This window comes from Sceloporus occidentalis, unplaced genomic scaffold (genome assembly GCF_023333645.1).
Source record: "Sceloporus occidentalis isolate IW3139 unplaced genomic scaffold, rSceOcc1.0.p SCAF_85, whole genome shotgun sequence".
In the NCBI taxonomy this organism is placed as follows: domain Eukaryota; kingdom Metazoa; phylum Chordata; class Lepidosauria; order Squamata; family Phrynosomatidae; genus Sceloporus; species Sceloporus occidentalis.
The window spans coordinates 1,976,431-2,037,378 of NW_028317065.1; the positions used below are offsets into that span (position 1 = coordinate 1,976,431).

The 60,948-nt window shown below is 41.2% G+C and overlaps 3 protein-coding genes and 1 pseudogene across 3 annotated transcripts in view; 1 reads left to right on the forward strand and 3 right to left on the reverse strand.

Annotated features, from left to right (window-relative positions):
* LOC149285066 (glyoxylate reductase/hydroxypyruvate reductase-like) overlaps positions 1 to 2,759 on the reverse strand; it is an 11,122-nt gene extending 8,363 nt beyond the window's left edge. The window contains exon 1 of the mRNA XM_089495868.1: positions 2,674 to 2,759. Within this exon, the coding sequence (XP_089351994.1) occupies positions 2,674 to 2,759 (86 nt within the window). The remainder of the gene's footprint in view (positions 1 to 2,673) is intronic.
* A 466-nt stretch (positions 2,760 to 3,225) lies between these two features.
* Positions 3,226 to 10,035, reverse strand: LOC149285067 (glyoxylate reductase/hydroxypyruvate reductase-like; annotated as a pseudogene).
* A 9,246-nt stretch (positions 10,036 to 19,281) lies between these two features.
* Positions 19,282 to 21,632, reverse strand: LOC149285068 (THAP domain-containing protein 1 B-like). The gene is made up of 3 exons (XM_089495858.1): positions 21,565 to 21,632; positions 19,679 to 19,874; positions 19,282 to 19,566 (listed from the first exon to the last, which is right to left on the reverse strand). Exons 1-3 carry the CDS (start codon positions 21,630 to 21,632, stop codon positions 19,282 to 19,284), a joined length of 549 nt encoding a protein of 182 aa, XP_089351984.1.
* A 9,128-nt stretch (positions 21,633 to 30,760) lies between these two features.
* On the forward strand, positions 30,761 to 46,478 carry LOC149285069 (zinc finger and BTB domain-containing protein 41-like). The gene is made up of 5 exons (XM_089495860.1): positions 30,761 to 31,818; positions 33,691 to 33,860; positions 40,994 to 41,120; positions 43,022 to 43,130; positions 46,125 to 46,478. The coding sequence occupies exons 1-5, from the start codon at positions 30,761 to 30,763 to the stop codon at positions 46,476 to 46,478; spliced, it is 1,818 nt and encodes a 605-aa protein (XP_089351986.1).
* Positions 46,479 to 60,948: the final 14,470 nt, after the last annotated feature.

The following is a 60,948-nucleotide window of genomic DNA, read 5'->3' on the forward strand; positions in this document are numbered from 1 at the left end:
GCCGTAGTCCACTTCTCTATCATCTAGAATTACCCAGGCAATGTTATTGGAGGTTTGCCCATCAACACGTGAGTGCAATACCAGGCTGTCAGTTCAAAAGTCCTTTTTATAGTCAATTGTGTGTCAGTGTCTAAATGTCTCAATGTAAGCCTTCCAGGATTTTAAATGTTTGCGGTTTCTTTATTTTTTATCTAGTGACATGTCTAGCCAGTCCATATGAAATAAATAATAAAGTTTAGTATTAAAAAGGCCCAATGTCAAAGGAGTGTCATGTATGGAGTATAGTTTTTCTTGCTGCTGCTAAAATATGTGTAAGTTTACTACGGATAGGGAAAAGACCAAGGGTGGCTGCCATAATAGACGTTTAATAATACATTTTAACCAGACCAGGGCCGGCCCGACAATGGAGCCGAGTGGGGCAACCGCTCCAGGCGGCACTTTTGAAGAGAGAAAGGGGCGCCGAGTGGTTTTCGCTTACCAAGCTGTCACTACCCGCTCGGCGCCCCTCTCTCTCTCCTTTGCGGCGAGTCTCCCTGTTCGGTCTCGGTGCCGGCTTGTAATGCTGAGTGCCGGAAGGGGGGGGCGGCATTTTAAAATTCGCCCCAGGCGGCATTTTGCCTTGGGCCGGCCCTGAACCAGACAGGCAAGATACTTCTTACATGAGGCATATTTACTAACAGACCATAAATCAGATGTAAAGATTGTTCAACATTGATGTTTTTTTCCAGTAGTTGTATTAAGAACCTTGGGTGTGTAAAGTAACAGAATATACACTAGTGGATTAATTAAAGGAATTATAATGGGTGAAACTGTCAGGCCTGTAGTGTCACACACCTTAATGGTCCAATATAATGAATGAAGAAGACTAGTCACTGACACAGAGGAGCAAAATGAGATATGTGCCATCAGAGGCATAACAATGCATGCTACTTTGTACCTGGCCACACAGTAACCGTACCGGATAATTCATGTCAGGGTACTAAAACATTTTTCATGTGGTCAAAGGTCATATAATGAATCGATGTAGCAGCGTACAAGGCTTTCACACGATATTCTTACTGCCACTCAGCTCCAGCGCTAGTAAGGCTTTGTACTTCAAGCGGCCAATCAGTCGCAAGAAATAATCGGTCCATGGAGGAGCTGGAAAGCTGCAGCAACTGCTAGGTCATGTAAGTCATATATATATATATATATATACACATACACACACACACTGGCCACTTTATGAGGTACACCTTGCTAGTACCGGGTTGGATCACTTTTTGCCTTCATTCTTCGTGGCATACTTTCTACAAGGTGCTGGAAACATTCCTCAGATATTTTGATCCATATGGACATGATGGTATCACGCAGTTGCTGCAGATTTGTCGGCTGCACATCCATGATGCGAATCTCCCTGTCAGGATTCCACCCTGTCAGCCAGGAATCTGTATTTATTTTGTAGGTGTCATATCGGCGCCAGCCTCTAGAGGCCGCCTGTTTGTACACAGTACCGTGTAGGCTAACGAACTGACCAGCTGCATCTGCTTACCTGGGTGTAACCCTACCCCTTAAGTTGCTGCTGACGCCTGCATTCGGGGGCCTTTGCATTGCAATTTAGCAGCCTATTGCTGTAGCTGTGTACCAGGTCCTGAATCGTTCCTGGCATCCTGCTTCTGATCCGGCTTGATTTTGGCCACTCTCCTGCATACCGTATCTGGCTTTTCTGAGCCCAGCTACACATAGCGGGTCCCTGCCAGTTCAGCTACATGGAGTGGCTTCCAAGTTCATTTCGCCTGTTTGTATCATCCTTCTAGTTATAATGCATCATGGGGTACAAACTGAGCCTCTGGTATCCCCTGCAACTGGGCTCTTACCTGACCTGCTTACCCGAGTCCTGACACTCCTGTTAAACCACATCCCAAAGCTGTCGTGTTTAAACGATGCTCAATTGCAACATTACACAACCACCACCAGCCTGAACCATTAATACCTCTGACATCAACAAGGCATTTTCGTCCACACAACTGCCACTCACTGAATATTTTCTCTTTTTCGGACCATTCTCTGTAAACCCTAGAGATGGTTGTGAGTGAAAATCCCAGTAGATCAGCAGTTTCTGAAATACTCAGACCAGCCCATCTAGCACCGAAAACCATGCCACCTTCAAAGTCACTTAAATCCCCTTTCTTCCCCATTCTGATGCTCGGTTTGAACTTCAGCAAGTTGTCTTGACCCCATCTACATGCATTGAGTTGCTATTTGTGTTAACAAGCAATTTAACAGGTGTACCCAATAAAGTGGCCACTTTATTACGTGCTGAAAACATGGCCATTTACCGTCTCTCAAGGGCTGGGACTGCCTACTTACATTTAGGAGACTAATCTTTTCAACGATAATCTGGAATAGGATAACAGTCCACTCCAGTGGTATACTCACAGAAAGTCAGCTCCAGATCATATGAATTACAACTAAAAGTCATAGACAGCATATGCCTTGCATGAGATCGCATAGCACGGCAGTAAATACATTCTATTTGCATATAGATCAGGATCACATTACATAGTAATTGCCTGCTCTACTACTAGTGTAATGCAGTTTAATACAAAATAATTAAAAGTACCGGTATGTTTCTTTTAGCTGTCTATGGAAGGCTGAAGAGCATATGCACTTAACATAAAATCTACCACTTACATTTCAGCCTGTGACAAGAGCTTCTGCCCTTCAGGGGGAATCCTTCTGGTCACAAACACCTTCATCAGCTTGTGCACTGCTCTCATTACCTGGCCTTGATCTGACTTGCTTCAGCTGACAAGGAAGCAGTAGGAGGCTATAGGGGAGGAGCTGAATTAAGCAAGAAGCTTTCTATATATACATATGTATGTATCGACAGCGCCATCTAGTGTTCATTCGATGCCTTGCCACACAGTGTTGCTGTCTTAACAAGGCTGCTGTCTTAAAAGGTGATGATTTTTGTGATGTAGCCCCTTATAAATAGTATAATTAAAAGCTATTCCCCATAGCTTTCCAGAAAGACCCAAGTTGTGGAATCAGACAGCATCCACCAGTGTCTACTCCTATTTACTCTTTATTTCAACAATCACATTGGAAAGAACATTGTATGCCATAATAATACACAGGATGACAAATATTACTGTGCGGCGGCCAATGACGTCTCATGATGAATTCAGGTTTTGAAGAATCAAGCCGCCTTCTCTAGCTATTCCAAGACTATCGGATGGATTATCAGAGAGGGACCTCCTTTGGCATTACATCTCCTTTCAGACCAGCCAGCAGGTTATTAGCTGCGAGGGCAGCCATTGCATTTCTTGTTTCAACAGTGGCGCTTGCAATGTGAGGAAGAATGACTGAGAAGCAAAACAGTAGAGTCAGCTGTGTGGTATATTGGTTAGTTGGTATGCATCGGTCCCTCTTCAGTGGCAACTACATGATTTCATGGGCTCCAAGAAAAACATTTTAGGAGCCTAACTTTAAAAGTCATTAGCTAGTCTCAAATTAAACACACACACTCTCTCTCTCTCTGTATATATAAACACACGCAGTGCACCAGCAAGCCACTGACTGCTCAAAAGGATTGCTGCTCATTTTCTTCTACAAACATGGCAGTTTTTTTGGTACACTGTCACAGCACAATTCACGCTGGGATTGCAAAGCTCCAGAGTATCACGCACATGAACTTCATGTTTAAGGGGGCAGGAAGGGAACTACAAACAAATTCAGGGTGCATCATGCAAAACAAGTTCTCGTTCCCACAAAACTAGATGAAAGTTACTCAGCTTACTGAGTAAGCACATAAGATATTACTGATCAGATGAGGCAGTATAAAAATAAATCTTTAAGCCATGGAAGCTACTTCAGTCGTTGTGCTGCATAATGCACATACATACACACATACACAGATATGCTTAATAAGCATAACCACATATATACAGAGATAAACACACATAAACACACACACCTATATACATGCTGACTGCCATAAAGACAGATCCTCGCTCCTACCTGCAGAGTATCTCTGTTCCTGTAGCTGCAGGTGGCTGGGGGATCCTGACACATTAACTCTGACCCTTACCTTTCCCTTACAACCATAAAACCATGCAACAAGTGACTACGGAAAGAGCTTCTTACTGGCAGATCCAGTCACATAACAGAAAATAGGAATCAGGCCCTGCCATCACTGCTGCCCATAATGAAGTCTGTCTGCGTCTCTGCAAATATCCCTGCTGCACCACGTGGGCCCCCAACCTAATCTCCCACAAACACCCAGCATGAAAAGCAGAAACTGCATTGCAGCATGCAAGCAGCAAGTGGGGGCACCTTACCACCAGGGGCCCCGGGGCAATTGCCCCATTTGTCCCACTGTTAATTGAACCCTGCTCAGTTTTGTCTTACCTGCCATGACAAGTTGGGGCTTGGAGAACAGATTTAAGTTATTTTCCTTTGTTTTTTTTGTTTTTTCATTAGTGTATCTCAAATTAAATGTGATCATCACAGAAATGTAAGTAAAAAAAAGAATGTGTATAAAATGAGCACTAATAGCCAAACACTCAGTACTTTGTGTAGTATTGTGCTCTAGGTTTATGAGAAAACTTACCACAGTTTTTTAATTTGAAAAGTGGATGATCTGTAGGAAGCGGCTCTGGAACCGTAACATCCAGTCCAGCCGCAGCAATCTGTCCGTTCGCCAAGGCATCATAGAGATCATCCTGGTTTACAACACCCCCCCCTGTAGAATGCAATGTGAGCATTACTTATGAGGCTCCGGTGGGATATCTGTGTACTCAGAGTGAAGGAACTTGGTTTAATCTTTGTTATTCGTCTGTCTTTTGTAGAGACAGATTTGTGGTGGTGGTGGTGAGACAACTGAACCCTGGCTTGACAGCGGTAGAAATTGTATGAACAGAAAGTGATAGCGACTGTCACGGAAGCCCCCGTGCCATGGGCTCCTGGAGGGGACTGAGCCTCCTTCCTACAGACTATGGGCCCTGGTAAGGAGTGCCACGTTATCCAAATCATAAGAGACTCTAAACACTAGTCTTGCCTGGTCATTTGGGTACCGGATAGGGATATCCCTTTACTTTGCTTGGGGATATTTCCTACGGATTGCAGGGAATTATTGTCCTGAATGGAGAAGTCGCTCTTGGCGGAGAGGAACAACCTGAGGTCCCTGGGCGGTCCGTCACAGCGACCAAAGGGAGAATTCACCACCACATCCCAGTTTTAACTCCAAACAACATTTTCACCTCTGATTTTGGAATTTAAACATACACGGGATAGGCATATGGCTAGTCTAAGACAGTTTAAAGAAGAAAGCATATTAAAGTACTCGGTTACCTCACCTGCTAGTGTTAATAAACACAGCGTTCTTTTTCATTTTGGAAAATAACTGTTTGTTGCAGATTCCGTGTGTATCTGGGTTAGAGCGCAGCATACAGTAATGAAATCAGATTGCTTAGCCAGTTCATCCAGGGATACTATAAAAAAAAAGCCAAAATGTAATGTTTGTGTCTAATGGCAGACAGTTCCTCAGGTTAAACTCATAGCTATATTGTTAAGAGTCTGGTACAGTATAATAAACCCTTAGGAAGGAAAGGCGCAGAATAAAACGAGGGTTAGCAGGGGAAGACCGAATGATAGTGAAAGAAGAAAGAGAGCAAGAAAAAAAGTATACGTCATTTTAGCAACGGGCAAGTACGTTAGTTTATTTATTCTTTATCTTACCAAATTCTGCAGATATTTTTGTAGCCAGTTCTTCTCTTGGCGCAATATCATTGTAGATAAATCTTTTCACTCCAAAAGATTTCAACCGTTTGGCGATGGCTTCACCTATAACCGAAAAAACATCACTACACCTCGAAACTAATTTGATGAGACATCTCTCATTGGTGCTTTTAAGAGAAAGTATAAAGACTAAAAAGTAAAATTGCATTTGTAAAATCATGATCCCGGTACTCACCGATTCTTCCCAAACCAAGAATTCCAACAGTGCTCCCAGTCATTCCACTTCCACACATCCAGAGGGGTTTCCATGTGCCCCCTCCACCACTAGGAAGCATATCATGGATCAAGACAGGTTTGCATAGTTTCTCAGAAGAACTCCGTGACCTTAAACATGGTACTGTCATGGCATGCTACAAGTCAGTATGGGCAGCTCCCTTTCCTTTTCCACCATGACTGTGTCCCTGTGCACAATGCAAGGTCCATAAAGACATGGTGTGGAGGAACATGAGTGGCCTGCACAGATCCCTGACCTTATCCTCATTGAACACCTTTCGGGTGAATTAAAATGTGGATTAAGAGCCAGGTCTTCTAGTCCAACATCATTGCCTGACCTCACAAATGCTTTTGCTGAATGGGCACAAATTCCCATAGACACACCCCAAGATCTTGTTGAAAGAATTCTCAGTTGAGTGGAAGCTGTTATAGCCACAAGCAGCTGGTGGGGGTCTCAATATTATTGCCCATGGTTTTGGAATAAAATGTCTAACAAGCTCATAAAGGTGTGATCTGCCAATGAATAGTCCAACATCATCACAATATGTATAGACTAGAATGAATAGTAGGAAAAATAAAAGTCTTAAACTGGTCAACTGCCTCCATATAATCAGTATGTGTGTCATACTTTTTTGCTTCATCCACAGCCTCAATAAGTCGTCGAGACGTTGCCAGCAAAAGTGCTACTGTCAGCTCAGCCACAGCTTCAGTAAGTACATCTGGGGTAAATCCAACCCGGATACCTCTGAGAAAAACATAGAAATATATGTTATCTCTTGATTTGAATTAATTATTACAATATATACACAGAGCAATAACAGCTACCAACCTGCAGCTTAATGCATATCACATACATGTGTTCAACTAAAAGTTGTGACACTGTTCAGGAGCCATATTTCCAATGGGTTGACTGCCATGTAAAGCTGCACAATAGTTATTGCTTTTTTAAACATCTTTTTATTGAAATCTTGTATTACATGGTATGTATGTAATAGTAATGCCAACCTTGTATTACATAACAAACATATGCAGCATACATTGCTTACAGAACTAACGTATCAATTCTAGTCTTGTCATCTGACATTCTCCATGCCCCTCTGAAATAATTTCAGAAATGAAAAGTTATATTTAAATAAATACAGATTTTTTTTCTAAATAAAGAAACATGCAGCTAAGTGTTTATGAACTACAACTCCCCGTGACCCCTTCAATGTGGGTATGAAAAAAAGGTGTCATTCTAATATAAATGTGTATTTTCTTGATAAGTTGTGATTCTTTAGTATTCTTCTTTACTGAAAGTCTGATAGATGACTCTGGGTTTAGGATGCCAGGAGAAACCCTAGCTACAGGAATGAATAGCACTTTACTATTTGGTGGAGGAGGGATAAAGATCTGGGGCTGTTTTTCCTGATTTGGCTAGGCCGCTTAGTCCAGTGAACGGTAATGCATAGCACAGATACATTTTAGACAACTTTATGCTTCCAAATTTGCGGCATCAGTTTGAGGAAGGCCTTTTCCTGTTCCAGCATGACTGTGCCCCTATGCAGAAAAGCAGGGTCCATGAAGATATGGTTTGACGTGTTTGGTGTGGAGTAACGTGAGTGGCCTGCACAGAGCCCTGACCCATTTAACACCTTTGGAATCCATCGTAAAGCCAATGCAAGCAGGCCTCCTTGTCCTACGTTAGTGCTTGACCTCACGAATGCTCTTTTGGCTAAATGGGCACAAATACCCGCAGACACACTCCAAAATCTTGCAGAAAACCCTTCCCAGAAGAGTGAACTCTTCATTAATGCCCAACAAGCTCATAGAAGTGTGATGGTGTCCGCATATTTTGGTCATATAGTATATTATACTAAATAATCATTAGCACATACACAGATAAAACCCATTCCTGAAATGTCCTGCAGTGGCAGATTGAATGCCGTAGCCGGAAGTGGCTGGCAGTCATTTTTACATAGTTTGGCAGCTGCTGGCCTTAAAGTGCCAGGGACATCTACTCATCACCAGTCTGGGTCTGCATTCGATAAATAGCCATGGTACACTGTTTGTAATCCCAAACGACAGGGGGGGACTGGCCTCCCAGGGACGCCAGACAATTTCCTGCCCTTTGGCTAGTCTGGAAGCTGGCCGCTAACAGTGATCTATGGCTGGCTGCTGGGGTCATGTAACATAACATGACCCGTGACCTCTCGGGTCTAGAGCAGAAGCATCTTCAGCAGGGATGAGATTATTTAGCCCCTTTGATGTGGTGTGGGAAACCAAGACTATGTGAATGTAACCTGTTCAATGCTGCAAAACATCCATCACACATTAATCAATATAACAATTTACTTCTGAGTGGTCAGTGTGTTTACAATACATCAGTGTTGCAAAGCATAGTCAGTATGAGTGCTGTTTAATGAAGGTCTGGTTATTATACTGAACATAAAAATATATGGCTGCACAATTATGGTACTAACACTGGTCTGGTGTTCAATTATTTCGGGGGTGGTTGTGTAAGCACAATATTTTTTGCCCTTTGAAGTCCACTCAAGACTAGCATGCATTGTAATTCTAAAAAAAAGGAGCCATCACACAAAATACACAGAAGTGACCAAAAGACAACATCATAAAGAATGAGTACAGATGACTTCAGATATTTTTCTGCATCTTATTTACTGCCTTTTTCGTCTTGTTTGGTCACATGCATACCTGGAAACGCTCCGGTCTCAAGGTTCTAAAAGTACCATTGAGACAATTGTTAAATCAACATGATAATTACCTTTTTTTTAATTCTTCTAGCGATAAATGATCATATCCCACAGACATGGTGCTCACCACTTTAAGGCTGGGACCTATTAGATAGATGTTATAGCAGGAATATGATTATAAAAAAAATAAAAAACACTTCACTGAAGTATAATAGATATATAATAGTTCTCATTTACTAACAGAAATCATGTTTATTTTAAATATATTTCTAATAATAGATAAAGATAGATAATGATACGTATGTCCTTGTTTTCGCTAAAACCACTGATCCAGTCTGTTGTATGCACTTGCAAATGGCCCATTGAAATCAGCACCCATGAACTAAAAGGGTCTACATAAAAATCTCATGCAGGAGGCTCTTCAAAATGGCTTGCTTCTGTGTTTATTTGTATTGTCTGTCTCTCCCCCAAAGAATATGGGTAAATCAATAAAATATGACATTGAAAATCTACAATTTAACTAAATACCTGCAGCATCCAGCACCTCTTTGTCAACCTTCTCCGTCAAAAGACAGTACAATCCCTGAATCCCAACAACCTTCTTGAGTAGTTCAGAACGTGGAATCGGGTCATCAGAATCCCACTGCTCCATCACACAGCTAATGTGGAAAGAAATCAAATCATGAAAAGATTCCTTAGTGTTTGAAAATATGACAAATTATAACGGCAGGGCTGGCATTAGGGTTTCTCGCAATCTCCAGGTCCCCCTTATGCATCCACATAAGAAAGAAACTCAGCGCCCCTCACCAGCTCAGCTATTAAGGCAACTGCTTAGTTTGCCTATGTGGTAAGGCTGGCCAACTACAGTTAAAAAGAAAGTACACCCTCTTTGGATTCTTTTTTTTTTACATATAAGGACATTATAACAATCATCTGATTCTTAGCATGTCTAAAAATTAGTTAAATACAACCTCAGATGAACAAGACATGAAATATTACACAATGTTCATGATTTATTCAACAAAAATAAAGCCAAAATTGAGAAGCTGGCTCCTCATTTTTTTTTACAAAAAACCCTGGGCATATTAAGTGTCTTATGGGGGCTTTAAGAGAGTTAACAACCAGTACGCAAAAAAAACAAAGAGTTTCAAATTTTTTCACAAACCAACATATTAAAAGGCAATCTTTCTAAAACAATGACAAACAAAAAAATTTATTTTCACAAAGGTACTCGCCTCCCAGACTGCTTCAGAATGCTCAAGCCATCGGGTGGAATTCTTCTGGTTATATAAACCTTTGGTAGATGCTTCCCTGAAGCCTTCATGGCTTGAAGCTTACAGCAGATGTGCAACTTTTGGCAAAATGGCTTAGACAGAACTTTGATAGGACAGAAACTCCACATAGCCAACTGGATAATATTAACACATTTTCCAAAAGGACTTTGGACCGTACATGTGTCAGATGAGCGAGTTTGGTTATTTGTGCAAACAGTCAAGGTGGGAGGACATCAAAATTACATTTCCCTTTTTTAGCCAATGAATAAGCTATAAATTCCTCCTACACCCATGACCTTCTTTCACTGTAGGTAGATGATTAATCAGTCCCTGTACACAAGTTATTTTTTCCCCAAATTTGTTCAGCACAAACATTGCTCTCTAAATAGTCAAACTGAGCTAAATGGATTAATGGAGTTAATATAAATCCATAACATAGAGCTGTTGATGCCATACTCCCAAACATATTTACGATTCCCGTGAAAAATAGCTCTAAAAAAACTACTTAAAGAAAAAAAAATCTTATACTTAAAATTGGAAGCCTACTTTTTCCCTGAAATGTTTAGACCCATAAACATAAAGATCAAGTGGGTCTATACATTGCCACTATTGCAACTAATGGAATGTTCATTCTCTTTTGGCCATTTTCCCCACATTTGTTCTTTAAACATACTATATTATGTGTGTATGAATACATAAGCCTTTAAATTATGCTCATAATATGTGCACTCAATATCTTTTGATCTAACACTCCAAGCTATACATGTTAAGATCCCTTAGTCTTTCCTAATGTTTTTATCCTGTAAACCATTCACAATTCTAGTAGCTCTTCTCTGGACTCATCCCACAATGTTCCTTTAAATTCTTGTGGTGTCTTTGCCACTTTTTTCCCACCCCACATAATATGCTTAGCGCCAGGCAGCTAACGGGCTACCACGAACATTGTCTAACAAGAGTCTAACAAGATCCCTTGTGCACACGCATGATTTCCTGCTGTTGATGTGATTCTTTCAAGTGGAAACAAACTTTTGCTGTCTATATAAACAGAGGTGAGTATAGATTTTATACTACAAATCTGTGTTTAGGGGGGTATATTGGTACAATTTCATTTCTCCTACCATAACTTTGTCTGAGGCTGTATCAGAGTTTAAAAGGCATATTTATTTCAGCAACAGGCCAGCTGCTCTTTGCCCCTTTAACACTGGTATTGTGATCAGTGGATTGCTACACTCTGGAGCAATAGTTGTGGGGTCACTTTGATTGTAAGATATGGTATAACCACCAGGGCTGGTCTTAGTACCAAGTATGCCATGCAACTGCCAGGGACTCCTGATCTGGGGGGTATTGGGCAAGACTGAACCTGGAGAGCCATGGAATAAAGAGGTGAGCTCCAGTCCCCAGACTTTTATCACATGTTGCTCATGTGCATTGTCCCAGGAGGAAAGTGCTTGGGAAGGGTCACCTAACATCACGTAAATCACAGTCCCCACTGCCTGTGAAGGGGCATTGGAGAAGAAGCAGCTGAAAGTTAAGTCTGTGTCTATTAAATGTGTTGTGGAGTGTAAAGACAATGTGACAAATAATCAGACTTTCCAAACTTTGTAATCGAAGAAAGTTTTCCCAAAAGGTCTTTTTCAAATAAAGTCCAACGCAGGCACTTTATACATAAAGAAAAATAAAGAAAAAAGTATAATATGTAAATCTTGAGATACTGATTTATTGATTTATAGTGATCTGATTACCTCCGAGGGAGATACGGTGTGTGGTTGAAACTCTTAACACTAAGAGCTTATTAAAAGACTTGAAGCTCCAGAATGACCATGCTCTCTATAGTTCTCTCGTTAAGTCCATATGATCATTTACAATATGACTAATCATCAAAGTAGATTGATGACAACTTGTGTGAGTAGCAAACCATGTGGCTGTGGCCATAGCTTTGCTTTTAAGTAAAGCACATTTCAACCTATACATAAAAAAGAGGGTGCAACGTAGAGAGAATTCCCAGTTGGGGTTCCATCTGGTCTAGGGCCAGCCCTGAACAGGGCTTTCTATATTACTTAAGAATGTGAATTACGTGCAGTGGGGAAAAAAACGTGGAATCTCCAATGTAAGATAAAAAAACTTTACTTATTATCGAATAAATATTTTTCTACTTAGCTTCCGGCTTTCTGTCTTCTACATATACTGCCTTGAGGGAGTTCATATCCAAGAGGAACACAGATCCTTCTTAAAGGGCTATTCTATGCCCTATATCATCCCCATGTATCTACTTACTACACTATATAGTGTTTACGTTCTGTTTTTTTAAATATATTTGGATCCATTTGAGTTTCTTCCAGCACAGATTTGTTGTGTATGTATTTTTTATTATTCACTCACACACATGGATTAGCCACCACACAGAGTGCGTGGTTATTTATTGTTTCTTTTCATTTTCTTTGTCACTAAATCAGCGGTGAGGTCTGGTTTTATAACACGCAGCACCGGCACATTTGTGTTTATTATTGGTTTCTTTTATACTCGCGCATCACTTTATTTGTTTTTTGCATTATAGTTCTACATACAGCCTCGCATTTAACGTAAGGATTTTAGCAGCTCATTTTATGGGATTTTGTGCTGAACCATTTGTGATTTGCTTGGATCAGTCATCTACTCTGGCCTTGTGGTCTTTACATATCACAGTGATGGTCTGAAAGGTTCCCCTGTGATCGTATATTTGCAGACACATGATCTTGATAAACCCCAATAGTCATGACTGGGAAATACCTAAATTCACAAATACTGTATCAGGGAAATAGTAGTGCAACGTATGTTGACTATCATCCAACAGATAAGGCTAGCAAGACATTGCCGTGTTCAGTTTAACGTGTAATTGACATCTGTACCAGCTCTTTAATTCATGTGCGACCACTTGAGTTTTCTTCTGCTGTGTGCTTGGAAAGATTAGGCTGTGAACACGATAGCTTCGTTCATCTCTACCACTGACGGCATCCATGGCCCAGCACAACAAAACAATGTAAACACTCTTATGGGTATTATTTAATAATGAACAACCAGGAAATTACATCTTACACGTGTACAACACAAGTATCTTGGGATAGATCCATCATATAAGATATTGTGTTCTTTGCATGTACAAGCTCATAGCCTGCAACACTATTATACAGGATGACTTGTCCCTTGTTGGAGATTATACCGTATTTGCTCGATTATAAGACGACCCTGATTATAAGACGACCCCCCAAATCTTAATATTAATTTAGGAAAAAAAGAAAAAGCCTAAATATAAGACGACCCTATAGGAAAAAAGTTTTACCAGTAAATTTTAATTCATTTAAACACTTTTTTTAATAAAAGCTATGCTTGAGAAAAATATTTTGGTTTTATTTCCTTCTATTTTCCAACCTGCCTCCTAGTTATGCACATCTGCCCCAGAAGTGCCTTATACCCCCTATATGCCACTGTGCCCCATGATATGCCTTTTAACCCTCTAAATGCCACAGTGCCCCATAATATGCCTTTTAACCCTATATGCCACTGTGCCCCATGATATGCCTTTTAACCCTATATGCCACTCTGGCACTTAGAGGATTAAAAGGCATATTATGGCATATAGGGAGGTTTAAGGCATTTCAGGAGGCAGAGTGGCATTAAAGGGGTTAAAAAGCATTTCACAGAGCACTCTGCCTCCAGAAATGCCTTACACCCCCCATTTAACACTCCCCCTCCCTCTTCCAAACTTACCGGTGCTTCTGAGTTGGGGGGGCGCATAACACAGGAGGATCCAGGTCCCCTGCATCTGAGCCCCCGGTGCTTAGTCCGGGCAGCATGTAGAGCTCCACGTGATATAATCGCGTAGAGCTCTACACGATACAATCGCGTAGAGCTCTACACGCTGCCCGGACTAAGCACCGGGGACTCAGAAGCACCGGTAAGTTGGAGGGGGCATAACACAGCAGGATGCAGGTCCCCTGCATCCTCCTGTGTTATGCCCCCCCCCCCCGCCAACTTACCGGTGCTTCTGAGTCCCCAGTGCTTAGTCCGGGCAGCGTGTAGAGCTCTACGCGATTGTATCGTGTAGAGCTCTACGCGATTATATCGCGTAGAGCTCTACATGCAGCCCGGACTAAGCACCGGGGACTCAGATGCACCGGTAAGTTGGGTCGGGGGTTAACACAGGAGGATCCAGGTCCCCTGCATCTGGGTCCCCAGTGCTTAGTCCGGGAAGCGTGTAGAGCTCTACGCGATTGTATCGTGTAGAGCTCTACACGCAGCCCGGACTAAGCACCGGGGACTCAGAAGCACCGGTAACTGGGGGGGTGTTAACACAGGAGGATCCAGGTCCTCTGCATCGCTGCGGGGGATCTGGATCTTAGTCTCATAATCAGACCTATTTGAGGTCTGATTATAAGACGACCCTGATTATAAGACGAGGGGTATTTTTCAGAGCATTTGCTCTGGAAAAAACCTCGTCTTATAATCGAGCAAATACGGTATTTTTTTCACAATTACCATTTTGGGGTTTGCACTTTAGCAACTTGGTATCTCAGAACAACAGAGTCCTTATAAATGCTAAAGCTAAATTCAACCACGAAAATGGCTTAGATTTATTTAAAGAGACCAGGCACCACCACACCAAGCTTTTGGCATTGTTTTTTAAACTGCCTATAGCAGGGGTGTCCAAGTTTTTTCTGCAGTGGGCCACTTCTTCAGAATTGTATACGTGCGAGGGCCGTACCCAGATTCCAGCATGTACTGGTTGGCTGGGCGTTGTATTTTTGGTCCAATTTTAGTGTGTAACCACACTTTTATTAAAAGTAACACCACAATTGGACAAAAAAAATCAACAATATGACTTGGCATGATAGGAGTGTGATTGCTAACAGCAAACACACTCTTTTTATACCCAGGCAACCAGTGAATGCTGGAACCTAGGCATGATGGGACTGTGATTGCTGTTAGCAGATTGCTATTAGCTGTTAGCAATCACACTCCTATCATCCCAAGTCAGCCAATACATGCTGGTACAGGGTGGCTGTGAGTGCAGACCCCATACTGCTGGCAGCATCAATACACAAGGGGGGCAGCTAACCAGTATTCAGCATGTACTGGCTGACTTGGCATAATAGGAGCGTGATTGCTAACAGCAAACACACTCTTTTTATACCCAGGCAACCAGTAAATGCTGGAACCTAGGCATGATGGGACTGTGATTGCTGTTAGCAGATTGCTGTTAGCTGTTAGCAATCACACTCCTATCATCCCAAGTCAGCCAATACGTGCTGGTACAGGGTGGCTGTAAGTGCAGACCCCATACTGCTGGCAGCATCAATACACAAGGGGGGCAGCTAGCCAGGTTTCAGCATGATAGGAGTGTGATTGCTAACAGCAATCATAGTCCCATCATGCCTAGGTTCCAGCACTTACACATCCATGCTATCACACACACAAAAATTCATTCATTCACAGATTCATTCCCTGAATCATACTCATTCACACAACCTCCCCCATCCCCTTACCTGCACTACAGCTCTCGATGCCGCTCACAGACTTCAGCAGGGGGCGCGGCCTCCCTCGTTCTCCCCACAGAGGAGGCAGGACTGGAGCAGAGAATAGACCCTCCCACAAGTAAGCAGCAGGGCTCTTGTGATCCTGGCTGCCGATCTCACGCGGGCCGCACCTCGAAGTTCCGCGGGCCGCATGTTGGACGCCCCTGGCCTATAGTTTGCATGTTTTTATTTAAAATAACTGAAGGATAGAGGCTAATACAATGGTGGAATTTAAACATCAATGGGATTGGCATATACTGCATCTAAGACAAGACCAAGGACTGATTAAGGTCTGAGTCTTTACATCAGGAAAAACAAGGAGATTAGATGGGCCAAATGCTTCTTATCTGCTGTTAGAATTCATTTTCCTATATTTAAGTGAAACGACTTATCACTTTAAATACATCTCTATGAATGTATATGCAAACACTAGATTTCCTAAAGCGACAGAGAAGGACAGAGAATGTGCATCTTCAAGTCATACTGACACTTATTATATTCATTGCACAGATTTTCATGGTAAGTACCTAGTTTGAAATCAAAGAGTAAACCTTATCCAAACAGTATAGGGAAAACTTTATTTTGGAAAGGTTATCTTAATAGCATGCTTGGGATTGGCTTGTGTTATGATTCAAGGGGTATAAACATGTATTATTTTCTCTACAACCTTTATGGTTAATATATCTATACGTTCTATAACGTATATAGTACATTACATGTGTTTATGTCAATCACTGAGTTTGTAGCGATAGTTAAAGGTGGTGGTCTACTCAGGGGCAGATTAACAATGTGCAAATGGGGCACCTACCACTTAATGTAGTGCACTTGCCATGGTGCTGCGTAGTGTACCTTTTGTGTAATATACCCTAACTACCTCTAAATTGTAAGCTCATTTGAGCAAAACCCTTCTCACTGTTGTTTCTGTAAATCAAATTGCTATGCTATATACTACTTGTTATGTCCTGTCTACCCATTGTACAGCACTACAGAATCTGATGGCGCTATATAAAACAATAAATAATAATGTTTAAGGGTTAAACTATTTTACCTATTAACATAATACTCATAGGATTTTTAAAAGTTAAGTTTTTTCTTTTTGGTTTACATCAATTCACATGTAGTTAGGATTTAGTTCCTATTTGATTTGGTGTGTGTATTTTCTATGTTCCCTGGTAGGCCTTATACCACCCCTGAGGGTGGGTATATTTTTGGCGGGATAAAACACCTCAAAAGGCTGTATAACTTTGCAGGGAGCCCCCCCTGGAATCCAACGGATAGCCATACAATTCAGTACAAAATGTAAAAATTGAAAACAAGCTCATGGTTTTGTTGACCTTTTTTTATTGTCATATACACATATATACAAATGTGTCTACAGTTGTGTGACAAAAAAAAATAAAAAATACACCCTCTTTGAACTCTATGGTTTTACATATCAGGACATAATAACAATCATCTGTTCCTAAGAATTAGGTAAATACAACCTCAGACGAACAACACATAACATTACACAATGATTTATTCAACAAAAATAATACTAAGCACACCTTATGAATCAATAGCTTGTAGAATTGTTTTCTGTATGACTTTATCAGTCTCTCACATAGTTCTGGAGGAATTATGACTCATTCTTCTTTATAATGTTGCTTGTTTTAATTAAGGTCTGTGGACATCAGTTCATGCACATCTCTCTTAAAGCCCCGCCACAGCATTTCAATCGCGTTAAGGTCTGGACTTTGACTGGGCCATTGCAACACCTTAATTCTTTTCTTTTTCAGCAATTCTGTTGTAGATTTGCTGGTGTGCCTGAGATCATTGTCCTGTTGCATGACCCAGTCTCAGACAAGCTTTAGTTGTCATGGTCGACTCAATGAACGCAAAGTTCTCGGGTCCTGTGGTGCAAAACAAGCATGGTGGTGGAGGGGTACTGATTTGGGCTGGACAGTTGGTACGAGGTGTTTTTGCGGATATGTTGTGTTTGGTTTTTTGCCAAACGTGGCTCTGTGCATTATGGGCAAACATCTCCACTTTAGTCTCGTCTGTCCAGAAGTCTTGTGGTGTGTTTAGACGCAACTTTGCAAACCAAAGCCATGATGTTATGTTCTTTTGAGAGAGAGCAGGCTTCCCCTGGCAATCCTTTCAAACAAACCACACTTGTTCAATCTTTTTCTAATTGTACGGTCATGAAGTTTAAGATTCTAATTGAGGCCTGTAGCGCCTGAGATGTAACTCTTGGGGTGAATTAGCTGGGATGTCCACTCCTGGGAAGATTGGCAACTGTCTTAGATGTTTTCACTGTTGAAAAATCTTTCTCACTGTAGAACTATGGCCTTTATAACCCTTCCCAGATTGATGGGCAGCAACAATTGCTTATCTAAGATCATTGCTGATGTCTTTCCTCCTTGGCATTGTATTAACACACACCTGACCGCTCCACACCAGAAAACAGCTAAAACTTTCAATTCAATCAAGGGCGTTTGATTAGCAGAACCTGTCTGCTACTTAGCATCTTCATTTATATGAAAGCAGCGGGGGAGTACTTCGTTTTTCACACAATGGCTTCTCCATTTGGCTTTATCATTAAAAGAGGGTGTACTTTCTTTTTCACACGAATGTATATGCGTAATAGTAATTTTAAACATGATGAAATACATGTAACAAAAGCAGGACTGGATGAATCCCAAAAGTATAAGGTAAACCCTTATCTAATATTTGGGTGGTTTTTTTTTAAGGTAGGATTAATTGCAATCTAGATAAAATCTACAATGGATTACTGTTAACCCTTGTGTAACATGGCTTTGGTTATTACTGTAAAATCTCACATTTAGTCCCCTCTTGTAGCGAAGGTGTGTACTAAACACAAATACAAAGTAACATAACTAAGTCTTCTAAACTTAGTATATATATATAATTAAGCATATGTATTATATGTGGTGCATATAGCGTATCTTATGGTGGCCAAATGATGCTGCTTTTGTTCTGGACCCAGTACACACTATTTTAAAAGTGCTCTACCCCACTGTATTCTTGGAACTGATAGGGAAAACAAACCCAGTCTCCCTCTGAATCATAAATCCTCAAGGATGGCTTTCCACTATGCGCAAGAGGCCTGTAGACAGTTATTTCATGAACCTTTAAATAAGCTGAACACATAGTTAAGAGGAACAAAAAAAAAAAAAAAAAGAAACAGTCACTCCCAGTAAGACAGAAAATATAGCAAACAAAATCATCATATTTAATGAGTATTTCCTTTACGTGGACATATTATTTCTTAGGCTCTTGAAGGTTTTGTGATTGCTAATACAGTGGTTGGGAAAAATCAATGATTTTGGCAGACATCGCAGTTAAAGAGCTCTTAGGGCTCCCGAAAAGAAGAAAAACGTGTGCCTATACATACAAAAAACAAACATGATTGCCACTTTCAAATCTGGGGACCTCCTTACTTTCTTAGAGTATGTATGTATGTATGTATATATATATATATATATATATATATATATATATATATATATCTCTCATCACCATACATAAACACACACACACACACAGAATTTTATGTATATATACCACCATACATACATAAACACACACACACACAGGAGTTCGGGGTGGAGAGCTCATCATATATATATATATATATATATATATATATATATATATATATATATATATATAAGCGCACCGATAAGGTTAAAGCAAAGTATCAAAACACTGAATTATACAAACATGCATGATATATTAAAAGGTAACAGCCATGATAAGTCCATTTTGTTACACAGGATACCCATTTAATTCTAGAGACTGAACCTTGAATTTTAGCCTCCTGAACTTTTGCTGGGTGATCTTCAGCCTCCTTTTCACACAGTGGAGGCTGCTCAGGGCTTCATCCAGCCTCTTTTTCAAGGTCTTTGGACTGTCTGTGATACAATAGTCATGCTCTTCCGTTATGTTTTTCTCATTAGGTGCTGGTATACACTGCTCTTGAGGCGGAGGGGTGGACAAGAATAAGGGTTTGCTCTCCATATTTTGAAAAACATGAGCAGATGATTTCCTCTCCTGAAACCAAAACAAAAAATAAATTGAAGTGCGCCTGTTAGAAAGTAGTACAAAAAAAAAAATCACAGTTCAATGAAAGTTTAATGACATCTCAAGAGAAATGATGAGGTACCTTCATCCCTTTTCCTGGTAAGCTGAACACCGTCGGCACAGCATCTATCCGCAATCGTATCGTCTGACCCGTCCTGTCAAAGCAGAGTTCTTCAAAATGATCCGAACATAGCACTGCCTTTGAGGAGGGTTTATACTTGTCACGTCTCATATTCAGAACCCATTTTTTCAAAACATCTGGTCGCCCATGTGGAAACCTAGGAGCAAGAATAAAAGCTTAAACAAAAATCTATAGAAAGCACAACAGCCCAGTGTGTTCAAGAAAATAAACTATAACAGTTGTTCCAATGTTAAAAATAAGTTGAAAACAACTGGTGGTTGTGCTAAAACCAACGCCGATCACAGTGTGATCAGCACAGACATCAGAAGGAGGAGAGGGAGAAACAACTAAAAAATAAATAAATAGAATTTATCGGAAACCCAGTGATGTACGAGAAGTCCCTAAAGGGATCTCGAGCCATACTGCACTAGGAACAGTGCAAAAAAAAAAGTTTAAATAAAAAATGTATATATATTTTAAAGTTCTCTTTGCCTCTACCACTACAAGTAAATAAAAAAAACAACTCTAACCCTAAACCCCTTAAGCCAATAGTATTCAAGATATGTAAAAGATACATGTGGCCCCCTGCAACATAAAATAAATATGTATGTGTGGTATGACTGTAATGAGATGCTGCTGAACATAAATCAGCTGTGGCAGCTACAGTGTAAGAATTTAGATTTTTTTCATATAGGTTTTGCGTCCATTGTATTCCTATGATTTTAAAGGAAGGGCATACTTCTCTTGAACAAAACAAATATAATTTGGTTCATCAAATATGGAAAAGGGGAATCATGGTGTAAACATAAAAAAGAAAAAACTTTGGTCCTTAGGGCAGGGCTCGACAAATCCCAGGCGCCAGGTCGCTATTGTCAGCCTGTTAAATCCCTAAAAAAAATGCCCTCACGTCGCCACAATCGTGGTGATCGCAGGGGCGCTGCTGCTGCTGCTGTCTGCCCAGGAGTCTGGACAGACAGCACAGCCACTCAGAGCCTGCCCCCCCCGCCACAAGTGTGGGGACCTGACACAACATCCCCCTGCTGCCTGATCGCTCCATGAGAGCGACAGTGCAGCGTTAACCCCTTCAATTTGGGGTTAATTCCCGTTTTGTACGGGCTCTGCTGCTGGTGGTCTGCCTGGAAGCTTCCAGGCAGACCAGCAACAGCAAAAACAAGCCCCCACAAGCCCTTTGATGACTCAAAGTCATCAAAGAGACTCCTCCCTGCAATGGCTGGTCTATAGACCAGCAATTGCGTCCCAGCTGCCAGAGGCAGCTTCAGGGAGAGGGTTCTCCGGTCTCCACATGAGTGTGGAGAGCAGCTCCAACCCACCCCTGCTGCCTGATCGCTCCCTGGGAGCGACAGTGCAGCGTTAACCCCCTTCAATGCCACATTTGTGTATGACACATTTGTGGCATTGCAGGGGTTAACATTTGAATATCAGTCAATGCTGTGCTCTAATGGAACATCAGCATTGAAAGAGTTAAAAAAAAAAAAAACCAACAAAAAAAAATATCCAAAAAAATAATAAAAAAAAAACCAACAAAAAACAGCACTGACCTGAAAGTCCAGGGTGGTTCCAGGTCAAACGCTGTGAGTTTAGTAAGTGGGCTGATGATGATCAGATCACTCCTGACCAACTGTTAGTTTTAAAAAAATCCTGGCTCCTAACTTTTTAGCTGGCGCCTAGATTCACAACAAATTTGTCAAGCCCTGCCTTAATAAAGAAAATAGAGATACCAATTTTTTGCCTTTGTCTAATTTGTTGGATTGTGCAACATACTACATAAACAAGTAACAGTAGATGACCGTCGTGACATTCTATTTAAACTGCTTGCTCATACTTACCGATGAAACGATTTTCCACAGCCACGGGTCTGCCGGCTGGTGCAATTGATGGCAGCACATACAGGCATTTTAAAATGCCATATAAGAAAAAAGCCTTAAAAACAAAGATCAAAAAAGATAAAATTACACAACAGCAAAAACAACTATGATATTTATTTTGATAACTTATAGGCTTGAAAGGCTGAATATACACTTAGTGGAATGATTTAAATGCAGTTATACTGCCAAAGTGAATTTTTGTACACATTTTTTAGACTTAAACATATACCGTATTTGCTCGATTATGAGACAAGGTTTTTTTCAGAGCAAACGCTCTGACTATGAGACTAAGATCCAGATCCCCCGCAACGCTGCAGGGGACCTGGATGTTCCTGCCCCCCCCCCAACTTACCGGTGCTTCTGACTCCCGGTGTGTAGCCATCGCGCAGACCTTCCCCGGCTGTCAGAGAGAATTCCCCGGTGAGGGGAACTCTGATCTCTGACAGCCAGGGAAGTTCTGCGCGATGGACGCAGACAACCCCCGCTGCTAACCGCACCTCCTTCTGACTGCAGCGGAAGTTGTCTACACGAATTGCGTAGACGTCTACACGCTGCCAGGACAACACACCGGGAGTTAGAAGCACCGGTAAGTTTTTTTTTTGGGAGGGGGTTAAATGGGGTACATAAGGCATTTCTGTAGGCAGAGTGTTCTATGAAATGCCTTTTAACCCCCTTAATGCCACTCTGCCTCCAGAAATGCCTTTTAACCCTCCTATACGCCACTCTGCCTCCTGAAATGCCTTATACCTCCCTATATGCCACTCTGCCCCATAATATGCCTTTTAACCCCCTAAATGCCAGAGTGGCATATAGGGGTATAAGGCATTTCTGGAGGCAGAGTGGCACTTCAGGGGTCAAAAGGCATATCATGGGGCACAGTGGCATTTAGAGGGTTAGCAGGCATATCATGAGGCACAGTGGCATATAGGGGGTTTAAGGCATTCATGGGGCAGAGTGACAAGCCTGGGGGCAGATGTGCATAACTGGGGGGCAGGTTGAAAAATGAAAGGAAATAAAAACAAAATTAACATTTACTGGTAAAACTTTTTTCCTATAGGGTCGTCTTATATTCAGGCTTTTTTCCTAAATTAATATTCCGATTTTGGGGGGTCGTCTAATAATCGAGCAAATACGGTACCTTTTGTACGTATGTATACTTAAAAAATAAATAAATATAAAAAATAAGTCTTTGTCTTCGATGTCACCCCCAATCAGTCACATCCTCTCTTTGACGAGCTTTTGTCAGCCACGCCAATCCTTACAAGAGGGGTCAGTATTTGTCGTGTTGTCCGTCTATCTACGCAACAACCTTTAGCTTGGAAATATCACAAGTATGACAGCGCTTGTCAAAACAATCGCAAATGGCACAAACCAACACGTACTTAGTAGGACAAATGTTCGCAGTGCTGGGGAGATCTTACCGATGTCTTTGCGTTATGGGGAAAATAAAATACAAGTGAATTATCTAATAATAATAATAAAAACATTAATGTTGTTTCCTGCATAAAACAGCATTTTGTAAACAAAAAACAGCATGCGCTGTGGTCTATTCACTAAAGAGGGAATCTGCAGTGGTTTTCCTTGTTTCATTATTCATTATGCCAACATTGGCAACTTCCCCAGTAAGAAGGGCTGAGCTGGCCCTGTATAATGTTCAATAGGCAGGAAGACTTTGTTGATGTAATTATACATTATGACGGTCCATACCCAGTGATCTTCTGTCGCTTGAAGAGCTTGGCCGGCCCTGTACAGTGTATAGTTAAATCAATTAAGTCTCCCCACCTATTGAACGTTACACAGGGCCAGCGTAGCCTTTTTTGAGGGAGAAACTTGCTAATGTTGGTCTTTTCTAATGGATGATAAGGGCAGTGAGTTGAAACCAACCTTTTTCCTCCCCAGAATAACCCGATTTGCGCAGAAGAAACAGCTAGGACTCTCTATTATTCTGCATAAAGAAGGTATTTAAATCACTGGGTAATGTAACATTTGAAAGCCACTTACTATGATGCTACACAAAAGGAACAATTAAGAACACTAACTATACATCACACAAAAAAGGGATTTGTGTATCTATACATGGACACATTGTTGGCTCATACTTATACCATATCAAACAAGATGTTCTATAATGTACCATCACAAACTAATGAGAAAATAGAAGGCATTAACTACAACACAAATGATGATGGCGATAACCATGTTATGTGAGGCTTAATGTCATGTCACTGGAACAAAGATCTGACTCTACAGGCCAGCTAGAAAGTTGCAGTGAGTCCATCAGTGTGTGTGCAGCAGACTAATAGCCTTCCACACAATCTGTGCCACTTCTGTATCAACACAAGCCTAACAACATAAAGAACACACATCACAATCCCATCCAGACACTGCAAAGTAATCCATTATACAGAACATATACACACACACAAATATATATATATATATATATATATATATATATACACATACATGATCATCTGTATGTATTAAACATTTTAACCAATCAAATTCCTCCCTTATATTTTCTAATGTAATATATATGCGTGTTTATATACATATATATATATATATATATATACCTGTTCTCAGCACAGCTCTGGAAGCTTATACCGCACAGACTCCTCACCGTAGCGGTTTCCTAATTATTGCAGATTGCTAATATCCAGTACTGGGGTTCCTCGCAACTGGACAAGGGTGTACCAAAATGGCGGCCATTAACTACGATCCGAGCGAGGAAAATGGTCAGATTTAACGCCGCTCTACGATTGCGGACTGTCTGCGCAGGACTGTTCGAGGTGTTCTGAGTTTTAAACCACTAGAGACAAAACACACAATCGCAATAAAAATAGTTGACTCGTCTACAGAACCACGTTTCTCTTTTTGCGTAAAGTAATTTTTTTAAAAATAGCATTAGTTTTATGTGACACGAATAGACACAAAACGTTTGGCGACCAAGAAAAATGAATGCCAGAGGGGACTCTTGTGATTAGAACTCATTTTCAGTCTGCAAAAAAAGGCCAGACTTTCTCTTTTTCTTCAACAAACTTTATGTAGCTCTTGTTAAAGAAGCAACGCGACGGGCTCGGTTGTGGATGACGTCACGCCAGACCTTGCATTGAAATTGAGGCTTTATCAGCTGTGGATAGACGAGAGGTGAGCAAGTAACATATTGTACGATGTGTACGCCAGTATGCTTCATGTGCTTTCAGCTAGCTGACTGCGTAGTTGTGATAATTTACTTTACTCTTTCATGTAAGACTGCAGTTGGCATACCTCCAGTGCCAGACATACAGTATGCATGTGTTATTGCTTGTATTATATATGCGTTGTGTTATGCATGCATTCAACACGTGCAAACTGAACATATAAACATTAGTGCATATATTTATATTTCTTTTTACCAAAATACATGGTTACATAGGTTGACTTTAGGTGTCTTCCAGTGTTATGAGCCTGGTGAGGGATGGGAATATATTACATGTGTAGAACATATCTCCCATCATTTCACATGGCTAAAGAGGGATACGTGCATGTCCTTGTGGTGTCTGTGCTTTAATGAAACATTTTATTTGATTCTTTCATTATTTGAGGCACGTAAACAGCCAATCAGTGGCGAGAATAGTCTGACCATGGAGGGGGTGGGCTGCATGTACTTCTATAGTGGGGTTTTCAGTGACTGCATTGGTGACTGTATGTTTGAATGCGTGTTTGTGTGTAGGTGTATTAGTTTGTGTATGTTTATGTGTGTGTCTGAGTATGTTACTGTGTGGGTGTTAGTGTGTTTAGAGTGGGCGTCTGGATATGTTACTGGATATGTATGTTAGTGTCTGAGTATGTTACTGCATGTGTCTGGGTTTGTTAGTGTGTGTGATTGCATGTCTCTGGGTATGTAAGTGTTTGAGGCTGCATGTGTCTGGGTATTTTAGTGTTGTGTGTTAGCAATGAGTGCCTAGTTGTGTTAGTGTGTGTCTCTGAATGAGTTTATATTAGTTTCTGTGTGTGTGTGTGTCAGTGTTGGTGGTTTGTATTTCTGGATATGTTGGTAGGAGTGAATGTGTGTGTTGTGTTAGTGTTGAGTGCCTCTCCTGAGATAAGGGTCTGGATCCAACCCTGGGGGTGACAAGATGGAAATTGTTAGTTTGGAAGCTGTTCCCAAACATGGAGGCTAATAAATACCTATGTTTCTTTAATCCCTTGACAACAATTGACGTGCCTGGCATGTCATGACTCTAAACTTTTAAATCACTTTCTTCTCCCAAACGGTGTTGGTGTAATACCTAATGTTGATGCATTCAGCAACACAGAGATCTGCAGCAGGTGCCCTGTGTGGCCTATCCCCCGGACGTCAATGTCCGCCATATATAAAATGGCGACGGACGCCTGGTTTAAAAGAGCTAAAGCGACGATCAACAATCGCATCCTAAGCTTAAGCAGGTTGCTGAAATGCCTCGATAGATGTGATTGGTAAAATAAATGAAATAAACATAAGAAAATACCATGTAAAAATAATTCCCCGCTGATTTCACCATCAGGGACACCATCCAGTTCCAACAAAAGGTAAAAACAATATAAATATATAAAGATTTTTTATGAGCAAGTCCTAAAATTAGCGCTATATCTTCACCACGAAAGAGTTTAAATACTGTCATTTTAAATGCCCATGAGGTGTCTAGTTTTAAAAAATGTATGATTTGATGGGGTAAATTGAATTGGCTGGGTTCAAAGTTGTCCCAAAAATAGGACATGGGCACAGACTGACAAAGGTGGCCTTTTACCTTCCAAATAACCCGATGAACCAATGGGGGTTATCACTGTATTTAGGAGATCTTGTTGAACACATATTGGGGTGGTGTTTGACAGTGATAATACCTAAAGTAGAATGTGTGTGTGAAAAAACACGAAAAAAATACTACTGCAAAATTGGACAAAGGCTGGTGCTAAAATGAGTTCATGGAAAGAGTTGAAATATCAGCATTTGAAATGTCCATTTGTGATTTGATTAGGTAAGTTGAATTGGCTGGGTTCAAAGATCTCCCAAATAGGGCATAGGGGTAGAATTTTAAACATGTCAAAATCTAGTTTTGAACTATGTATGGTTTGAAAGGGGGTACATTGAACTGACCACTTTCAGAGATGTCCTAAACAGATCCTTCTTAACCCCTTGATGACAATTGCCGGTCCGGGCACGTCACGGAAATTCAAGTCGATAACGACAAATGACGTGCCAGGACCGAAACGAAAATAGATCGCTTTCTGCACCGAAACGGCGTTGCTGTAATGCCTCGACCTCGAGGCATTCAGCAACGCCATTATCGGCACAAAGGGGCCATCTCTGGCCCCTCCCCGGGGCGTCAACATCCGCCATACTTTGTATGGCGGCGGACGCCCGTTTTAAAAGCGCCTCCTAAACTTAAATGGTGTCGCTGGAATGCCTCGATCAGGAGGCATCCAGCGACACCAAACACTTACCTGGGGATGGACTGTGACCGCTCCAGAGAGCGGTCACAGCCGCAGCTGCCGGTGATCTTTGCCATCAGCAAGATGGCGGCGGTCCGGGAAAATTCAATAAAGAAAAACAATAAAGTCTAAAAAGTTCGCTAGACGGTCTCCAGACCCTCTAGAGAACTCTGGCTCCACTTGCAGGTTGAATATAGGTACTGCATTCAACCATGCAAGTCAATAGAGCTCAGCTTTCTAATCACAGTGTGATTAGAAAAAATAAATTAAAAATAAAATAAAATTAATAATAATTAGAAAAAAAATAGTAAAAAAACAGTAAAATGTAAAAATAATTTCCCACTGATGTCACTATCAGGGGAACCTTCAAGTTGAAAAAAAATGTTAAAAAAATAAAAAAAAAGGCAAAAAAAAAATATAAAAAATATATTTTTGTGAGCAAGTCCTAAAATTAGCATATTAGCTTAAAACAATTCTCGCATGGAAAGAGTTAAAATACTGGCATATTAAATGCCCATGGGGTGTCTACTTTTAAAAAATGTATGATTTGATGGGGTAAATTGAATTGGCCGGGTTCAACAAGGTCCCAATTAACACGGGGGGAAGGATGGCCACACATCTAATTTCCAATTAGAAAAATGCACACGTACCAAATGTGGCCTTTTAGTTCCCCCCCAAAAATGACAAACCCATACATGTGGGGTATCACTGTACTCAGGAGATGTTGCTGAACACATATTGGGGTGTCGTGTGACAGCGGCATATACCAGGAGCTGTAAATTCATACATAAAGTAGGTGTGTGGGGGAAAAATACACACACAAAAATACTACTGCAAACTTTGAAAAAATGCTGGTGGTAAAATGTGTGCATGCAAAGAGTTAAAATACCAGCATTTCAAATACCCTGGGGTGTCTAGTTTTCAAAAATATATGGTTTTGTTGGGCACACTGAAATGGCCCGGCTCAAAGATGTACCAAATAGGGCATGGGCAGTGGATCCCCAAATGCCAAAGTTCAACATTGAAAAATGCGCATGCCCCAAATGTGGCCCTTTTGCCCCCGAACAGCCAGGCAAAATCATTCATGTGGGGTATCACTGCGCTCAGGAGATGTTGCTGAACACATATTGGGGTGTTTTGTGATAGTGACATATACGAGAACTTTTTAATTCATACCTGAAGTAAAATGTGTGTGACAAAACAAATGCAAAAAAATTATTACCATAAAGTTTGACAAAGGCTGATGGTAGAATAAGTGCTTGGAAAGGGTTAAAATACTAGCATTTGAAATACCCTGGGGTGTCTAGTTTTCACAAATATATGGTTTTGTTGGGCACACTGAAATGGCCCTGCATAAAGATGTACCAAATAGGTCATGGGCAGTGGATCCCCAAATGCCAAAGTTCAACATTGAAAAATGTGCATGCCCCAAATGTGGCCCTTTTGCCCCCAAACAGCCAGGCAAAATCATTCCTGTGAGGTATCGCTGTACTCAGGAGATGTTGCTAAACACATATTGGGGTGTTTTTTGATAGTGACATATACCAGAACCTGTTTATTTATACCTAAAGTAAAATGTGTGTGAAAAAACAAATGCAAAAAAATTATTACCATAAAGTTTGACAAAGGCTGATGGTAGAATAAGTGCTTGGAAAGGGTTAAAATACCAGCATTTGGAATACCCTGTGCTGTCTAGTTTTCAAAAATATATGATTTGATGGGGTAAATTGCATTGGCCGGCTTCAAAGATACCCGAAATGGCACATGGGGGGAAGAATTACCAGATTTGGAAAAAATGGCTTTGAAATAGCAAAACGCTACCTGTACTTATTGCTCCATAACGTGCAGAAAAAAGCAAAAAAACATAAAAACATTGGGTATTTCTAAACTCAGGACAAATAGTAGAATCTATTTAGCAGGTTTTTTTATTACCTTTTATAGATGAGTAAAAGATTTTTCAACTAAAAGTTAGAAACAGTCATTTTTTTCTAAATTTTTCACCATATTTTATACTTTTTTTAATAGTAAATAATATGATACAATCAAAACAATGTCATCTAAAGAAAGCCCTTCTTGTCATGAAAAAAACAATATCTAATGTGTGTGGGTTCAGTAAACGGGAAAGAAGAAAATTACAGCTAAACACGAGCAGCGCAGAAATGTTAAAACGGCCATTGTCACGAAGGGTACAAAAAGTAAAATCAGCCTTTGTCACGAAGGGGTTAAAGGGCTATTCTATGCCCTATGTCATGTAAAGGGCTGTCATTGTATTTATATCCTCCACATTTATCTACTTACTACACTATATAGTGTTTACGTTCTGTTTTTAAAAAAATATATATATTTGGATCCATTTGAGTTTCTTCCAGCACTTCAAAGATTTGTTGTGTATGTATTTTTATTATTCACTCACACGTGGATTAGCCACCACACAGAGTGCGCGGTTATTTATTGTTTCTTTTCATTTACTTGTACTTATTGCCCGGTAACTTGCAAAAAAGCAAAACTACATAAAAAATTAAGTATTTCTAAACTCGGGTAAAATATTATAATCTATTTAGAAGCTTTTGTAGATGAGTAAAAGTTTCTTCAAATAAAACTCAGAAAAACATTTTTTTCTCAATTTTTCACCATATATATATTTTTTTTTTTTATTGTAACATAGGATACGATCAAACTAAATGAATCTAAAGAAAACAATCTATAATTTGTGTGGGTACAGTAAATGAGAAGGAAGAAAATTACAGCTAAACACTGCACTGCAGAAATGTTAAAAAAAAAAGCCATTGTCACAATGGGTACAAAAATAAAAAACAGCTCTATCCTTAAGGTGTTAATTAGTTAAAATAGATATCTGATCAGGGCTGTTCCATATACGAGAAATAAATCAAATGAAAACATGCACCACAAATCAAAAGGTAATTACTCAACTGAGGTCCACCAGTGATATAAAGAAAGGCAGTTATGTCACTAGGTGGGGTGTGGCAGGTGCGTACTGCACCAGGTGACTCCATCAGCAGGTGTGACACCCTGGTGACCACTCCTAGAGAAGACTTACAAAAGCGTGCCAAATAGACATCAGCGATGTGAGGTCTGTAAGGAGTCTGTCTCTCTGAAGTTTGTTCAAGTATGGAAGAAAGTTTATGAGGGTGACACCATGAGTTACTGCACTGGGTGACACCAACAGTAGACACCAAGAGCTCACTCTCCCTGACCACCAAAGGGCCAGCTTGGTAACGAAGGCTTTTGGAAGGTAACATGGAAGGAAACACTTCTGGATTGGATGAACAGGAACATGTCCCCTAGTGACTGCTGCATGTTGATAGCAACCACAGAGCAGCCAAGATAAAGATTGTATTTGAGTCATAAAAAAGGAGAACAGAGAAGGTGGTAATAGTCTAGGTAATTAAGTTTGTGCAGTTCAGAGGTGAATAGTTTGTTATGAACTAAATTAACAGTTAGATTTTATAGGGTTTAAAGTGGTGCTCACTTTAACTTAATTAATTTCCTCCTAACTAGAATGGCCCTGTTCAGAGATCTATTTTGACTAATTCAAAATGAAATTTTAATTGATAATTTATTACTCAGAAGTTTTGTAATAAGTGAAACAGAACAAAAGAATATATACGCCTCTATTACACCAAAATTCAATTATTATGCATAATAGGCCTTGGTTTTTTTTCTCCATTACTAGTTATTCAGGATGGATTCAATGTCACCTGAGGCTCACGGTTGGTCTGTTCTTCAGAAGCTCAGTGAACAGAAGTCAATGGGACTTTTCTGTGATGTATCTTTGATGGTCGAAGGTAAAATATTTCTTGCCCACAAAAATGTTCTTTCAGCATGCAGTGAATACTTCTATGCAGCACTTAGCAGAAATGAGCAACAGCAGTTCTTGGTGCTTGACAGTGTTAGTTTGGAAGGCTTTAGTCATCTTTTGGACTATATTTACTCTTACAAAATCCCCACTTGTCATGTTCAAGACTTCATGCAGGCTGCACATATCCTGCAAGTCAACTTGCCTCTTACAGCTCAAGTTGTCAGTGCATCTATCAGCCCACAAACAAGTGCTCCAAAGGAGGAAATTTTTATCCCGGATGATGATAACGACGTCCCTGGCCATGAGTCAGACATTGAGAGGCAGCAGTTGAAGACAAACAGGGATGATGGAGTTGATGAGAACAACTCCATCTTCAATGAAGAAAGGAGAAGGTTTGAGCCGATCCTCCAGCTCAAAGACAAAGGCAAAATGCTTAAAAGACCTACATTTTTCAGGGACAACCTTGTCAGGAACCAAAGCTTCTTAATTAACAAACCAGTCCCTAAAAGTGGAAGGGTGGGTAGAAGAAGTCCAGTGGATGGACCCAGAGAGAATTCCTTCATTAAACCAGGGTTTTCCAGACAGATGCCTATCACGATTCACAATGATGGATCTTCAGAAGAAGCAGATGATGAGGCTGCTGATATCTGCATTAACTTATGTGATGAGCCAGACACCCCTGATAGTTTGGAAACTCGTGGTCTTAATGACTTTGGAATGCATGAAGAGAGAGTAAAAGCTACAGTGTATCCAACTGTTACTGGACTGGAAGGAAGCAAGGCGGTAGACAGAGTGGTCGAGGATGAAAACCGTGCAGAACTGGTACACAAATGTGACAGATGTGATCTTCTGTTGACTTATTCAGAATATCTTAATCATCAAGATGACCCTGGGGTGAATTTGCTTCCTTGCAGTTTCTGTGAAAAACAGTTCAATTATAGGTGAGAATGCAAGAGATATTTTTTACCCATATATTTGTTTGCATCGCAACTGCTCTAGTACAATGTGTGTACAATGTTTTGGCATGAGGAACAGAAAATACGTTTTGACAAATTGTTAACTTTAATGTGAAGCAGCTACTGATATTTTGTTGCTATGGAAACTGAAAATATTTCATAAAGGTTTCTTTTTTTTTTTTTTTAATCAGAGGAATGTATAAATATATGCTGAGATTTAGTTTCTTATCAAACAAGAGAGCTTAATGTTTTGCTTAAGTGGAACATCACCTTTTATATATGCATGTCTGATTTGTGTAATGTAGGGCTGCAACTAACGATTATTTTAATAATCGATTAGTTGGCCGATTATTTTTTCGATTAATCGATTAATCGGATAAAAAAAAAACAATATGCAAATTTTTTGTTTATTTAAAATTTAATGAACTGGATGTTAAAAAACAACTTAAAATTTACATTAACATTCTTATTTTGTTATGATGTAATAAAAAAACAATATGTTCAAAGTACAAAAACCCAAACACAATATTTATGAAACAAAATAACCCCAAACATTCTGAAAAGAGGTGGACTATTACTGTTCAAGAAACTTTGCCCCAGCCCTGGCACTTTGCACCCAGCACTTTGCACCCAGCCCTGGCACTTTGCACCCAGCCCTGGCACTTTGCACCCAGCACTTTGCCCCACCCCTGGCACTTTGCACCCAGCACTTTGCACCCGGCACTTTGCACCCAGCCCTGGCACTTTGCACCCAGCACTTTGCCCCAGCCCTGGCACTTTGCACCCAGCACTTTGCACCCAGCACTTTGCACCCAGCCCTGGCACTTTGCACCCAGAACTTTGCACCCAGCCCTGGCACTTTGCACCCAGCCCTGGCACTTTGCACCCAGCCCTGGCACTTTGCACCCAGCACTTTGCACCCGGCACTTTGCCCCAGCCCTGGCACTTTGCACCCAGAACTTTGCACCCTGGCACTTTGCACCCAGCCCTGGCACTTTGCGCCCAGCCCTGGCACTTTGCACCCAGCACTTTGCACTGTGCCCCTGCACCCAGTCTCCAACTCTGCCCTGCACCCAGCCCTGCCCCCACATTCTGCCCTGCCCCCACACTCACACCCTGCACCCACTCTGCCCTGCACCCACACTCACACCCTGCACCCACTCTGCCCTGCACCCACACTCACACCCTGCACCCACTCTGCCCTGCACCCAGTCTCCAACTCTGCCCTGCACCCAGTCTCCAACTCTGCCCTGCACCCAGTCTCCAACTCTGCCCTGCACCCAGTCTCCTGCCCTGCCCCCACACTCACACCCTGCCCTGAATCCCCACCCCCACTCTGCCCTGCACTCAGTCTCCTACCCTGGCCTGCCCCCCCACCCCCACTCTGCCCTGCATCCCCTGAAACCCCACCCCCGCGAACCGCTCTGTGCGAATGGAGCCACTCGCACAGAGCGAATCGCTCTGTGCGAAGGGAGCCACTCGCACAGAGCGAACCGCTCTGTGCGAACGGAGCCACACGCAACTAAAAGAAGGCGGAGAGTGCAGCGGAAGCGGGGAACGCTCGCGGAGGTAAGTAAAAGGAGCCGAGTGCTCCAACAACGAATCGATCACTCGATTAATCGATAACGGAAATCGTCGACAACGATTTCCGTTATCGATTATTATCGATTTTATCGATTCGTTGTTTCAGCCCTAGTGTAATGTACCCTGAACAAATAATTATTTTAGCTGTCAGTCAATAATGAGATTGATTTAGAAATAATTGACCCCTTCCCTGATACCCATGATCATTAGATAAAAGAGTACTAATGGATCATTGTTTTCTGCACTTTTATAATAAAGCCTGTCTTATTCTAGCTGTCAGCTTGCTTTGCACCAGACCAGCCACCTTGACAAGAAGTTCTATCAGTGCGAGCAGTGCGGAAAGGAGCTAAGTACCCTGAAAAAATTACATGATCACGTTGCTTACCATTCAGATGCCAGACCTCACAAATGTAGACTTTGTGATAAAGCATACAAGGTGAAAAGTGAGTATACATACACCTGATACTGTACTCTTTGGAGTAAGGTATTCATTATTCAAGTACATGCTGTATCATTAGGTGAAGCATGGCCATTGTTAGTGCAGGAGTTTAAACTGTACGTAGTTCTTTATACTGTCACTGTTCAAGCTCAGCGCAGTAAGTCAGATTGATGACAAACATTGAAGGGTTGAGGGTAATGTAGATAACAAAATGCACTTTTTTTTGCATAACCCTCTAGTTGTCCATTGTTTCATCTATTGTTGGGGTTTATAAAGATACAAACCCTGAGCATTTGCAGGGAGAGCTTGATCTCCCTAAGATCAGTATACATTACATAGTGCGCAGCTTGCAGAAGAAGGTCATAGAATTGAACTCGCTCATCAACTCATCTATGTAGGGTTTTATTTTACTTACTGATAAAGACATAATAAAGCTTATATCTCAGTGGGAAAGCTCAGTGGTGCTCAATTCCAGTCCTTGAAGGCCACAGACAAGCCACAGATTTTGGATATCGCAACTTGAGCATTGAAGTTTAGCAGCAATGCAACTGACAGTGATTGGTATTGTATTGATTTTTATGAGTCACAAATCTATCTCTAGCATAATATGTCATCACAATGTTTGAAGCTTATGTTGTGAAGGAGCAGGTATTTTTCATTCATATAATGTCTGTGAAAGGAGTTATGTTCTGTTGTATATCTGTTCCTTGTTGTTGTTGTTGTTATTATTAATATTATTATCTTTTATTTATATAGCGCCAACAATTTACACAGCGCTTAATACAACACATATATTCAAGGGGTATGACAAGATGAGAATTGACAGACTAAGCTCGCAAGCTTACAATCTTGAGGGAATGGGGTGACAAACATAAGGCATAGAGCAGGGGTGTCCAAGTTTTTTCTGCAGTGGGTCACTTCATCAGAATTGTATATGTGCGCGGGCCACACTTATTTTTCACTGTGAGTGAAAAAAAATATGGCCTTTAACCCCTTCGCGACCTTTGCCGGTTCAGGACCGTCATAACAAGAAGGTCACTAAATGACCTTTGACGGTCCTGAACCGTCAAAAAATTAAATAAGCTTAGAAAGTGATCAAGGATCACTTTCTTCGCTTAAACGGCCTTGCTGCAATGCCTCGATGTCGAGGCATTCAGCAAGGCCGAGATCGGCATCGGGGGCCATGTCTGGCCCCTTCCCGGGGCGTCAACAGCCGCCATACATTGTATGGCGGCGGATGCCCGTTTTAAAAGCGTTTAGGAGGCGACTTAAATGGTGTCGCTGGAATGCCTCGATCAGGAGGCATCCAGCGACACCAAACACTTACCTCTGGGTGGGCTGTGACCGCTCCGGAGAGCGGTCACAGCCGCCGCTGCCGGTGATCTTCGCCATCAAGCAAGATGGTGGCGGCCCGGGAAATAAAACAATAAAGACGAAAAAGTTCGCTAGAGGGTCTCCAGACCCTCTAGAGAACTGGCTCCACTTGCTGGTTGAATACAGGTACTGCATTCAACCATGCAAGTCAATGGAGCCCAGCTTTCTAATCACTATGTGATTAGTAAAATATTCAAAAAAAATAAAATAAATAAAAAATGGAAAAAAAAATGTAAAAAAAATGTGCTAACATTTAAAAATAATTATGCAGTGATGTCACTAGATGAACCATCCAGTACCAGCAAAATGTGTAAAAAAAAATATAAAAAAAGTATTAAAAAAATAAAATAAAATTAAAAAATAAAGTTTATTATTTTGAGCAAGTGCTAAAATTTCTCAAAAATCTCAACAAAGAGTTAAAATAAAAGCACTTCAAATACCCAAGGGGTGTCTAATATATAAAAAAAATGGCTGATGGGGTAAATTGGAGTGGCCTAGCTCAAAGATAGGGCATAGGTACAGACTGACCAAAATGGAGAAAAAAAGCGCACTTCCCAAATGTGGCATTTTAAATCTGAAACAACCCGACAAACCCATGCATGTCGGGTATCACTGCACTCAGGAGATGTTCCTGAACACACATTGGCGTGTTGTTTGACAGTGGCATATACCAGGACCTGTATATCTATAACTAAAGTACAATTTGTGTGAAAAAAAAATAAAAAAAATTACTATTACAAAGTTTGACAAAGTGTAGTTCTATAATTGGTGCATGGAAAGGGTTAAAATAACAGCATTTGGAATACCCTGGGGTGTCTAGTTTTCAAAAATATATGGTTTGAATGGGTTAAATTGAGTTAACCGGCTTCAAAGATATTCCAAAGAGGAGAGGGAGGCACAATGACCAAATGACCACCTGAATTACGCATGCCCCAAAAGTAGCCTTTTACCAGCCAAACAATCTGACAAACCCATGCATGTGGGGTATCGCTGTACTCAGGAGATGTTGCTGAACACATATTGGGGTGTTGTTTGACAGTGGCATATACCAGCACCTGTATATCTATAACTAAAGTACAATTTGTGTGGAAAAAAAAATAAAAAAAATTACTATTACAAAGTTTGACAAAGTGTAGTTCTATAATTGGTGCATGGAAAGGGTTAAAATAACAGCATTTGGAATACCCTGGGGTGTCTAGTTTTCAAAAATATATGGTTTGAATGGGTTAAATTGAGTTAACCGGCTTCAAAGATGTTCCAAAGAGGAGATGGAGGCAGACTGACCAGATTTGTTAAAAAAGATTTGGAAATCATAAAACGCTGCTTGTACTTATTGCCCTATAACTTACAAAAAACAGCAAAAAAAACCTTAAAAACATTGGGTATTTCTAAACTCAGGACAAGTAGTAGAATCTATTTAGCTAGTTTTTTTACTTGCTTTTTTAGGTGAGTAAAAGATTTTTCAAATAAAAGTCATAAAATGTGTTTTTTTTTCAATTTTGCACCATGTTTTTTTTATTTTTTTTATAGTAAATAAGATGATACGATCAAAATAAATGGGTGAGGAGAAAATTACAGCTGAACACAAGCACCACAAAAGTGTCAAAACAGCCTCGGTCCCACAGGGTACAAAACGAAAAATGAGCCCGGTCCTTAAGGGGTTAATAAAATATCCAGATTAAAATAAAGTAAATGACACAAAACCTTTACTTTTTCTCTCACTGATTTCTGGGCCTAGAAAGTGTTGTGACTACAAATTCAGGATAATTAAAAATGAAATAGTTCTATTTATTCATGGGAGGCACCAAAATGAAAATTCTGGACCAAAACATTCACGGTTCACTTAGCCAAAACCGAAAATGACCCCCCACCTTTAAAAATAATAATAAAAACTCAAATTTTTTATAAAAGTAGGTAACACACCACAAGTGGACAAAAAAAATAGCAATATGACTTGGCATGATAGGAGTGTAATTGCTAACAGCAATCACACTCCTATCATACCCAGGCAACCAGTAAATGCTGGTACCTAGGCATGATGGGACTGTGCTTGCTATGAGCAATCACACTCCTATCATGCCAAGTCAGCCAGTACATGCTGGTACAGGGTGGCTGTAAGTGATGTGCAGGCCCCATACTGCTGGCAGCATCAATACACAAGGGGGGCAGGTAGCCAGGTTTCAGCATGTGCTGGCTGACTTGGCATGATAGGAGTGTGATTGCTAATAGCAATCACAGTCCCATCATGCCTAGGCTCCAGCACTTACACATCCATGCTATCACACACACACTCATTCATTCATATACTCATTCAAACACCCTCCCCACCCCCTTACCTGCACTGCAGCTCCTCGATGCCGCTCACAGACTTCAGCAGGGGGCGCGGCCTCCCTCTGCATTCTCTGGTACTGAACAGAGGAAGCAGGACTGGAGGAGAGTCATGTGATGTCACGTGAACTCTGCTGGGTTCTGCTTCTTCTGTTCAGTACAAAAGACCCTCCCACAGGTAAGTAGCAGGGCTCTTGTTGTAGCAGGGCTCGAGGTGCGGCCCGCGTAAGATCGGTTGCCCTGGCTGCCTATCTTACGCGGGCCGCACGTCGAGGTCTCGCGGGCCGCATGTTGGACGCCCCTGGCATAGAGAAAGGTGAGAGGTAGTGTAGTGGTTGTATCAATGACAAGGAAGTTCTAGCAGCTAAGATGGTATGCTTCTCTGAAGAAGTGGGTTTTTTAGATGTTTCTTGAATGTTGGGAGGGTGAATGTTGAAGGTTCGATGGAAGTAGATTCCAGAGATATGGGGCAGCCCAAGTGAAATCTTGTAGACGGGAAAAGGAAGAGGTGATAAGTGAGGAGGACAGCCTTAGCCCATGGGAAGAACGTAAGGATCGAGTAGGAGAGTATTTGCTTATGAGGGCAGAAATGTATGAAGGAGCCGTGTTATGGAGGGCCTTATATGTTAGTACAAGGATTTTAAATTTAATTCTAATGGTAATTGGGAGCCAGTGGAGGATTTCACAGAGTGGGGAAGCAGAAGAGGAGCGACGTGCAAGGAAGAGAAGCCTAGCAGGATTTAGGACAGACTGCAGAGGAGCGAGTCGAGACAGTGGAATGCCAACCAGAGGTGTTGCAGTAGTCAAGACGGGAAATAAGTGAATGAACCAGAGTTTTTGTGGATTCTTGGGTGAGGAATGGGCGTGCACGTGGCCGGATCTGGCGAGGTACTGAATGTGAGGGATAAAGGAGAGGTTTGAGTCAAGGATGACTCCAAGGCATCAGGCCTGGTTAGTAGGAGAGTTAGTCATGTTGTTAATGGTTATAGAGAATTCAGGTAGTGGAGTGGAGAAGGAAGGAAGGAAGATAGAAAACTGAAGGTCCACTATATAGCATGACTGTAAAGCCAAAGGCCATACCTGTGATATATTTTTCCCTGCAATACAAATAAGATGGCGCGAATGACGTTGGCACCAGTAAAGTTAGACCTGGCAGACATGTTCATACCCCCAGTGCATAGAAGTACAGTAATGGGTTCATAAAACGGAATTCTGGATAATATTCTGCATTACAATTTATAGTTCTGATAGTGAATCTATAATTGTTTACGTTTAACGTCAGGCAAGCATTTCATCTCTGCCATCCTAGATATGATTTGACATAAAATGAATAAACATTTGTGGTAATGTGTTAGGCACCCTCTTAAATTCACTCCTATTTTGATTTAATGTCTTTGCACTCGTCCTCGGTATAAAAAATTCCTAGGATGCAGAATTGCAATGGTTTTACTGTCTAGAAAAGGCAGCTTGACTTTAAATGGCCAAGGGCAATTAGACACAGTCAAATATTGTCCAGGTTAAAGACTATTTATTTTCCCACATCTGTCACAGTGTAATCTATTTTTTCCTTGCCTATTTAAACAATAATTCATTGTTATACGCAGTCCGCTTTTGCTATATTTAAGAATTAAATTTGCTTTGGTAATGAACTGAGAAGTTAATAATAATTTTGCATTGCAAAAAAAGCCAATTACAGGCTGTCAAGATGTTTAGTGTCGGAGTTCATCTGACTACTGCAGATGTCTTAGAAGAACATTTGGTAGGTGAAAGGGTGAATTTTAATTAGAACTATAAAGGATTTTTGTTACAGACATCATTTAGTCAAGAAAACAAAGAGGCTACCTTCTCCTCCCCAGTCCATTTGTCAACTGCATGGGATATTCTACTCAGTTGAATGCAAGTCTTTTAATGTGCTTTACGGGGCAATCTTGTTTTGCACAGTAAAGAATCTTCTGTGTGAATTGTTAAAGGGGGGTGGGGGGGCTTCACGCGAATTCACTTCTCTCTGTCCTGACATTGGGCTCTCATGGGAGTTACTTGACAACCCCTTCCCATATCACAGATAAAAGCTATTGTTTGCATTCCCAGAGAGGTAAAATGTAGCCTGGAACAGAACTGAGTGACACATTCAGGTACAATGCTAAAAAAAAAAACCCCAAAATCCAAATTTTTCACATGGAACTATGGATTGTTATACATCAGTTTATTTTTCTGAAAAATGTTTTATTACTACACTATAACCCATACCCCATCCTTATTCTGCACCAGGTACGCCAGCTTTGCTCTGTCTTTCTGCATCGGATATCCTGTTATACAGTGGCATTAAAGTGTTTTTTCTTTGAGTCTTACGAAAACAATCAAGCATGCCTTTCTTGTATCAAATATTCCCATTGAGCTAGACGCCTACTTGTTACATCGCACAGGGTTACCTATAAAGGTATATAAAAGATCACTTTTGAGATACCTCCTCCAGAAAGCAATAAAAACAGTGTATTGGAAAACGACTTGTTTCATGTGGGGGAGAATAGACCTGCATTCCATTGGTTCGACTTTAGGGCAAGCCGGTTGTAGGACAGATTGAGCCAGAATGACTGAAAGCACATTACACTCGAGGGAATGCTCCTGGGGTAACTTTATGCCTTTTGGCACCCTTTCAGCCACTTGATTTTGCCACTATTGTTACATGGGTCCATTATTGTGCATCACACTTTGACACTTAGATGATCATTGTTAACTATGGGACTGGGGGAGGAGAGTCGCAGCAGATTTGTAAAAATATTTTTATATTTTATTTTTTACATTATATTTTTTTATTACGATTGTTATTATATGTATTATCTTTGACACGAAAGCTCCCTTTTGTTGGAGTGGAGGACCTAGACCCAAGGTGACGCTATGTTGTCTAATGGTAACTATGTAATCATATGAAAATGTTGTCATGGTGTCCTCCAACCCCCAAAAAGTCAGTTTATTTTGTAGTTGGAACTTAGAAAGGAAGTTGGTGTATGAAGATATGTCAAGTGTGAGATATGCAGGATAGACAGAGCTACCCAAAGGACTTCAAATAGAATAAGTTTTCATTGCTTATTCTTAGCTGTCCTTGTCTGAGTTATTTTCTATTTTCAATGTTGTCTGTGAAGTCTGAATGTCCTGTATCTGATACATAATATTGTTCTGTATGTACAAAGGAATCATTATAGTTCAAAGATTGAGAAATGGCCATGTTAGCGTGTTTGCATATTTCTCCAACTTAAAAAGTATTTGATTCCCTACCTGATACTGCTAATATTTCCTGGCCTTTATTATTTTTTTCAATGCAAAATAACATTTAATGTTTTTAGGAAACAAGATCAGACTGTATAATTGAAACATAATTACAATTTGTGGCTGAATTTGCAATTTCTATACAGGTACCCTTTTTTTTTTTTTTTGCAGACGATCTCACCCAACATGTCAGAGTGAAACACATAGAAGCAGGCACTGGAAAACCCCCATTGCTGCAACTCTGTGAATTTTGTGGCCAAGCTGTGAAGTATTATAAGAGCCACAAAATATTTTGCAGGTACATAAAAACAAAGCATGGGCAGTACTTATGGTCTAATGATTAGTTCAGTTTCAGATAATGACATTTGCATACTGATTACCAAAAAATTTTGTAGCATATTTATTTCAACTACTAGACCAGGGGTGTCCAAGTTTTTTCTGCAGTGGGCCACTTCATCAGAATTGTATCCGTGCGAGGGCCGCACTCATTTTTCACTGAGAGAAAATATGGCCTTTAATAAGATATGCAGATTAAAATAAAGTAAATGACACAAAACCTTTACTTTTCCTCTCACTGATTTCTGGGATTTCTGGGCCTACAAATTCAGGATTCTGGATAAGTAAAAATAAAATAGTTCTATTTATTTTAGGGATGCACTAAAATGAAAATTCTGGACCAAAACCGAAAATTCAGGGTTCACTTAGCCGAAACTGAAAGTGCCCCCCCCCCCACACACTTTTAAATAAAAGTAAGTTACACACCAAAATTGTACAAAAAAAATATATATTATGATTGTTAACAGCAATCTCAGGCATACCCAGATTCCAGCATGTACTGGTTGGCTGGGCATTGTATTTTTTGTCCAATTTTAGTGTGTAACCACACTTTTATTAAAAGTAACTCACCACAATTGGACAAAAAAAATCAACAAACACACTCCTTTTATACCCAGGCAACCAGTGAATGCTGGAACCTAGGCATGATGGGACTGTGATTGCTGTTACCAGATTGCTGTTAGCAATCACACTCCTATCATCCCAAGTCAGCCAATACATGCTGGTACAGGGTGGCTGTAAGTGCAGACCCCATACTGCTGGCAGCATCAATACACAAGGGGGGCAGCTAGCCAGGTTTCAGCATGTACTGGTTGACTTGGCATGATAGGAGTGTGATTGCTAACAGCAAACACACTCTTTTTATACCCAGGCAACCAGTAAATGCTGGAACCTAGGCATGATGGGACTGTGATTGCTGTTAGCAGATTGCTGTTAGCAGTCACACTCCTATCATCCCAAGTCAGCCAATACGTGCTGGTACAGGGTGGCTGTAAGTGCAGTCCCCATACTGCTGGCAGCATCAATACACAAGGGGGGCAGCTAGCCAGGTTTCAGCATGTACTGGCTGACTTGGCATGATAGGAGTGTGATTGCTAACAGCAATCTGCTAACAGCAATCACAGTCCCATCATGCCTAGGTTCCAGCACTTACACATCCATGCTATGACACACACACAAATTAATTCCCCTTACCTGCTCTACAGCTCTCGATGCCGCTCACAGACTTCAGCAGGGGGCGCGGCCTCCCTCGTTCTCCCCACAGAGGAAGCAGGACTGAAGCAGAGAATAGACCCTCCCACAAGTAAGCAGCAGGGCTGTTGTGATCCTGGCTACCGATCTCACGCGGGCCGCACCTCGAGGTTCCGCATGTTGGACGCCCCTGTACTAGACCCATAATTTGTTTGTGCTCAGCATTCTTCCCCTGAAAATGTATGCATTGGCAACAATTGTTGCAGTCGAGATTTGGTCTTGCCTTAGCGTCAGTTCGGTAGGATTTTCCCCACCAGTAATTAATTAGCGGTAGTCAACTAGGCTAAATACAGTCATAAAATGGGCCGAAATACAAGGCACTCAACAATCCTAAAGCCAGTTACAATCATTTAGAAACAAAAATATAGAAAACTTCTTTCCCCATTTAAATCAGATGGACAATACGTTATCTTGTGTGTTTCACCGTTTCTTATCTCTCAGTGGATAGATGTGTAAAAAAGAAGGCATCTACAGTGAAAATGAAAGACAAATGACTTTTGGCTCCCGGAGTTGTCCAGCACTGCATATAATATATGGATGTATATAGATACAATTATACAATCTAAAAATACAAGAATACATATCTTATATTTTTTCTTTCCTTTTTCATAGTGGAGTGAAGAAATTTAAGTGTGACTTCTGTGTACAGTCATTCCACCGTATCTCTGAACTGAAGAGACACACTTGGACTCATACAGGAGAGCTACCGTATCGATGCAAAGTGAGTAGCGAAGCTAAGGTCTGGCTAGCTAGAGGCAGTGATTGTATGTATGTGAAAATATGTATGTGTTTTACCAATAGTAAAAGTATTAACTGCACATTGTTTAACCCCTTCACAGCAACTGACCTGCCAGACACGTCACACCTTGTGTGGCCCCTCCTCTAGATGACAATACCTGCCATATATTGTATGGCACTTGACGTCTGATTTAAAAGAGCTTAAACGGTGTTGCTGAAGTGCCTCGATAGCGAGGCATTCAGCAACCCCGAAATCCCAATCTATGATGCACTGTGACCGGAGAGCAGTCACATGCACCACTGTGAAAGATTTTGCCTCTTGCAAGGTGGCAGCGTCCTTTAAAAAAAATAAGCAAGATTCCAAGAAGGTTTTTCCAGACCATCCTGAGAACTCTGGGACCCCTGCAGGTACGGCATTCAACAATGTAAGTCAATAGAGCCCAGCTTTATAATCACAGGGTGATCAGTAAAATTAAATAAAAAATGTAAAAAATAAACAAATTTAAAAAAATTGACAACATGTAAAAATAATGCCCTATATATCAAAAAGCTTATTTTTATGAGCAAGTCCTAAAATTAGCGCTATATGTTCTAAAAAAAATTAAATATATATATATATAAAGGTCCCAAAATTAGCACTATATGTTCACAAAAATTCTCGCATGGAAAGACTTAAAATACTCGCATATTAAATGCCCATGGGGTGTCTGGTTTTAAAAAATGTATGATTTGATGGTGTAAAACAAGTTAGCCATGTTCAAAAATGTCCCAAATATAGGACATGGGCACAGACTGACCAGATGTCCAAATTCCATAAAAATGCACATCTTGCAAAGCTGGCCTTTTACCTCCCAAATAACCTGACAAACCCATCCATGGGGGTATCACTGTACTCAAGAGATGTTGCTGAACACATATTGGGATGTTGTTTGACAGTGCCATATTCTAGAAGCAGTAAATTCATACGTGCAAAAAAATACTACTACAAAGTTTGACAAAGGCTAGTGGTTAAATTAGTGCATGGAAAGAGTTAAAACACCAGCATTTGAAATACCCTGGGGTGTCTATATATGGTTCGATGGGGTAAATTGAATTAGCCAGCTTTAAAGATGTCAGAAATAACACATGGGGGCAGGATGACCACATGTCAAAACTCCAATTTGAAAAATGCATATTTCCCAAATGTGGCCTTTTAGCCCCCAAACAACCCAATAAACCCCCAGGGTATCACTGTACTCAGGAGATGTTGCTGAACATATATTGTGGTGTTTTTTGGATGTGGCATATACCAGGAACTGTAAACTCATGTAAAAAATACTACTGCAAACTTTGATAAAGGCTGGTGGTAAAATGTGTGCATGGGAAGAGTTAAAATACCAGGATATGAAATACCCTGGGGTGTCTAGTTTTCAAAGATACATGGTTTGATGAGGTAAATTGAATTAGCCAGCTTAAAAAATATCCCAAATAATTAATGGAGGCCGAATTTTCAACATGTCAAAATTCTATTTTGAACAATGCACACTTCCCAAATGTGCCCCCAAACAACCCAACACATAAAAACATTGGGTATTTCTAAACTCAAGACAAATAGTAAACGCTATTTTGCAGGTTTTTTCATTAGCTTTTATAGATGATTAAAAGATTGTTCAAGTAAAAGCAGGAAAAAGTCCCCTTTTCTAACATTTTCACCATATTTTATACTTTTATTTTTATAGTAAATTAAATGATACAATCAAAAAAGTCTAAAGAAAGCCCTTCTTGTCCTGAAAAAAACAATATAAATTTTTAAATGTTAAAACATGTTAAAACATAAAATCAGCCATAGAGAATGTTCACCACTGTTCAAAAGTGTGGGGTCACTTAGAAATCTCCTTGTTTTGAAAAGATATAAAATTTTGTCCATTAAAATAACATAAAATGAATCAGAAATACAGTGCGGATGTTGTGAATGACTATTGTAGCTGAAAACGGTTTATTTTTAATGGAATACCTTCATAGGCGTACAGAGGCTCTTTATCACTCCTGTGTTCCAACGGCACATTGTGTTCGCTAATCCAAGTTTAAGTTCAAAAGGCAAATTGATCATTAGAAAACCCTTAACAAAATCATGGGCATCAATATGTAGTTGGCATCTGCTTTTGCAGCTATACAAATATCCACTCTTTTGAGAAGACTTTGCACAAGATTTGAGAGGCACTGATTCTGGTTGAGAAGTCACAATCTGTGTTCCAGTTCATCCCAAAGGTGTTCGATGGGGTTCTGTGTGGTCGGTCAAGTTCTTCCACACCAAACTCATCCAACTTTGTCTTTAAAACCTTGCTTTGTGCACTGGGGCACAGTCATGCTGGGACAGAAAATGACCTTCCCCAAACTGGTGCTACAAAGTTTTGAAGCATACAATTGTCTAAAATGATAAGATATTGCACCAACATGTAGAATCTCCTAGGCTCGCCCCTGTTCTCATAATTTGTGCTTTTGGAAGAATCTTAAAATGGAGCGATGGGTGGGACAGTGGGATGTACATGGGGTCGGCTGATGGCAGGGGGATGAAGGTCCAGGCATTGTATCCGTATTGAGCCCCAAGATTTCGGATTGGCAGTCCTGCAGGGCGTTGTTGTCCCTTGAGGAGAGTTATGCATTGGAGAGACCCAAGGCTATCCTGAACATAAAAATGTAGGAAAAAATGGGCAGAGTAGAGAGGCCCAAATGCTGTTGCCTAATCTGTGTTTTCTGTAGGTATACAAGGAATTACACATTGTTAACATAATTGTAGAGTTGAGCAGCCTGTGTATTTTATATCTGCTAGGATATTAATAAAGTAAACAGGCGTGCCTTTGATTGATAAAAACCTCCTTTGAGGAGTAATTAAAACAACTTTATTTCCGTTTGTGTGCATTTGTGAACTTATGTCTTAAAATATTCCCTTTATTTTGGCAATATCCATGATTCCTGCAACCTTGTTTTGTTTCCTCAGATCTGCGGTAAGGGCTGCAGGCACCCCAGTAACATGAAGAAGCACATTCGAACTGTCCACAAAGCTGATATGAGAGTGCAAATCAACCGAGAGCACGCATCTCCAAGATTCTTCAAAAACAGGAGGAGTCCTTCTAAATTTCCTGGGCAGATGCTGCAACAGGCGTTGCCTAGCAACCACGCTACCATGCAGTCAGTTACTGCAGACGCCCTGGATCCTATAGTTCAGACTGCCTCCTCTATATCACCTGTCTCAATGGCTTATATTTCAATCGTTAGAGATAATGATCATTCAACCAGTGATTTTACCTCTTATGACTCTCAGAATGCTTCTGAGAGAACTCAACCTCTGTAGCGCAGATTTTTTTTTCCAGGGTGTTTGTACACAACCTAGTTTTTTCCCCCTGTACATTTTATGAATGTAGGAATCTAAGACTCTTTGGAGCGGTCGGATACTTATTTTGGAAGATGTATGTGTTTATTGTACAGATTAAGATTTCATTTCCATCAATTTTGGCATGGGTCATTTGTGCATTACTGTTTGATTCAAACAATCACATACTCCTTGTAGTAGCTGTTTACACATGCTTTTGTTCAGGGGCGTAACTAGACGCCTCAGGGCCCGGGTGCGAGAATCTGTTAAGGGCCCCCCCACCCCCTCACCCCCTCACCCCCCCCCAAAAAACATGATTTTTACCCAACAATTTTTTTTCAACTAATTCAACAAATTCAATTTACATATTGAATCATAATCAAAGAAAAAGGGTCGCATGTACAAAGGGCATAATCCAGGGGTGTCCAAGTTTTTTCTGCAGTGGGCCACTTCATCAGAATTGTATACGTGCGCGGGCCGCACTCATTTTTCACTGTGACAAAAAATATGGCCTTTAATAAAATATGCAGATTAAAGTAAAGTAAAATGACACAAAACCTTTACTCTTCCTCTCACTGATTTCTGGGCCTTGAAAGTTTTGCGACTGCAAATTCAGGATTCCCTAGATTTATTCTAGGGATGAACTAAAATGAAAATTCTGGACCAAAACATTCAGGGTTCACTTAGCCAAAACCGAAAATGACCCCCACCTTTAAAAATAATAATAAAAACTCACATGTTTAATAAAAGTAGGTAACACACAATTGGACAAAATTAGCAATATGACTTGGCATGATAGGAGTGTGATTGCTGTTAGCCTAGGCAACCAGTAAATGCTGGTACCTAGGCATGATGGGACTGTGCTCGCTGTGATTGCTGTTAGCAATCACACTCCTATCATGCCAAGTCAGCCAGTACATGCTGGTACAGGGTGGCTGTAAGTGCAGACCCCATACTGCTGGCATTATCACTACACAAGGGGGGCAGCTGGCCAGGTTTCAGCATGTACTGGCTGACTTGGCATGATAGGAGTGTGATTGCTAACAGCAATCACAGTCCCATCATGCCTAGGTTCCAGCACTTACACATCCATGCTAACACACACAAACATTTATTCATATAATCATTAATTCACAGATTCATTCCCTCAATCACACACACTCATTCAAACACCCTCCCCACCCCCTTACCTGTACTGCAGCTCCCTCGATGCCGCTCACAGACTTCAGCAGGGGGCGCGGCCTCCCTCTGCCTTCTCTGCTAAAGCACAGAGGAAGTAGGAAGTCACGTGAACTCCGCTTCCTCTGTGCTGTCCAGAAGACCCTCCCACAAGTAAGTAGCAGGGCTTGAGGTGCGGCTCGTGTAAGATCGGTTGCCCTGGCTGCCGATCTTACGCGGGCCGCACCTCGAGGTCTCGCGGGCCGCATTTGGCCCGTGGGCCGCATGTTGGACGCCCCTGCCTTATTTAAAAAAAAAAAAAAAACCGTAAAAAAGATTTCGGGCGGCCCCTTGGCTTGGGCCCCCCTGCCGCCGGGGCCCGGTCGCAGTCGCGACCCCTGCGACCCCGGTAGATCCGCCACTGCTTTTGTTGTATTTAAATATGAATACAGTCAACATTTTGCTTTAAAGGGCACTTTCTAAATGTCCTTTGAACATGAAAGAGTAGAGTCCACAGACTCAGAAGTTCCTCCAGCTTAACCATGTCTGTGAACACAAACAAGTGCAAAACAGGGAATGAGCATGTTTTTTTTTTTTTTTTTTTTTTTTAATGTATAGACTGTTTTTTTTCTGCATCGATTGTATACATCGGGCACCACACTGCACAGGTTTAAACAGTTTAGGTGCACAAGGAAGTTCATATTAAGGGGAGTATATTCCTGTTCACGTGTGTCTCGTGTGTCTCGTGTGTCACGTGTTTCTCGTTGATTCACAGTCCAACCCTTACATTGCATTTATTTATGTGCAAGCAGATTCCATAGCACAATTACAATAAAGGGATAGTGAAATTTAGCAATAATATTAAAACTGACAAGATCCAATAACATTGACACGTGTTAAGAGATACCAGTACAGAAGAGAGCCCAGCTATTGCAAGCTTACAGCGGCGTGTTCATGACTGGGCCTCTCTGCTGTATAGATGGGTACAGATTGCACTATTGGACATTCAGGCTGCACGGTGCACCATTTCTCTTCTGTAGTCCAACACAGCCTCCATAGTAACGTTACCCTGCCCCGCACATCAGGATATAATGTTATATCCCGGTGCTTAGCATGATAGATGCTAGCCGTATAGTTACGGTCAGGCTTGGGGCAGTGCCCTGAATTATGCAGTATTGTCTTAGCCAGTCTTTCTAGACTAGGCATTTCCAGTTGTGATTTTGTATAAAAAAGCCTGTTTTATAGATGTAGGGTAGGGTTAAATATATAATACGTTAGGGTTACAAAAAAAAAGGTAGCTGTACAAAGACTGCTGATCACTAGCTCTATTATAGAGTAACCAGCACTCTTTGCACAGCTACCTTTTTGTGTAACACTAAAGTATTATATATTTAACCCTACCTTACACCTATTGGTCATTCGTACGGACCTTTAACCAGCGGTCTACCCCGGCCAAGTTGCAGCACCAGGATTTTAAAAGTCTGTACGAGCGACTCTATTGGTCGCCGGCATGGGGCTCGTCTGACATCAACCAATTGCAGAGGAGCTCCCTGCAGGCAACCAATAGAGTCGCTCGTACAGACCTTTAACTCTATCGTCTCCCCAGGCCAAATTCCACGTCAGGAGTTAAAGGGCCATGCAAGCGACCAATAAAGTCGTTCTTATGGCCCTTTAACTCCTGACGGCGAACCTACGGATTTCCACTCCCGTTAACTCCTGTGATGCTGCGTAGATAACAGGAGCTGAAATCCGTAGGATCGCCGTCAGGAGTTAAAGACCTTTAACTCTTGGAGCAGGGAGACAGGCCAAGTTTCCGTCAGGAGATAAAGGGCCGTGCAAGCGACTCTATTGGTCGCCTGCAGGGGCCTCCTCTGGCATCAACCAATTGCCTACCAATAGACGACAGGCGACCAATAGAGTCGCTCGCACGGCCCTTTAACTCCTAACGGGGAACCTACAGATTTCCGCTCCCGTTAATCCCTGTGATGCTGTTTTCCAGCAGCATTAGCAGCAATGCTGCAAGCAGCACAATACGGTTGAGTGGAGCAGTTGCGTTTTGGGAAGAGGCACTTGGGAGTATAGTTGGCCCCACTGACAGGGCTAGCAGCAGAAAGGAGAGTAGTGCTGCTGAAATGGTCAAACTTTATGTCTGTGAAGTTCCTTCTGCGCCTAATGTTGATCCTCTTAGCTACTGGGATGAAAAGAAGAGTGTGTGGCCTGCACTCTCATGGGTTGCACAGCACCTGCTATCATGTCCGCCAACCACTGTTCAAAGCGAGCACGTGTGTCCTATGACTCACGCATGGCACCTCATCTGATGGAGCAGATAGATTGCCTTTCTTAAATTCAATCTGCCCAAGTTGGGGTACCCAGCTCTTAGCTTGGAAAGTTAATTTTCCCAAATGGTAAAGGTTGTTTCTCCCCCCTGGCTGTGTCTGCTTGCGGTGTGGCAACGCCTGCTACCTTGGATGCTTTGCCCTGGGGTGAAACAGGTGAGTGGGTCGTAAATTGCCCACTCATTCACCTTTTCTATTTCCAATGCTGTTGGTGGTGCCACTGTCTCTTCTCTGCCAGTTCGCTTCCTTGCTAAAGTCATGGCCAAAATGCCCCCAATGGTAAAAGTAGTTTCTCCCCCTGGCTGCGTCTGCTTGCGGTGTGGCAACGCCTGCTATCCCCGCTGGAGTAACCAGCTTACACTAGGAACTAATGTTTGAGCTCTGGAAGTCCGCTGCCAAACGTCATGGAGTGACAGTCGCCAGATTTGGAACGTTCTCTGTGACCGTTACACCAACTCTTTGACACAAGAGCAAAATCATCATGGTCTAAACATTGCAAACAAGCTTTGTACAAAGGTAAACACAGTTAATCCTTAATCCTCTGTGTTGGTTCAAAAAAAAAGTGCTAGTGCTACAAAAAAGTGCTAGTATGTGATGCTTCACCATATGGCCTGGGTGCTGTGGACTCTCAACTGCCTTTGAAATCACGGTCTCTTACTGAAGCTGAACAAAATTATTCCCAGGGAAATGTTAGCAATTTTTAGCCCAGCAAAATACATTTCCATGTTCACCGCAACTCAATTACAGCAATATATGCTATTCCTGGGAGCATACAATTAGTATATTAAATGCATAATTTATAGGTACCATGGAAATATCACTATACCTATTTCAAACTGTAGTATGCAAGGATTTACTTTCCTAGATTGACTGTAGCTTAGAAATGACCACCATACCATTGCTGAAGTAAGTAGATCGGATAGTGGTGCCTACCACTTTAAGAGCAAAGTTATTATAGTTGTTACATAGGATCACTCAACGTTTGTTTTAATGAAGGCACAAGCAAGAAGTTATATCTGCTGGCCAATAACAGACAAAAAACATTGAGAATAGTGTGTGATCTGTTTCCACTGCAAAATAGCATCCTCATGGACAGGACCATTTTTCGACCAGAAGTTACCCTGAGATTTCCCTATAGTTTGACATCAATATACTACTGTATCATGGTGATGATTATAAATTATAAATGATCATATGTAGTTCATGAGAGCACTATAGAGAGCATGGCGATTCTGAAGCTTCTCAGTCCTATGTTTTTAGTCTCAAAACCATAAACATTGGGGTGTGCAGAGGCAGGTGCCATGGCTGCAAAGCACCAAGGCGCCCAGAGAGGTCATGTAACGTGTAGGGTGTATGTTGGTTTTAGAGTGAGTTTGCACTTTAGTATGCATGTGTGTTAGTTGTGTGGAGCCACAAAGAAATACTGCCCAGGTAGCTGTTCTACTGTACACAATAAACCATTATTGCAGCAGTTAATGATGGATCACCAAATTAAATTAGTGGGACATCACTAATGAACCAAAAATATACTCCACCTAGGCGCTGCTGAGTCTAGGCTCATCCCTGTCACTACATGTGCCTCAGATCTCTATGGACCTCTGAACTTTTGATTACTTGCCATATTGTCTTTACAAGCCATAACACATTTGGAAGACACACACTTACCTGTCAGGTTCGCCTGGCTCAAGTCCATCTCTCATGTGGTGGGGAAGGTCATAACTGTGCAGGGCGCCACCCTATCATCTGACTGTGAACGACCAGGTCTAACACTTAGTTCAAACCATTAAAAAATGCTAATAATTGTACTGTTGACTCACTGAAGTGCGTCTCATCCAAAGAGATATTTAGTTTATATAGATGAAGGCAAGGAAGTTACTCATTATGTACATCGTTTGTGGCCAGGACCAATTACATAACAATACATGACATGGACAAAGACAGTTATTTTCCACAATCTTATAAAAAAAAGATCCACTGAGCCCACTACTCAGTCATCACAATTGTCTCAATCCCTTGCAAATGGAATAGAAGATAGACAATGTTCGAAGACCATGGCTTAAGTGGAGGAAGCAATCCAAGTACCAGAACCAGCAACTTAATAATTACCTTCATTGTAGGAACTAATGAAGGACTTACAGACCAAAATACTAAAGATACTTAATAAAATTGAAGACAAATAAATTCTATTTATTTAAACTATGTGATTGTTATTTTATTATCGTGTGTTCTTTTTTTGTGGGAAGTGAAAGAACGTTATAAATACTATTTGTATTTATACACACAGAGAAACATTTTTCATCAGCGCTGCCATAGGCCTGACCCAGTGTAGTGCCTCCAACCGCCCATCCATCGCCAATGTCCTTACTGCTGCCGAGAGACATCTTATTCTGCGATTCTAACTCTGTGTTAATTATAGTGCTAAGAAGACTATGCCAACGTCGCACAAACCTCCATAACTTAAATGGGGCCACCGAACAGTGGCTCACTGAAGCCACCGTGTATACACACAAATATACTAGATACCGTATTTGCTCGATTATAAGACAAGGTGCGGGGAACTCTGATCTCTGACTGTCGGGGAAGGTCTGCGCGATGGATATAAGACGATGGATATTTTTATATCTCTTACACATGCAGCCACATCTTATTTTGTTAATAAATGTGCCAAGCCATGTTCCAAAGAGAGCTACTGCTTTAAAACATGCTGTTATAGACAAAATGTATCTGGACACCATCATACCCTTCATGTTTTTCAAGCTTTGAGATTAACAGCATCCCACTCAGAACAAGCCCTAGTAGTATCGCTGCTGTGTATGATCCTGGTGGCATTCAGCCAAGTGCCAGTGTACTAAATAATTTATCTCGGTTCACACTAAGCCATGAAAAATTCTGACAAGACAATCCACTAATTAGCTGTTTGTATCACTTACTTGTACATGGTCAGATTTTTATTTGATGGGTTATTTAACAGTGTCCAAATTAACTGCAGTTCGGTAATTGACATGTCTAATGAAGTGTTAGTTTGAAATATCCAAAATAAAACTGAGGCACATTTACAGAATAACACAACATGTTTTAATGTTTTCTGGTTAGTATGTCATGTCTCAACATTGTCCAAGTTTTACCCCCACCGTGCTTAGAGCCACAGCCTCTCAACCTGCATTTCTCCTTAGCTCTTAGTTCTCTCCCAAATCCAGAATTTCCCTAGCGCGGCACCTACTTAGTAGAATTCCCTACCTTACTTATTTTTCTGCTTCAAACGACCATTAAAAACCCATCTGTTTAGAGAAGAGTACAATCTATCCTCTTAATGCCCCAAAACCTGCATTCTGGAAAGGAAGCATCATTTCCACCAACTTTGAAATCTCCATATAAATAATAATAATTAAAATATAATAGGGGCACTGACAGACCTTTGACTGTAGTCATAAGGTTTCCATAAGCAGGGACAATAAAGGGGATGTCCTGGAATTTAGTAGAATCAGCCTGCATGACAAATTGAAGACATAGGTATGCAATAAAATGGAAATATAGGAAATTATATACAAGCAAAGGGCAACCTCTCTGCGCCAACTGATAGTAACTATCAGACTAGTGTCTCAAGCTAGACAACAAGTAAGATAAAAGAAGGAGTTTGATAAATGCGCTGTCACCACATGATAATAGTAATACAAGTAAATATAGGGGGAGGGGGAGGAAAACCTAACTTGATCTTCATGTGGGGGGGGGGAAGATCCAATAAATGTAATTCAATAAAAATATAAAGTGCCAATTGTTCAGCCTGTCTACTTCACACTGCCACACTAACGTGGTTCACCTATTAAAAAACAGGCTTCATCAGAATGTAGGGGGTCTGAAAGAAAATGAATGAATAAAGGTAAACATAGACAGTTGATAAAGAAGGGTGTGCAAGTGGGGTAAGTGAACTACATATCACTATTACCTTGTCTCTCTCCAGCCTTGGAAAACCATTTCCATATACCGTATTTGCTCGATTATAAGACGACCCTCCCAAATCTGAATATTAATTTAGGAAAAAAAAAAGAAAAAGCCCGAATATAAGACGACCCTATAGGAAAAAAGTTTTACCAGTAAATGTTAATTCATCTATTTTTTTTTAATAAAAGCTATGATTGAGAAAAATATTTTGGTTTTATTTCCTTCTATTTTCCAACCCGCCCCCCAGTTATGCACATCTGCCCCAGAAATGCCTTATACCCCCTATATGCCACTGTGCCCCATGATATGCCTTTTAACCCTCTAAATGCCACTGTGCCCCATGATATGCCTTTTGACCCCCTATGTGCCACTCTGCCTCCAGAAATGCCTTATACCCCTATATGCCACTCTGGCATTTAGAGGGTTAAAAGGCATATTATGGGGAAGAGTGGCATATAGGGAGGTTTAAGGCATTCTGGAGGCAGAGTGGCATTAAGGGGGTTAAAAGGCATTTCACAGAGCACTCTGCCTCCAGAAATGCCTTATGCCCCCCATTTAACACTCCCCCGCCCCCCCCAACTTACCGGTGCTGCTGAATTCCCTGTCATGTAGCCGGGGCAGCGTGTAGATCCCACGCACTTACGCTGCAGCCGGAAGGAGGCGTGGCTAGCAGCGGGGGTTGTCTGCGTCCATCGCGCAGACCTTCCCCGACTGTCAGAGATCAGTGTTCCCGGCACCGGCACCGGGAACTCTGATCTCTGACAGCCGGGGAAGGTCTGCGCGATAGACGCAGACAACCCGCGCTGCTAGCCACGCCTCCTTCCTGCTGCAGCGGAAGTTGTCTACGCGAATCGCGTAGACATCTACACGCTGCCCCAGCTACACACCGGTAAGTGGGGTGGGGGGCGGGGGGGGAGACAGGAGGATCCAGGTCCCCTGCAGCTGCGGGGGATCTGGATCTTAGTCGTGTCATAGTCAGACGTCAGACGTATTTGAGGTCTGATTATAAAACGACCCCGATTATAAGCATTTTTGCATTTGCTCTGAAAAAAAACTCGTCTTATAATCGAGCAAATACGGTATATGCCAATGCCACTAGTATATTAAATTATTTGGTGAGTGCTTGTTGTAAATGAGTGTAAATTGTTGTAAATAACAGTGATTTGTGCTTGACCATGTCCAGGCCATAGCCAACTCTTGAATTAAATTATGGCTGGAAGCCTCAGTGTGCTTTTTTATACTCCATGGTAGAAAGTGAAATGGTACTGAAGGTTAAGGGAGATTATATTTAATAAGCAAATTTCTGTTTGGTATTTGTCATTTATAAAAATCTTAACATGAAAACTACATTATAGACTCTCTGCTCGTTCCCTAATGCTTTAAAATGCCCTTGGGAGCCACGATTACCAGCCAAGACTATGACCCTCAGAATGAGCTTTTTCGGTTTATTTATTCACACAATGTTTGCAGCTTCTGATTTCTCCAGCGGTGCACATCAACTGTGACCCTGAGACACTGCCCTTCTCCTGGGACAGCCATGCTTCTCACTACGCGCATCTCTGGAGTAAAGAATGACAGATCTTTTAAGATAAAAAAAAATAAAATATATACCGTATTTTTCGCTCTATAAGACGCACCTGCTGATAAGACGCACCTAGATTTTAGAGGAGAAAAAAAAGGAAAAAATATTTTGAGCTAAAAAATGGGCTAAAATATTTATTACAATAACTGAATAAGCTATGAACACAGTAAGACACACACAGTAAGACACACACAGACACAGTAAGACACACACAGACACAGTGAGACACACACACACACACACACACAGTAAGACACACACACACACACAGTAAGACACACACACAGTAAGACACACACACACAAACACAGTAAGACACACACAGTAAGACCTCCCTCCCTAACCCCCCTTCTCAGTATCTCCCCTCTAACTCCCTAACCCCCCCTTCTCAGGATCTCCCCTCTAACTCCCTAACCCCCCCTTCTCAGGATCTCCCCCCCCCCGCCCCGGTCACTTACCTTAAACTCCTGTGTTGGAAGCGTGAGGCGTTTGTCTCGGGTGCCGGCGCTTCACTGCTGAGCGCCGGCGTCTGACGTCATATGCCGGCGCCCAGCGTAAAGCGCCGGCACCCGAGACAAACGCTTCCAACACAGGAGTTGAAGCGCTGAGGCAGGCGGCGGTGGCGGTGGCGGCGGCTGCCGCCAGCAAAGGATTCCTGTATATCTGTCAGGCAGAGGGGCCCGAGAGTTGCCGAGCGGTTGTCTTCAGCAACCGCTCGGCACCCCTTGGGCCCCCCTGACTGGCAGAAATCCAGGACTCCTCTGCTGGCGGCCGCCGCCGCCTGCCTCAGTTGCGACCCCGGATTTATCGGCGTATAACACGCAGGTAGGGTTTAAGCTCCGGATTTTAGTTAAAAAAGTGCGTGTTATACGCCGATAAATACGGTATATCGTTGCCCCCCCCTCCCTCCCTGCCTGCCTGCCTGCCTGCCTGCATGCATCTTCGCTCCATAAGACGCGGCTGATTTTTCATCCTACTTTGGGAGGAAAAAAACTGCGTCTTATGGAGCGAAAAATACGGTATATATATATATATACAAAACACTGTGGAGTAATATCTTTTTTTAAAAAATAAGGTTAGACCAGCATTGTCAGGATATTTGTTATTCTTTGCAATAAAGGTCAAACAGAAAAAAAAAAAATTAAAAATAAATAAATATATATATATATTTATATACATATATATATATATATACACGAAAGTAAAAAAAACAAACAAAAAAAAAAACTAAATGAATCTGCCCCGTCACCCTGAGATTGGGGCAAAACCCCTGAGAGTTTCTCAGGTATGTATATGTCATACCCCCTTTAGCTACAAGCAGCAAATAATAAGTTCACTTTCAATATGCAGATCCCACTTTACACAACAAATGTTAAGTGATAGGAGATTATACCCTTAACTCCTTTTTTCTGAGGATATTTTGTACTCAAAAACCTAGAGCTTTTTGGCATCTTTACATTATGCAAAAATGTAACCATTATTATTCTACTTTTTTATTTTTTTGCACCCACACAAATTATATATTGTTTTGCAAGGACAGATAGAGCTTTCTTTTGATACCATTTATATATTCATGTGTTTGCGTCATGTATAGTTCAACATTTAGTATAAATAAAGTGAAAATGTTTTTCTGATATTGTATTTGCAGGTGTGTGCGTGTCTGTGTATTGTGGATTAATACAGTGAAGGAAAAAATGATTTGCCCCTTCCCGCTTTCTTCTATTTTTGCATATTTGTCAGACTTAAAATGTTTCTGATCATCCAACTAATTTTAATATTAGATAACTGGAGTAAACACGTCATATTTGGATGCATGGAAAGAAAAAAGTTATTCAAACCTACCTGGCCCTATGTGAAAATGTAATTGCCTCCTTATTTACTAAATTTACTAGTTTCCTACAAAAAAATGCTATAAAGTCCTGATTCACAAGGAAACTTGTTCTCTGATCTCTGTGAATACGCAGCTCTCATTTGCAGCTCAGGTCCTTCCCGCCTGGAGTGATGATGTATGATACTCTGTAATGATGTCATGCTTTTCAGCATAAATCAGCTTCAGTGTACTGGACAGGCATGAGTGTCCAATAGGCACTGTGTGTTCACAGAGGTCTGCATTTCCTTGTGAATCAGGGCTTTATAGCGTTGTACATACGGAAATCCAGATTTCATATTTTAATGTAAAATACAATTGTTGTCAATATTTTATTATATCTTTTCATGTGACAACACTGAAGACATGACACTCTGCTACAATGTAAAGTAGTGAGTGTACAGCCTGGATAACATTTTCTCTCCCCTCAACACACAGCCATTAATGTCTAAACCTTGGCAACAAGGTACACCCATAAGTGATAATGTACAAATCGGGCCCAATTAGCTATTTTCCCTCCCCGGTGTCATGTGACTTGTTAGTGTTACAAGGTCTCAGGTGTGTTAAATTGGGTGCTGTCGCTCTCTCATACATGACACCTCATGGCAAAGAACTCTCTGAGTATCTGAAAAAAAGAATTGTTGCTCTACATAAAGATGGCCTAGGCTATATGAAGATTGGCAAGACCATACAGCGGTTTCACAGGACAAGTTCCACCCGGAACAGGCCTCGCCATGGTCGACCAAAGAAGTTGGGTGCACGCGCTCAGTGTCATATCAAGAGGTTGTCTTTGGGAAAGAGACGTGTGAGTGCTGACAGCATTGCTGCAGAGGTTGAAGGGGTGAGGGGGTCAGCCTGTCAGTGCTCAGACCATACGCCGCACACCGCATGAAATTGGTCGTTCCAGAAGGAAGCCTCTTCTAAACATGATGCACAAGAAAGCCCGCAAACAGTTTGCTGAAGACAAGCAGACTAAGGAGATGGATTACTGGAACTATGTCCTGTGGTCCGATGAGACCAAGATGAACGTATTTGGTTCAGATGGTGTCAAGCGTGTGTTGCGCCAACCAGGTGAGGAGTACAAAGAGAAGTGTGTCTTGCCTACAGTCATGCGTGGTGGTGGGAGTGTCATGGTCTGGGCCTGCATGAGTACTGCCAGCACTGTAGAGCTACAGTTCATTGAGCGAACCATGAATGCCAACATGTACTGTGACATACTGAAGCAGAGCATGATCCCCTCCCTTTGGTGACTTGGCCGCAGGGCAGTATTCCAACATGATAACGACCCCAAACACACCTTCAAGATGACCACTGCCTCGCTAAAGAAGCTGAGGCATCCTCAAACGGAAGGTGGGGTAGCGCAAGGTCTCTAATATCCGCCAGCTCCGTGATGTCGTCATGGAGGACTGGAAGAGCACTCCAGTGGCAACCTGTGAAGCTCTCGTGAACTCCATGCTCAAGAGGGTTAAGGCAGTGCTGGAAAATAATGGTGGCCTCACAAAATATTGACACTTTGGGCCAATTTGGACATTTTCACTTAGGGGTGTACTCACTTTTGTTGCCAAGGTTTAGACAATAATGGCTGTGAGTTATTTTGAGGGGACAGCAAATTTACACTGTGATACAGGCTGTACACTCACTACTTTACATTGTAGCAGAGTGTCATTTCTTCAGGGTTGTCACATGAAAAGATATAATAAAATATTTACAAAAATGTGAGGGGTGTACTCGCTTTTGTGAGATACTGTATATACCGGGACATCGGGTCTCTGAAATGAATGGGCGTAGCCTCAATGGGACATAGTAAGAAACACGTGGGATGGCAAAGTGGGTGGAACCAGTTTAACAGTGGGTGGGGCTAAATACAACTTGCCCCACCTAGAGATCAAAGGGCTGGCCTAGACATCAGGTAATCAGTTGACCATACCCAAAACCTCCAGGGCAAATCTAGGGGTTCCCATGTACATCAATATGTTGCCATTGATAATAAATATTGATGATAATCTAGGGAGTTAATATTCTGTAAGAATGTAGACTGGCTTTTCTGCTCAGTGCACAGTACACTTTTACTTTGGAGATGATATGCTCCATGAACCTGGTACCTAGTAACGTTAAAACGCATTGCATAAATATAAGAATATGCTTGTATTAGAAACCGAGAATACTCTGGTTAAAGCAAGCTGATGAAGAGCACATCAAGGACAGTTTGCATTTCAATTGGTGCCACCTGAGAATACCAGCTGGTATTTTTGCTACTTAACATCTGTTCATTGAAATTAATTGGGGTGTATATGCAACTGTGCTCAAATGGAAATGTAAATCCATCCAAAGCTAAGGCACACATTGTATTAGCTGGTAACCAGGGTGTATGTTTTACCCTTAATATGCAATGAATTTGTAAATGCATGTTAGAATTGATTTGTCCTGTTGGCAAGTGACTAAGTGAGGCTCTGGTGTTCCCCAGCCTGATCAAAGTTGATCCAAACGGCATTCTTTTCCGTTGCTGATCAACATAATGTGCAATGCAGGGGCAGGGACGGTTCAAGAAAGTGGTAGTTAAAGTAAGGTTTTTCTGCTTTGAATTGGTTTCCAGCGCTCATTAAGCCGCTTTTGAGCGCAATCCAAAATGCACATGGTTCTTATGTGACAGTAGATTTAAACCATAATAGAAAATTAAGGGGGTAGATGGTGAGTAGGGGGAGGAGAAGGGGTAGATAGAGTAGAGAGTAAGAAGGGGGAAGAGGGGGTAAATAGTGTGAATGAGTGAGAGAATAAATAATTGTGTGAAGGAATTGTGTAAATGACAGAGTGAATGAGTGAGTTACTATATAAGTGTTGTGTGTAATATAGATGTATAAGTGACTTGGGGAAAGACAGAACAAGTAGGGTGTTTGAGCTTTGGGGACCGATTATTGTTAAAAAAAAGAGATGGGGAGAAAGTGGGATAGCGTTTTGGGGCACATTTTACATAGTTTTATTTTTTTTTAAACAAGCCCCCCCCCCATTTTTACTATATATATATATATATATATATATATATATATATATGGTACTGTGCAAACATTTTAGGCAGGTGTGAAAAAATAATGTAACATAAGAATGCTTTCAAAATTTAAAATCAAAATATTTGGTGTGACCACCCTTTGCTTTCAAAACCCTTTTCTATTCCAGCATGACTACACAAAGCAAGGTCCATAAATACCTGGTTGGGTGAGTTTGGCGTGAAAGAAATGAACTGGCCCGCATAAATCCCTGACCTCTACCCCACTGAACACCTTTGGAATGAACTAGAACGGGGATTGCGAGCCAGGCCTTCTTGTCCAACATCTAGGCCTGACCTCACAAATGCTCTACTGGATGAATCTGGAAGCTTTTATAGCTGCAAACAGATTATTATTATTATTTAATGTTTTGGAAAAGGAAAACTATTTCTCCTTCTTCTCTCTCTGATCCACTGTAATAATGATCATGCCATTTTATCAGAGCTGGCAGGAAGGAGCCACTGATACTGGCTATCGCTAAAACAGGAGGGTCTAGGGTGTGTTCAGACAGCCTGATTCCCTGCCATCG

What these genes read in the sequence shown, in the direction of transcription:
- LOC149285068 (XM_089495858.1), bottom strand. Translation starts at nt 21,632, where the DNA reads ATGCCTGTATGTGCTGCCATCAATTGCACCAGCCGGCAGACCCGTGGC. An exon ending in TGTGGAAAATCGTTTCATCG is followed by an intron (nt 19,875 to 21,564) that starts GTAAGTATGAGC and finishes TCTTGCTCCTAG; the next exon opens with GTTTCCACATGGGCGACCAG. An exon ending in TACCAGGAAAAGGGATGAAG is followed by an intron (nt 19,567 to 19,678) that starts GTACCTCATCAT and finishes TTTTGGTTTCAG; the next exon opens with GAGAGGAAATCATCTGCTCA.
- LOC149285069 (XM_089495860.1), top strand. Translation starts at nt 30,761, where the DNA reads ATGGATTCAATGTCACCTGAGGCTCACGGTTGGTCTGTTCTTCAGAAG. An exon ending in AGCCACAAAATATTTTGCAG is followed by an intron (nt 41,121 to 43,021) that starts GTACATAAAAAC and finishes CCTTTTTCATAG; the next exon opens with TGGAGTGAAGAAATTTAAGT. An exon ending in AGCTACCGTATCGATGCAAA is followed by an intron (nt 43,131 to 46,124) that starts GTGAGTAGCGAA and finishes TTGTTTCCTCAG; the next exon opens with ATCTGCGGTAAGGGCTGCAG.